At 52.4% G+C, this 70,073-nt stretch overlaps 1 protein-coding gene and 1 long non-coding RNA gene across 3 annotated transcripts in view; both read left to right on the top strand.

The window, feature by feature from the left end:
* LOC116156753 (uncharacterized) overlaps window positions 1–5,052 on the top strand; it is an 11,751-nt gene extending 6,699 nt beyond the window's left edge. The window contains exons 3-4 of the long non-coding RNA XR_010383990.1: window positions 2,381–2,507; window positions 3,317–5,052. This is a non-coding gene — a long non-coding RNA (uncharacterized LOC116156753). The remainder of the gene's footprint in view (window positions 1–2,380; window positions 2,508–3,316) is intronic.
* Window positions 5,053–32,449: 27,397 nt separating this feature from the next.
* Window positions 32,450–57,637, top strand: H6PD (hexose-6-phosphate dehydrogenase/glucose 1-dehydrogenase). 2 transcript variants are annotated; one of them, XM_064494086.1, is made up of 6 exons: window positions 32,450–32,812; window positions 37,004–37,236; window positions 41,001–41,646; window positions 42,771–42,888; window positions 53,103–53,372; window positions 54,608–57,637. In XM_064494086.1, exons 2-6 carry the CDS (start codon window positions 37,211–37,213, stop codon window positions 55,969–55,971), a joined length of 2,424 nt encoding a protein of 807 aa, XP_064350156.1. In that variant the 5' UTR covers window positions 32,450–32,812; window positions 37,004–37,210; the 3' UTR covers window positions 55,972–57,637. The 2 variants fall into 2 exon arrangements, with proteins under 2 accessions (XP_064350156.1, XP_031319866.2); XM_031464006.2 differs by lacking the exon at window positions 37,004–37,236 and having other exon boundaries at window positions 32,451–32,812.
* Window positions 57,638–70,073: the final 12,436 nt, after the last annotated feature.

Below are 70,073 nucleotides of genomic sequence, written 5' to 3'. Positions count from 1 at the left end.
AATCTGAATATGAGCACAAGGGTGGTGTTTGAAAGGTAGTCGTGTGACTGAGTTTGGACAAAAAATTTGGAAAGGTCTGATGAGTCACTCTTGCTGGGCAGCCCAGTGCTGAATGCCAGTGGGACCAGAACGGGGCCTGGCTGGCCTAACCAGACAAATGGCCTGGAGGCTGTCTCTCCGCAATCACTGGAGACAAGAGGACAGGCCCCTGACCCTGCAGCTGCGCCTGCTGAGACCTACGGCAGAAGGGACGGGCATCCCCTGACCGAGGAGGTCTTCAGAACCTGAAGGCTGCTGGGCCAGTGCCCGCCCACTTCGCTGCCACGAGCCCAAATCTGACAGATCCTCTTTCTTGCCCACTGGGTCGAGGGAGGCAGCGCTGAAGCTTGCTTTTGTTCTGCTCATATGTCACCAAGGTCACCAATGACCTTGACGACGTTCCTAAACTCAGTGGTCGATTCCAAGCCCCATTTTGCTTGACCCATTAGCATCATTTAACTCAGCTGGTCCCTCCCTGATCCTTGAAACTCTTTTTTTCCTTTCTGTTTGGATTTTTGGGTGCCATTCTCTCTTGGTTCTTATCAACTTCACCCACCACTCCTTCTGTTTCCGCTGCTGGTTCCTCCCCAGCTCCCACCCTTTTTGTGTTGGAAGACCCCAGGGCTCCATTCACCAACCCACTCTCCCTGGGTGATCTCATCCAGCCTCAATGCCTACCCCTCACATCTATACACTGATGACTCCCAAATCAATATCTGTAGTCACGACCTCCAGACTTTAATAGCCAATGGCTAACTCAGTCTTGTGGATGTGTAATAGGAATCTGAAGATGTGATGCATCCCAAACTAAAGTCCTGGTTCCACCCTGACTCCCCAGACCGCTCCTCTGAAGTCTCCCCCGTCTGCACCCTCAGCAACTCCATCCTTCCAGGTCTCTGGCAAAAATTTTTGCAGTTCACCCTTGACCTCTGTCTCACTTCCCCCAATGTCCGGTCCATCAGCAGAGCCTGCTGGCTCCACCTTCAAAATACAGCCGGAATCCAGACTCTTCTCTGCTTTTTCTCTCCCCATTCATTGCTTCCACTCTGGTCTAAGCCACTATCATTCTCTTGCCTGGATGACGGGCATAGCCTCTTAGCTGGTTTCCCTGGACCCTTGCTCCCCAGGGTCTGTCCTCAGCACAGCCTCCCGGAGGATCTATTTAGAATGAAGACTGATCACGTCACTCTTCTGCTCAGAACCCTCAGTGGCACCTCACCTTGTTCAAAGTCAAAGCAAAGTCCCTTCTGTGGCCTAAAAAGCTCAAATGAACCAGCCCCCAACTGACCCTTGACCTCACTTCTTACTACTCTCCCTCTTGCTGACTCTGTCCCACACTAGCCTCCTTGCTGATCCTAGAACACACCAAGAAGTCCTCCCCCCTCTCCCTGAGACCAAAGGAACCAGACCAAGACCCTGGGGGCCCACATCCACCATCCTCGGTCACCCCACCACCACCATCAGTGGGCAGTGAGAACCAGAGGCTGTAACCATGAAGCCAGTTTCCATTCTGGGCCCCCAGGAAGACACTAGAGGAAACAGTACAAAGTTGGTCCTTAGGCTCATGTTCACAATACTCATTTCTTACAGCCAAAGGGTCATGGAGGAAAAAAGTGACAGTTCTTTCCTAATTCAGAAAATATTAACATAAGCACTTTATTTCTGATAAAGATAACCATGTTATTCTATTAACTAGAAAGGGAAAAAAAAAAAGGAGGGGGAAAGTCAACCCATGCCAGCAGGAAATGTGGATTGTTCTATAGAAGAGAGATCAGCCCTTGGAGGGTGGGTTGAGCAGAATTCCACACTCGGCTTTGAGAGTGTCGAGTGGAGAATGCTGTAGAAATGCCGAGGATGAGTGGGACCACTGTGAAGCGGGGCAGATGTTAAAGAGACACAGTCATTGGCAGAATGGGCTGCCCACGGAAGGAAAGTGTACTCTCAAGGATAGCCAAGGTCCACGAGAAAGCCAGAAAGAGAGGCAGCCAGATCCTAGAATCTACGAACATTTCCAACATGAGGACCAGAGGGGTGCGTCTCATGAATGAACCATCAGGTCACTGTCCTTAGTGGAACCCCTTCTCCTCTGGCCAGCCACACCAACCCTCACCCCCAGTCCCTTTGGCGGATATTGCCAAGTTCTGTATTTGCAGCCATCGCCCCTTTCACTGTACTTAGCCACAGACGAGTGTCACTCATGTCTTTCTATAAAGAGGAAGAAAGCTTAGCACAACCCTCAGAAAACTGCATGTTGCAAGCATCCGGATTCCTAGCTGGAAGAGATAAAGAGCACTCACAGGACTTCTTTGCTGGAGCTGGGTCTTTCCCATTTGTCCGGCAGGAACGCCTTGGGAGAGCAGCCATTTCTGGCCTCTGGGGACCTAGAGAAGCCAAGAAGCAAAGCAGCTGTGAAAGCCAGCGTACTTCGGGGCCAGGTGCGCACAGAAGCAGCCTGCAGGTGACGGCAGGTCTGTTCGGGTCTCCCTCAACCTTCTCTCCAAAGGGTGATTTTCCCAGGAGGAGCCTCCACTTTGAGCGAAGGTGTTACAGTCCCAGGAAATGTCCAAGAGAGTCTGTGCCTTCCAGAGGCCCGTGTGTGCTGGTTTCCCCAACAGAATCTGCAAACTTCTAGGGTAGAAGGGAGAGAGAGGCATGTCAGATGCAGCAGGAATGTGGCGCTCGGGTCACCAGGCTGAGCAGAGGCGCAAGGTAGTGGCTCCTTGGTGACTTGGAGTCCCTTTGAGCCTACGGGGCAGCCTGGGAGGCCAGTGGGGCCGCGTCAAAGCCAAGTGGGGCCCGTTGCACTGTTTTACCATGAGCCAGCCCTATCTCACACCTCCTGTTTTGAAGAAAAACCCAATTTGTACCTTAAAAAGGAAAAAAACCCCACTTCTGCCTGGTCCACTCCCTGCTGTGAAATAAGCACATTTATTACTCAGAAGGACGCCCGGCATCCCTGAGGCCCTGACGGACTATTTACAACACTGGGGCTGCAGGGCAAGGTGACCTTCAGACCAGGCAGGGGCAGTGCCCGGTGTGAGGCGGGGCCCTTCAGAGGATGCGAGGCATCCAGGCCATTTGCCATGTCTCAGGGGACCTGGGAGTTTACAGAATGAAGAAATGTCAAAACCGGATTAGAAAAGTGCATTTTAAACATTTAAAATTTAAAAACGGAATGCTTTTAACACACACATACACAGCTCAAAACACAAGAGAATTGCACTGTTTACTAGAAATGATATTTTTACAGATCTAAAAATTCTTTTTGAACATGCAGCTCAGGCCAGATGCCTCACCCACAGCAGACAGAACAACCTCAAAGCAAGTTACCCCAAGAAAGCAAGTGACCCGCCCACCACGATAGGAATCAGCCCCGGATGGGACAGATCAACCCCTCGCCGAGCTTCTAAACTCAAGTGACCCAGCACACTGGCAAAACGTCTGAGTGTCCACTCTGGACTGGGCCTTGACTCAGCCAGGAAAAGACTGAACTGGAACCATCAACTCTGTCACTGAGAAGTGACCCCATCCTTTGGTGCTTTGCAACTCTATGGTCATACAGGGAAAAGCGACTGATTGCTTAAAATTGAAGTATAGTTGATTTACAACGTTTCAGGTACATAGCAAAGTGACTCAGTTATACATACACACATATATATTTTCAGATTCTTTCCCATTATAGGTTATTATAAGATATAGAATATAGTTCCCTGTGCTATCCAGCAGGTCCTTGCTGTTTATCTGTTTTATATAGCGACAGTATATCTGTTAATCTCAAATTTCTAATTTACCCCTTTCTCCTAAATGCTATTTTTTTTTAATGGAGGTACTGGAACTAGAACCCAGGACCTTGTGCATGCTAAGCATGCACTCTACCTTCTGAGCTATTACCACCCCCCCACACCAAATGCTATTAATTTTTAAAGGCAAGTATCATGCCATATATTGTTTGTACCTATTCAACAGCTCTGATTTTCATGTCAGTGGATGCCCAGTAAATACTTGTTGGGTTGAACCAAATGATCAAGAATTTTGGGGGAGAAATAATATTTTACACCAGCAAAGTAAAAAAGCTCTGTGTTGCCTATTGGTCCCATCTGAGATGGCCCCAGTCAGATTTCTTGGTTAACTTCCTCCACCTCTGTCAAGTCAACCCATGTCTTAACAAGGGGTCTGGCAGCTCTCCTGCCCTGCAGCCATTACATCAACAAGATGTGTAGTGCTTACGACACAGTCTTGCACCTGCCCCAACTGGAGAGCTAAAAAGTTTCCAGCTGGGCAGGAGAGCTTGCCAGCTAAAAAAAACATTTTGCCATAGAGAGGAAAGGTCATCCCATGACACAGGAAAATCGGCCACTTTATAGATAATCATGGTAATTCACCTCCACGTTGTGGAAGGTTACTAGTGAGCAGCATTTTAGTGTTTTGGGCATTCAGATTGGTCCTACTCACAAACCCAAATCAGCATTAAACAAGTGGAACTGCTGGGGAGGAAAGAGGGAACTCACTGGGCCTGGAAGTGCGCTGAGACTCCGAAACCCCCAAACAAGGACAGAAAGACCATCGGGGGAGCGGCTGTTGGAAAAAAATGAGGCCAAACCCAGTGGCTGATTCATGTAGACTCTGCCTGGGATGGTTACTGTCATTCTGTAACATTCCCCTAAAAGGGGGTGGGCACAAGGCCCCACCTGAAACCCAAGATCCTGCAAATGGACCGGAACGCCCAGTGTAGGGTTGCTGGTGGGCCATTGCCTTGGTCCTTTGCCACCCTATTCAAGGATGGTCAGCTCTCCCTGGGCATTTTGTTCAGCTTCCTCAGACAACAGATGCGCACATGGCTCGTAACGCCTACTCTGAGAAATGGGAACAAGGAAGGGCCCAGTCCACCCTCCCCGCTGTTCTCCCCAAGACCCTTCAAAGAGGTCAAAACGAAATGTGGGAGGACCCAGGAGATGACACAGATCCAGAACGGCAGGGAAACTTCTAAGTAAACTTTCTGTTTTATCAGTCAAAACAAAATCCTGGAAAATTCTTCTCCTGAACGCATGGCACCCAATAAGACTATCCCCATCCAGCAAATCGCCTGCCCCGCGGTGAGGGGCCCGGTTTCCCTCCCGCGTCCTCAGGCGCCCTCTGCTGGAGGACGCATGAGTTACAGCGCTAATAACCTGACGGGGAGACGCCAGGCTCAGGCGGCCCTGGTTTCCCAGAATTGCAAAGAGGAACAACTCGGCAAAAAAAAGCCCCAAGTTTTCTCCCCCTGACACTTCATCCAGTGCGAATCGTAAACCAGAGGTGCTGCAAACCTGCTCAAAGGCGGCATTCAGTTCCCAGAACAGCACTGCCCCATGTCCAGTAAGTTCTGCCCCATGGTCTTTTGGACCTCAGGTCTGTGTCACCTCCTGGTCCCCAATTTCCTTACCTTGTCCTAGTTGGGGTGGGTCACCTGAGTCAGGGCCACCGATGAGTCCAGCACTGATCACTTCATCCTTGTCCCACAGGCAGGTTGAAACATATCCTGGGGACTCCCAGGTCTGCCCTGAGCTTCCTGTCTCCTTGGGCAAATTGGTTAATCTCTAGGCCTCACTGTCCTCGTCTCTGAGCTCAGGGCTTACATCAGATGATTTTGAAGCATCCTTCATTTGTGGAGCTAAAGTTTACATGCAGAAGAGGGAGGACAGGTTCTGATCCTTAATCAGATCTGCGCCAAATGAGCACAGCAGGGGAACTGGTGACTCTGCACTGGGTGAGAAGCAAAAGCAGTCAGTGGAGAAGCACCATAGGTCAGGATCTGGTCCTGGGGCCCCAGGATCCCAGCAGCATCTTGGGGTCTTTCCCCACATCCCCCGCCTGCCTCCTGGTACTCCCTATCTTCTGAGTGCAGCCACCTTACCAGGTGAGCACCCCCAGTGGCCCATTTCTAGCTGAAATCCAGGCCCACCATTTGTTATCATGGTCCCCACCTTTTCCTTGCACTTTAGTACCTGGAGGAGCCCCAGGGACTCAGCCGGCCGGTTGGCTCTGCCCAGAGGGTGAAGGCGGTCCCCCGGAGAGCCGCCTGTCCCTATGTCCTTGGCAGGAAGACTGGCAGCCGCAGCGCTGCGCCTGTCCCAGGCTGAGCAGGAGGGCTCCTGGTGTCAGTTCTGGGGCAGCCATGGGCCTGGGCAGGCCCCCCAAATGATGACATCAGCAGGAAGCAGGGTCTGCAGGCCCCATGACCCCTGCCATCTCCTTCTCTTCCCCCTCTGCCTCCTCCCTCCCCCTCCCAGGGCAATGCAGGCTCCAAGGGCAGCCTCCAAGGTGGAGACACTCGAGTGAGCAATGGGAGGAAGCAGCCACCAGCACTGAGGCTCTGCCCGGGGGAAGTCCAGGGTCCAGGACAGCGAGAGGTATCAGTCTCTGAACTGGCTCACAACCGTGAACAGGCCCAGAAGAGCAGGCTCCTGTGTGCAGTGTGACATCACTTCCCATCTTGCCAGGAGACAGGCTTTTGCCAGGAAGAGGCCCCAGGGGACAAGTCGGACAGCATTTTCATGCCACTGGCAAACAGAGGACCAACACCAGAAGCTGCTATTCTGGGCAGAAGGTGCTGTCTGGACATCCCCCGCCTCTGCCGGGCTACCCTCTCTGTTCCCAGCCCCCGGCTCCCCCCACCGAATTCCCTGACATCACCCTGAAGGGTCAGCAGCTCCTGGACCCCGCCCACATTTGCTGACTCAACTTCCCTCTGCAGGGGAAGCTGGACTTCCTCCACGTCCAACTTTAACCTTCTGCAACTAACTCCATGACACTGGGAAAAGACCTTTCTCCCACCATCTTTGTGCCTCAGTCTTTCTCCATAGGCTTTCTCAGACATCCTGGGTGGAGCATTCAAGAATATGGTCCCAGAAAGTCCCTCTGCCCTTACCCAAGAAGATGCTTGAGTTAGGAACCCCTTCTTACCCCTCAGTTGGAAAGGCATCCTCGCTTTCCAGACTGGTGTCCACCACTCAGAGCAGAAGGTCCAAAGCGAGGGCCCAGGCCCAGCGTCCCGGGGCTCATCTCAAAGCCTTCACCCTTCCAGTCCTCCTGAGCTGCTGCAGGTCTTGTTCGTCTATGGAGGTTTCCGAAAATCACGTCGCACACCTGGTGGGTGCTCCATACAGAAGTGTCTGTGCCAATGGCCCATCCAAGGATGCACAAGCCAGTCAGTACAAGAGCCCCGTTGGTCATCCTTATCATGCGGGGAGGCTGCCTCCGGCCCCAGCCCTCAACTCGGATGAAGTAGAGTCGTGAAGAAAAGGTTGTATAAATAAAGCCGGAGACTCACTCGCTGCACCAATCAGGGACCGGGTCCTGTCTCGGCGGTGGCTGCGCGCAGCCGCCGGGAGGTGGCCGTCGGGACGCGAGCGCGGCAGAGACGCGCCGCCCGCCCGCCAGCCGGAGCAGTGGTGCAGGGCCTCTGCACCGCCCGCTGCTGCAGCCCCGCAGCCGCCAGCACTGCTGACTTGGCCCGGGCGGCGGGGAGGGCGGGGGAGGGCGGGGGAGGGCCCGCAGCAGCTTGGGTTCCAACTGGCCCTGCGCAGGGAGACCTGGAGAAGCAGCAGCGCGGGCTCGGCTGGCCAAGGCTGGGGCAGGTGATGGGGTGGGAGAGGGGAGGGCCCGGGAAGCCCTGAGTCAGCACTGGTGCATTGCGAGCGGAGCGGCAGGCCGGGGAGCCTGGGACCCAGACGCCCGCCCCCTCCTGCCCCTCCAGGCACACCCCTAGCTAACTTAGGGGCCAGCTCTAGCCCTAAGCTCAACGATTTCCCCTCAACAAGATCACAGTGCTATCGTGCGCTTGCTCTAAGTACTCTGGGGGATGGAAAGAGAGAATTCTTTTTAAAGACCAGCCCAGGCCCCTGTCACCCCACTAGATCTGACCCATGGGCAGGGAGGGGAGAATTTCTTCCTGCTCCCGCCCTGCTGCAGCCCCAGGGCTAGTGGATCTGATGGGGGGATGGGGGGGCATGGCCACCAATCGCATTGGTTTTCTGCCTGAGAAAAACCTGGGAAATGCGGATCCCTTGCTGTCCAGGGCCAGGCCAGCTCTTGCCAGCAGCTGGCTTCCGCATTCTACTCCCTGACTGACGAGGGTGTCCAGGGCCCTGCAGGGGCTTAGGCCCGCCCCACCTGCCCATCCCTGAGGGTCTCACGCCACCTTGGCTGCTTCCTCCCTGACTGCCTGGACGTGGTCTCCTTGGCCTGGGCAGCACCTGCCTGACGGAAGACGGCCTCTCACCACGAGGAGCTCTAGAGGCCCCTTGTTCATCTCACATTGGCCTCATGTGCCATTCACTTCACAAGCCCCGGTGATGTCTGAGTGCTGGGTTCCAGGGTACCTGCTCCCCTCAGGGCACAACTGTGAAGTTCCTGTCTCACCTGGCCTCCCCTTAGGGGACCAGGGACCAGTGGACATGGACAGGATGCTGGGGCTCACAGTGGCATTTGCTCTTCAGTCACTCACAAGAGGCCTTTCTCTTGGCTAATTTGAGAGATAAAGGAATTAATTCCTGGAAGAAAGGATGCTCGTTTGTCATCCGGGTGGGGAGGGAGGCACCAAATGGGGAAGGAGTTTGCCTGGGCCTGCCAGCTCTAGTGTCTTGCTCCCCAGGGTGGAGAGGCCACTGACACCTCCATCCCATTGATGAGGGAAAACTCATCAAGGTTTGTCCAAACAGCACATCCTAGCAGCTTTCTTGGGAGAGGGGCAATTTCTGCCTGATGCACAGATAAATCTCCATCTTGAGCACCACAGGATGCTGACCACAAAAGAACCTGTGTGGGGCCTCAGTGACTCATCTGGGTACCCCAGGCTCGAAATTGTTCACGTCCAAGGATGTCAGTCTGGAAAAATAGAGTTGCTGTGTATCTCAGGGGGTTCTGCAAACACACAGCACAGATTTACGAGCAGAGGTCAAAGATGGTGTTAAATATACAGGGAGTGTATACAAAAGTGGATGGAGTGAGACAGAAGGACGGGGATTGTGAAAGCAGAGAATCAAGACACTTCTAATATGCGAGAGGGGGTTTGGTCTCACCCGCAGAGGGCTTCTCCAGTCTAGGCAATTACACGGTCTACAACGCTGTGAAACATTTGTCTGTGAGCCTGAATTTTCCCAGATGCCTGCAGACGGTTTGCTGGGAGCATCTCTCATGCTCCAGGGAGCTTCCCCTGAAGCAGCCCTGGCCGGAGTGCGGGCAGAGTTTTCTAAAGACGAGCCTCCACACCTGGCTCCTGTCTACAGCAAGACCCAGAACACGAGGCAGGAACCCATGGAGGTCATGGCACAGTGCTGCTCTCAACCCAGCTGCTGTTTCAGGGACTTGCCTGCATCATTTATAGCTGAGAGGTTTACTGCACACCCTTAGAGCAGATTTACTGCGAGACCTAAAGTTTTTTTTTTTTTTTTTTTTGTAAAAATGGCTTTTTGGCTTTGGGAAGAACTGCACGGGAGCTCAGTCCTTCCAGTGCCTGGGACCACCTGGGCACATGGCACCGTTGGCCCTGCATGACATCACCCCCATCACAGACCTGGATCCAAGCTCCGCATGTCCCGGAATACCACGCCAGCAGTGCCAGCCCTGGCACTCCTCCAGCCGCCACCTACTGAGGCAGCAACTGCCTTAGGGGCGGCCCTCTGGTGGGGTGGGGAGGAGTCTGGTCCCAGCGACCAGCGTTCAGACGCCTTGGACTTCTCCTGTATTTCCCCAGAAAGGAGTCACTGCCCAAAGCCTGCTTTCTGCTGCTTCTGTGCAATTCACATCCTCAACTAGATGAGCTTTTCTGGAGCCCCCACGACCGCCTGGCACCCCGTGCATCACCACTCAACACCTACTACTAACACCTAAGTCAGCCCACCCATTCTTAAATGCTGCAGCCTCTGCCCCTGCGGTCACAAATCACTGTTTCGAGTTTCCCTCCAAAGCTCATCTCAATAAACCCACAAGAAGAAAACCTCCACCCCTGATTAATAAGGCAGCGAAGACGGCATCTGTGTTCCCCAGGTTCCAGCCCGGCTGGGAAGATCACAGTAGAGATCAGACCCGGATTCTCTAGCCACACAGCTTAAAGATCCCTCACGGCTTAAAGAGCTCTTTAACCAGACACAGACGCATGCACCCAAGGCAAGGACTAAGCTTAAACTCATCAGTAAGTCTGTGGCTTCTCCCCCTGCCCAAGCGTGTGGACCAACCCGAAGTCAGGTCCTGACTGCACTTTGGATTTCGCCCAAGGCTGAGCACTCCCCAGTCCGAGTTACCCAGCGGACTGACCCGAGGAGTGGGTATCCCTTTCTCTCTCCTCCTCCTCCTCTTCCTGCAGCCTCCTCCTGCTGCTGAGGTTCTGCAGTCACTTGAAGGAGAAAGATTTCGCAGTACGGCATTCTTAAAGCTGCAGTGTCCAAATTCTCCTTCAAACCCCAAGTGTCACGGACATCAGCTCACTTACCGGGGTCCTTTGCAGAGGGTGGGTGGGCAGGGAGACGGGGGGACGGGGGGCTTGGGGAAGCCAGGCAGGTGGGAATCAGAGACTCGGACTCTAGCAAGGGTAAAGAGGAGAGGCAGACCGCACTGTGGTAGCCTCTGCAGCTAAACCAGGTTTCTGGGAATGCAGCGGGACTGCAGCGGGACTGCAATGGAACGGTAGTATTAATTTTTTAATCACAAAACCCTTACCAAAATTTCCTCCACAAACTTATAGTCATTGTAGCTGAATTAAAACACAGGGTGCAAACATGAAACCAACATAAGAAAGAAACCCAATTTAAAAAATTAGAATTTGAATAGCATCTTTAAGTTATTTTGAAAAATTTACTCCTGTGAGAAACTGACTCGGCTTTCCTTACACTGCTTGGCTGGAAAGCCATGCAGAGAAGGACCTGGGTGAACTTCATGGAGCCAGAGTTTCTGCAAAGTGCAGGGAGAAGGCTACAGCTTTTTAGAAAAGAAAGCTTCTCTAAAACCCCAAGAAAAGGGGATCTTTCTGCTGTCTACTTAAGGAGCATGTAAAATGAGCTGACTGAGCATCAAGAAACCCACACACCCCTCTCTGAAAGTTACCTCTCTCCTCTGTTCAGCGGCTGCCGACTCCTGTCCTGCCTGGATGCCGGCAAGTTGCAGACTGCTGCCGGGGAGGCAGGACCCGAAATAAGAAGTGTCAGCTGGGTCCCTGCACCGAAATGATGCCAGGAGTCAACGTTGCAGGCACGGGGATGGTCTCACCCCTTTCCCCTCCCCTTGGTTTAATTTAAACCCCTGACACTGCAAGATGCCCGCTTCTACGGAGACACGTCTCCAAAGAGCCTCCTTACCACCAGGTCCAAGGTTTTGCTCCACCTCCCACATTTATTCACCTGAAGATGCTTTTCTTGCCAAAAAAAAAAAAAAAAGGAAGATGGGGACTGCAGAATTCTTGATTCCTTCTTTCCTGGGACCCCATTTTGGAGAAGATGTAACTTGTTCAGAAGTTTGAGAATTGCAGCCTTTTGCCCAGGAAAGAGCAGGGGCAGTGAGTGATAGACTGCTTTGCTTCAGACAAAAGTCTACACCATCACATCACTGAAAAAAGGACAGAGGTAGACCCAGGGTGAAAAGTATAGGAAAATTCCTCTCTGTCCGATGGCAAATTTTCAACAGTTTGGGAAATCTCTATTTTTGCTTTCCTTCAAGAAAACCCTGTTTTTAAAAATTAGCAGGCACATGAAATGTACAAGATGGCCACAAAGTGTAAATTTTGTCCTAACATGTCTGTGATTCTTGAAGTTTTTGCTCCTGCCTCTGTGCAAGTTAGTATCATGTAAGATTGAGACAAGGATTTAATTGGGGAAATTCCAGGAGAGAGAAGCACTTTAAATGCAGATATGGCTAAAATAGCACATCCTAATATAATCCACAAGAGATAGAGCAGAATAGATAAACTGAGAAGAAGAGGGTGAGGGGAAAGAAGGGATTCCCAGGTTTTGAATTTAATGCAAATTCGGAGTCTGAGAAAGGACAATAAAGGAGAAGAGGGGGAGGGGAACTAAGACTCCTGAGTAAATTGTTCAGAAGGACCAATTGCATCAATTTCATGTATATTTCATTACTGAAGTGAGACCTGGTGTGTGACTTGTTTCTAAGCAGACGAGGAGGGAAGACTGTGTTGCCGGCATCCTGCCTGGGACACACAGGGCCACGCTGCTGCACTGCACCACCGCCAACGTGGGCACCGCATCCGCCGGCTGCCCTCACCCACCTCCCTGGCTCTTGGGCTTCAGACAGGTGAGGCCGTGCAGCACGGGCTGTGCTGGCAGACAGAGGCAAGGACCAGCCCCCGTCAGGCTGTCAGCACTCTCCTCCTCCACGCTGTCCCCCTGGTTGTGGCCGCAGACTCAAGGAATGTCCCAGTGGGAGGAATCCCAGACAGTGCATACCCCAAACCCTCCATTTCACAGATGGGTCATCCTGAGACCCAAGAAACCATCCAAGGTCAACTGGCTGGTGAGATGCAGAACCTGGATCAGAATTTGGGTCTTTAGATTCTTTGCCCTGCAAACTTCGCATTAATTTTGTCATCCACCCCCCGCTTGGGTGAGCCGCCCTCCTCTGCCCCTTCCTCATCTGACCTTGAGGGTCACCTCTCTGTTCTGTGACTCAATTTTCCCTCCCTAGATGTCATGCAGACTTAGGCCAAGGAGTTTCAACTCTTTGGACGCAGGAAAAATACCAATATCATTGTCTTGCTTTCAGAAGCAAGACCATACCTAAGGCTTAGAAGCCAAAGCAAGCTGTTTTCAGTCTCCTCCGAGGATTTGGAGACTTACGGCGTCCTCTGCATTGGTCTCCTGGGGGACACAGGAACAAATTGCCACAAGCTTGATGGCTTAAAACAGCAGAAATGTATTGTCTGCCAGTTCTGGAGGCCAAAAGTCTGAAGCCCAGATGTCAGCGGGGCGGTTCCTTCTGGAAGCTCCGGGGGAGGATCCGTTCCATGCCTCCCCTGACTCCTGCCGGTTGCTGGCCATTCTGAACGTTCCTTGGCTCGTGGATGCATCACCGCATCCCTGCCTGTCTTCACGTGGCATCCTTTGCTGTGCGCCGCCTCCCTTCTCATTTCATCTCTTCTCTTACAAGGACTCTTGTCATTGGATTTAGGGCGCATCCTCATCCGGCATGATCTCCTCTGGAGATCCTTAACTTAAGTACAATCTGCAAAAACTCTTTTCCACATGAGGTCATCATCACAGATTCCATGTCTTTTGTGGAGGGGGGACCGTCATTCAACCCACTACATTGTCCATCAAAAGTTTTCCCACGAGAACCAACAGCAATGGAATATCAAGGCGCTGATCCCATCGCAGTCTCTGGAGGTGCCACAACACGGAGCCCTTGGGTTATAAGAAGCTAAGAGCTACGTGGACAGAATGCTGGCCCTCTAAATGCTTTACTTGTGTTGACTTGGTTAACACGAATAAAGTGGGTTCTCTCTCCAACCCTCTGCATCAGGCACTGTCAGTATCACCCCCATTTTATTTATTTATTTAATAAAAATTATTTATTTATTTTTGTTTGTTGGAGGGAGGTAATTAGATTTATTTATTTTCTTATTTATTTTAATGGAGGCACTGGGAATTGAACCCAGGACCTCGTGCATGCTAAGCATGCGCTCTACCACTGAGCTGTACCCTGCCCTCCACCCACGTTTTACAGTCAAGGAAACTAAGGCGCAAAGAGGTTTGGGTCACACAGCGACCAAGTGGCAGGACTGAGGCCATCTGGCTGCAGGCCATGCGCTCTTCTCCACGCTTCTGCTCAACCGCGCTGGGCTCGCAGATCCTTCTCTCTCTTGACTTGACAACGTTGATTTTCTTTTTTTTTTAAATCGAAGTGTAGTTGATTCACAATGTTGTGTTAGTTTCAGTTGTACAGCAAAGTGATTAGGTTATACACACACAATATATATTCTTTTTCAGATTATTTTCCATTATAGATTATTACAAGATGGAGAATGTAGTTTCCTGTGCTGTACAGTAGGTCCTTGTTGTATATTTTATACACAGCTGTGTGTATATGTTAATCTTAATCTCCCAATTTATCCCTCCCTCCCTTCCTTTCCCTTTGGTAACCATAGTTTTCTTTCTATGTCTGTGAGCCTATTTCTGGTTTGTAAATAAGTTCATTTGTATCATTTTTTAAAGATTCTACATGTAAATTATATCATATGATATTTGTCTTTCCTCTGTCTTGCTTCACTTAATATGATAATCTCTCTGTTCATCCATGTTGCCACAAATGGCAATATTTCATTCCTTTTTGTGGCTGAGTAGTATTCCACTGCATAAATATAGCACAACTTCTTTATCCAGTCATCTGTTGATGGACATTTAGGTTGCTCCCATGTCTTGGCTATTGTAAATTGTGCTACTGTGAACATTGGGGTGCATGTATCTTTTCAAATTAGAGTTTTCTCTCAATATATGCATAGGAGTGGGATTGCTGGGACATATGGTAACCCTATTTTTAAGTTTTATAAGGAATCTCCATACTGTACTCTATAGTGGCAGCACAATTTACACTCCCACCAATAGGGTAGGAGTGTTCCTTTTTCTCCACACCTTCTCCAGCATTTATCACTTGTAGACTTTTGGATGATGGCCATTCTGACTGTTATGAGGTGATTCCTCATTGTAGTTTTAATTTACATTTCTCTGATAATTAACAATATCGAGCATCTTTTCACGTGCCTGTTGGCCATCTGGATGTCTTCTTTGAACACCATTGATTTTTCTATCCAACCCACGGCTCTGACTTGTTTCTTTTACGGATGTTTATTGGGTGTTTTGTGTGTGTGCTCTGTGCTGATCTAACTTCGAGAGTTGCCCTTTGCCATCTCTACCAGGGACACCTCTTCAGCCTTTAGACACACATAAGGGACTCAGGAAAGGTAACTGTGCAGATAAGCTCATGAAGTCATCCTAAGAACGGAGGGGAGACGTCACTGCACATCTAACTTTGTCACTAATGATTAACAAAACACCTGTCAGGTCAATAACTAACATGAAACAAGCATCCATTTTTCAGTCAATAAGAAAGAAGAGACTTAGGAACAATGGTGGTCTTTTGGAACTGCCAATATTGTGGGTCCTCGTGTTGGGTCTTCCTTCCCAGACTGTTTTACCACATCTGGGGAACCTTCTGCCTTCTTCAAGAGCAAGTCCTAATCTATGGAAGATTTCTTCTTAGCCATTAAATCTTTATAGCTTTGGCATGCCAACGACCCTGTCGACGTGGACCTCGAGAAATAACTCAGCCTTCTAGTTCCTCTCTGGGTCTCCCGCACTGGCAGCGAGCAGCTGGCACACACGGGGGTGGAAGGCAGAAACAGCCCCAGTTTTTTCACTGGCTGCCTGATGCGGGTTTAATGTGCAACAATCCCGCTGTCTCTTTTATGTTCAGTGACAGCAGTAGAAAGCTAGGTTCAAGTTAAGTGTCCTATCTGGAAGCTGTTGTAAAATATTCCTCTTTTTAGGACGAGGCAGAACCCTCAAAGGCCCAGGAGAAGGGCTGCCCGGGGGGGAGCTCTAGATTGCCATCTGACTCAGGAGATTCCCTGCCTCTGAAATCATAAAAAGTCCCTTGACCTTTACATAGCAAAGCATCTGAGTTGGGACTGGAGGACGTCGTTGACTGCATCACAGTGGCTTTTTTTCCGGATGAGTAAAAGTTTCTGTGATGATTTCCATGTGCTTGGCCTTTTCTCTATCAACACAAAACCCCCATCACCAAGGAGGGGTCCAAAAGGGTGGCTTTCGTCTTCAACAGAAGATAATCGCCTTGAATCTCCTGTACAGTTTGATAACTGTGCTGAGCAGAGTTCATCTGCTCTGAGCCCTGACATATGAGGGCACGAGGATGGCAGAGTCAAATGCATTTTATAATTAGTAAGAACTCTTCCACCCCAGTTACATTATTTCTTCCTCCTGCTTCTTTATGGTCAGCTATGGGACAGCAATCTCTACCCTCCCGGTCTGCCTCTCAGTCTATTTAAATAAACCATACATTCTCACATATCTGATCTGCCAGCTTACATGTCCACACTAGGTTTTCTCAGTTCTTCATTTGAAAAGTGATTGATTACTAATGAGCTGTCACCTCACACCAGTCAGAACGGCCATCATCAAAAAGTCTACAGGTGATAATTGCTGGAGAGAGGGTGGAGAAAAACGAACCCTCCTACACTGTTGATGGGGATGTAAAGTGGTGCAGCCACTGTCGAAAACAGTGTGGAGAGTCTGTAAAAAACTAAAAATAGACTTGCCATACGATCCAGCAACTCAACTCCTCGGCAAATATCTGGAAAAAAATATAATTCAAAAAGACACATGTGCCCCAATGTTCACAGCAGCACTATTTACAATAGTAAATACAAGGCATAGAAACAACCCAAATGTTCATCCACAGATGACTGGGTAAAGAAGATGTGGTATGTGTGTACACACGCGCATACACACACACACACACACACACACACACACACACACACACACACTGGAATACTACTCGGCCATTAAAAAGAATAAGATAATGCCATTTGCAACAAAATGGATGAACCCGGAGATCATCATTCTAAGTGAAGTAAGCCAGAAAGAGAAAGGAAAATGCCATATGATATCACCTACATATGGAATCTAAAAAAAAAAAAAAAAAAAAAAGACACAAATGAACTTATCTACAAAACAGAAACAGATTCACAGATTCACAGATTCATAGAGAACAAACTTACGGTTACCAGGGGGTAAAGGGGGTGGGAAGGGATAAACTGGGAATTTGAAAATTGCACCCCTTGGGGAGTGATGGAAATGTTAGCTATCTTGATTATGGTGGTGGCTTCATGGGTGTCTACATCTATCAAAATTCATCAAATTCCACATCTGAAATATGTGTAGTTCACTGTACAGAAACCAGACTACAATAAGGGTGTTAAAAAAAATCCATCATTTTGAATTGTGTGCATTAAATATTTCTCCTTAATGCAAATAAAGCTTCTATTAAGGAAAACAAGTGATTACTGAGCACCTACTATGTGCAGAGCAGTGGAGAGACACACATTCAGGCCATACTGGACTAGAGGTGAGCTTGCACTCCATCGATTATTAATGTATCTTTGCTGAGACCCTGAAGGTTCACTGGCTTAAGATGAGATTTTTCCCTGGAATGTCTGTATTTAAAAGAAGAATGAAGACGTTGACTGCCAAGGGGTGATGGGAGCATCTTCAGGCCCTGGCTGCCTGAGGAAAAATATTTTCATTGCAAGGAAGCCTGCCTGGGGTCCTTGGAACGACCACCCTGGCCATGAGCATCTGTCACTGTGCCCATGGAACCCACCTCTCTTGGCTTGTGCCCAAATGTCTCCGTGTCAGAGTCCCTCTCTTCTTCAAAATGGCACACCAGCACCACTCCTCACTCTATTCTTGCAGGCTTTTTCTCTGTTCTGAGCGGATCTATCAGCACCTGACATTGGAGACTTATTTATTTGTTCTTTGTCTCCTTGAACTGGAACATAACCTCCCGCAAAGCCGAGAAGTTGGCTGTTTCACTCACCCCTGTGTCCCCAGCACTAGAACTGTGTCTGGCAGGCAGTAGAGGCTCCAAACATATTCGTAAACAAATGAATGAATGATCGAGCACACTTCCTTTCTTTTCTATCTGTGCCCTGGGGAATCCTTCAATTCCAGGCAAACCTATGATCATCACCGCTCAGAGACTTCTAACTTTCCCCCTTGAGTGAAAGTTGGCTCCCCACAAGCCCGCATGTACGGCTCCACAGATCACGTCCCAGGGAAGTCACCCCGTCATCCCTGACACACAGGCTGGGAGGAAGGGCTGGCCCAGCAGGCTGGCCCTCTGCAATCGCACACCCATTGCAAGCTGCCCCTCACCTGAGAATAAAATGCAAGTGTCCTACTGAGGCCCAGGAGGCCCCTGCTTCCCGCCTCCCGCCTCCTCTAGCTGCCCTCTCCTTCCCGCTGGGCTCCGGCAGCCCCGCCTCCGTTGCTGTCTGGGAACTCCTCTGCCTGCAGGCCCCCTCTCCCCTTCAGTGTCAGCCTAGCTCCCCCCAACCAAGAGCCTCTCTGGATCAGCTTCCCAGAGCGGCTCCTGGCTCCCTGCTCCCCACCTCTTCCCAGCGGGTCCCCACAGCCTCACATCTGCGACTCTCTGGTTCCTCTGTTCTTCACTCACGAGACAGCGCTCATCGCTGGACTCCCTGTGCCCGGAAGAGTCCCTGGTGTCAACCCCACCACAGATGTCAGCATCAACTAGAATGTCAGTGGGGTCAAGGGCTGCTTGACTGCTTCCGGCACTTGGCCCACGCCTTCGGGCTGACACCGTGGCAGTCTGCTGGGGCCCCGCCACAAGGAGCCACGGACGGGGTGGCTCAAACAGCAGAAATGCATTCTCTCAGTCCTGCAGGCTGGAAGCCCAAGATGCAGGTGCTGGCAGGGCTGGTTTCTCCTGAGGGCTCCCTGCTCAGTTTGCAGATGGCTGTCTCCTTGCTGTGTCCTCACATGGTTTTCCGTGTGTGTGTGTGTGTGTGTCCGTTCTAATCCCTTCTTCTTATAAGGACCCAGTCAGATTGGATTAGGGCTCTCTGATGACTTCACATTGACTTAATTACATCTTTTTTTTTTGGCCACCACCTAATTAATTACCTCTTTAAGGACCTTATCTCCAAATACAGTCACAGTCTGAGGTCCTAGGGGTTAGGGTTTCAGAGTACAAATCTGGGGGGGAAACACAGTAACACACATGCTATCCACTGCCCCCCCCCCCCCCAGCGTGAGCTCTCCTGCTCCCTCTGACCTGGGCCTCCAGCAACCATGCTCCCTCCCACCCCTCCTCTCAGTGACCTCAGCGTCCCTATTGCTCATATTTTACTCATAGAACGTTTCTCCTTAGATCCTTGTTTCTCGAGCCTGGTTATCCGGTTGCTCAGCCCACCACACAGCAATTACCCTATTTGCTGAGCGCTTCCTACGGGCTGGGTCCTGCCCCACGTTTAAGCCTCACAAAACCCACGAGGCGGCTCTGACTGCCTGCTTATTATTTAGATAGGCACCAAGCTCAGACAGGTCGAATGAGCTGCCCCAGGTCATGGAGTTGAAAGTGGGGGGACCCAGAGTGGGACCCAGACTTCCAGCTCCAGGGCACATGTTCCAAACTCTGCATTTGTCCAGAGATTGTCAGGGAGCATCATCAGTGGGGAAAGGGCTTGGACAGGCAGGCACGCTTTGAGAGGAACAGACGAGGCAATCAATAGACTGGCAACCGAAGAAGAGACAGGAATGTTAGAAAGAGCTGAATAAGAATAAAAAGCGAGGTGATCTGGGTTCATCTCCATAAGGGGGAAGAGCCTTTCATGCCTTCGTGGGTCCCCACTGCATCACCACACAGCTCACCACAGGCAACAGCAGGAAGAGGGGCTGGCAGAGTCAGCAAACAGAAATACAAGACTCTCAGTTAAATTTGAATTTCAGATGGGCAACACGTTATTTTTTAGCGTAAGTTTGTCCCATGTAATATTTGGGACATGCTTTTACTCAATAACTATTTGTTGCTTATCTGAAATTCAAGTTTTTTGGGTGTCAAGTTTACAAGTATCCTGGATATATTTTACCTAGTAACCCTGTGTTCACTATGCGCTTTATTTTAAAAAGGAAGAGAGTATACACTGCATTCAAGAGAGATTTCTTTCCAAAATGGGTAAAATACAATGATTGGTGCCTAAGTGATCCTTTATGACAGATGTAATAGATAAGAGGTGTGTAAATGACAGAAGTCATAAATAAAGAGACAGACAAAATAGAAGTTAATTTCTCTTTCACATTAAAAAACAATTCCAGAGGTCAAAGGTCCACAATGTCATCAGGGTCCTGAGTTCCTCCTACCTTTCTCTTCTGCCATTCTTAGCATGTGACTTCCAGTCTTACTGTCACCTCACGACCCAAGAGAGTTGCTGGAGCCCCAGCTGTTACATCAGCATTCCAGGCAAGAAGCAAAGAGCAGATGGAGGAAGAATATGAAAAAAGCACATGCCAGCTGTCCATCCCCTTTTTCATAAATTCTACTTGACAACTTCTGCTTACATCTCTTGGGCCAGAACTTAATCATGTGGCCATATTCAGCTGCAAGAGAAGCTTGGAAATGTAGTGTTGTAACTGTGTACATTGCCACACTGCATAAAATCAAGGATTTGTTAGTAGAAGAAAGGGAGGATGGATATTGGGTGGACAAGTAGATGCAATAGAACACTGTGTCCTCTTTCCTTGCATGTTAGGACACCTGGCTTTTCTGCAGGAGGACGTTAGGGGTCCACTTTTGAAAAATATAGGCAGTTTTAACACACCGGCTATTTTGTTTTATAGACTTTACTCGTACAGTTCTAAGCCACCAAGGGCACAATTTAATATAACAGAAGAGTCATAAAATAAAGCAGCAGATTAACTTTTTTAATATCTAAAATCTAATTAAAAAGAATGTTTTAAAGGAGAAGAGTAAAATCCTTAAAGAATAAATTCCACATCTCTGCGTGTCTTCCCACTTTATCCTCAGATTGTAATTCAGTTCAGGCTTTGCCTGGATCCTACTATGTGCCTCACACAGTGTAGAACCAGGGGATAAAAGGAGGGGTGAGGGGTGCCCGCCAATGGGGTGCTTGCTCATGGAGGTGATATATGTGTGTGAAATGACCTGAGGTGGTGTCTGGGTTCCTTCTTGATGAGGTTAGGTGAGGAAGGAGAATGCATTTGTGTTTTAGAACCTAGGAAGGAGGGCACCGGGGAAATCACTCATATTCCTGACAAAACTCACCCAGTGGAGGAGAATTCTGATCCACTGATGCTCTGGTGGCAGTGGGACTGTAGCTGGAGTTTTCCCAGTGACTCCTGTTTTGGAAAAATTTTCTGGGCCTCCTGAAGCCACTTGGTGATTTTCATAGGTCCCTTGAATTCTGCTGAAAATACTTCACCTTTTAGATTTAGTATTATGCAAAACTCTTAAAAGATGAAAAAAAATCCTTACTTTGCCCTCAGTCTTATTATGGTCATGAAAAGCGTGTGTAATGAGATGTTCAGAAGGGGTTCAGAAGGGATTCCTTTGGGCTCCCTTTCAGCCGCGGGCCCCGTCTTGAGAGGCCACCATCCCTAATCTCAGGGTATGGACGAGGGACAAACAGGCAAAGGAGGGGTCAAGCGACTGCTTTGCATCCATCACTCAATAACTTACTTTGAGGGAGAAAAAAGATGCAGCTCGTTTGAGATGAGGGAAGAATGTTTTCAGTGGTCAGTGTCCCGTGAGTATCGCCCCCATGTGGTGGCGCAGGGGCTTGCTTCCTCTTCCCTCTCGCCGGCTGAAGGGATCTTTATGGAGAGAACTCAGAGGGCAGCACGAGTCCGCAAGGGCCAGGTGCAGTTCCCATCTGAGAAATCTAAAGGTGGGGAGGGGGTGCCTGGCTAAAGCACCCCCTGGCAAGTGACATTCTTTCCCTGAGAGCCAGTCCAAGGTGGGAGCTTCTGGGGACCAGATGTGTGTCTCAAAGAGTCTCAGATCTTCCCAATGGACCACCTGGAGGGGAAAGGAGAGCTTGGAGGAAGGGGTCTGCTCTCCGAGGGCTGGGGATGGAATTACAAATAACAAAAGACCAGCCAGAGAAAGTGTTTCTACTGGAGTCAAAAGAACAGCAGGTGAGCTCTTCCCTTTTGAAATCTCCTAAGAATTTCCAAAGTGTCTGGTATAATAAGCTTTGAATATCTGCGGAATCCAGCGAGCAGTGATGCCAGCCCAGGACCTCCCAGTCCAGGTAAACATCACTTATTGCCTTCTCGTGTCTCCTTCCTGCAGTTCCGAAGCAGGCAGAGAGCACCGCTGGGGAGCGGAGGGCCGCCTCAGCGGAAAAACTGTATCCCAGCCCCTCCCCTCCAGGAGCTGGGGGCGGGGAGAAGCTGTAACTTTAGGGTTCTGACTATTACATGGGATGAGACATTTTATATCCTGCCTGGAGAGAGAGGCTGGAAAACTCAGATTTCACCCAAAATTTCAGTTTTAGATTTCATCCAAAGGTGGTATAGAAGCATCACAGCAGGCTTGAACCGGCCGTGGGGAGAGAGGAAGTTTTGTCTTTTGCACCCAACGAGTGCCACTTGTTCAACGTAAAAATGTGTCAGGGTTAATCTCCCAATTGCAGGAAAGCACAATAAGCGATGTGTTAATTAGGGCTCCATTTACACTTCCTGTCTCACCTCTAAATATCTGTTTCTGTGAAGCTGGTTCCTCTAAGGCTGCACTCATTAGTTTTCTATTTGTAATTCAGGTTTCTTCAAGTACCTGGGAGCTGTGCTCTAACGCTACCCAACATCCTGGAACTTAATTCAGATAAACTCATTTGGGGTCTCATCCATGTGGCACTTAATTCTGGAAGAGTTCAGAGAACACCATTATCCTGTTACCCAACTGCATGGGTTCTGAGAACAAAGTGTTTCAGAGACCCTGGCATATGTGTGAATTTCATAAGCCTTTTATTCTGTAACAGGGACTCACGTGTACCCAACGTTCTCCCGCCCTGGACTGGTAGTCAAGGCAAAATGCCTGATGTAAGCTAACACATCGTTACCCTTTACAACAAAATTGCAGCTGGACAATCGAGGAGGCCTTGAGAGGGATGCGGAGTAGAGACAAGATCTGGGCCCTTGAAGAGGTTTTTGCTGTGTGGACGTTGGCTGCTGTCCCAGCTCTGACAAGTGTCAGTCTTGGGGATAAACCTCCACGTGTCTAGCACTTTCCACACAAAGGACCAGCGTGTCCTAATCCCAGGGCACAGGGGAGACAGGCGGGCAGAATATCCCTCCTGTCTGGGGTAAATGATGCTACACAAGCCAGACCCCTCTCAGATCCTCATGCACAGGACGCTGCCCCAATGTGACTTCTTTTTTTCTTTTTAGTGATTTTTAAAAATTGTGACAAAGTAGACATAACATGAAATTTACCATTTTAATCATCTCTAAGTGCACAATTCAGTGGCATTAAGTATCCACAATACTGAGTAACCATCACCACCATCCATCTCCAGAACTTTATTCATCTTCCCAAACAGGAACTCTGTACCCAGCTCCCATACTTCCACTTCCCCTGCTCTCGGCAACCACCATTTCACTTTCTGTCTCCATGAATGTGCCGATTTTAGGCGTCGCATATAAATGAAGACATACAACATTTATCCTTTTGTGCCTGGCTTCTTTCACTTAGCATAAAGTTTTCAATGTTCATCCATGCTGCAGTGTGTACCAGAATTTCATTCCTTTTGGTGGATGAATAGTATTTCATTGATATGCCACATTTAAAAAAGCAGTTCATTTATTGGCTGATACTTGAGTTGTTTCCACTTTCAACTTCTGTAACTAACGCTACCACGGACATTGATGTATAAGTATCTGGGTCCCAGCTTTCAGTTCTTTTGGGTCTGTGCCTAGGAATGGAACTGCTGGATCATATAGTCATTCTGTGTTTAACTTTGTGAGGAACCTCTGAACTGTTTTCCCTAGCAGTCGCACCATTTTACATTCCCACAAGCAATGTGCAAGGGTTACTATTTCTCCACATCCTCCCCAACACTTATTTTCCATTTTTTGTTTGTTTGATTAGAGCCATCCTGGTGGATGTGAAGTGTTGTCTCGTGGTTTGACTTGGTATTTCCCACGTGATTAATGATGTTGCACATCTTTTCATGTGCTTGTTGGCCATTTGTATATCTTCTTTGGAAAAATGTCTGTTCAAGTCCTTTGCCCATTTTGAATTGGGTTTTTGTTTTCTTTTTTTTTGCTGTTGTTGAGTTGTAAGGGTTCTTTATAGATTCTAAATATTAAGCCCTTATCAGACATATGATTTACAAATATTTTCTCCTATTTTGAGGGTTGTCTTTCCCTTCTCTAGATAGTGTCCTTTGATGCACAAATGTGATTTTTTTATATTTGTTTTAAAAAATGGTTGGTCTGACATAGATCCACCAGCTGACAGCTATGCAATGTAAATTAATCCACCCATTTAACCAACAAGTATGTATTAAGGAGAGCCTTGTTCTGGGTGCTGGAGAGGGGTTTACGTTCATAAGATATAAAAGCCACCGGACAGCCCCCCTTCAAAGTATTTATAACCTAGTTGACAGGACACTTCCTGTAAAACAGAGAGGCTGAAAACAACAATGAATGCGTGCAGGTGACATCTGACCACTTCAAACATGTGAATTCCAATCGGAATTCCAGCATCAAGGGAAGCTGGTCTGGGAAAGCCACACAACTCCTCATCACCTGTCCCAAACCACACGATCAAATTTCTCACCAGCGATCAGTATTTCCATCCTCACAGCAGATGTGTGACTCCTAAACCAGCAAGACCTTGAGAATGTTCACTTCAGGTGACAGGACAGCCCCAGCTCAGTTAGCCCCTCACCGGCTTAAGGTTATTCTATTCGGCAGGGAGAGCATCTTTGTAGCTTTGCAGCAGATATAAATGCATCACCAGTCCTGCCTTTCATGGAAGCTACACCATCAAAATTACAGGAAAAAAATGTCTATTGAGCACTTATTTTATGTCATGGGTGCTCTGTTTTCTTCATCTTGATTTTAAAATAATTAATAATAATAAAAGTTGTTTGCTGTTACATATTATTGAATTTAACAGAAGTAGATCTTATGAAATAAAAAGTTAAAAGGCAATTATTTACACAGTTCAAAGAGTCTAGGGTGGAGGGTATAGCTTGTGCTTAGCACATACGAGGTCCTGGGTTCAATCTTCAGCACTACCATTAAAATAAATAAAGTTAATTACCGCCTCCCCCCAAAAGAATCTATATATTTTAAAGCCTTAATCTTAAATTCTGATAAAGACATTTCCTAACACAGATGAGATGGGTTTACAGAAGCATGAAATCCCTGGACTGTAGCAGCAGAAACCCTCATCTCGAGTCCTGGGCCTCGGATAAATGAACGTCTTTTAGAAATCACGATCGCTGAAATGATAACACAGGAACAAGAGGGAAATCTTGCATCTGAATATTATTACATTACTCTATTCTTAATAGATTGTTAATATGAAAGTTGCCTTATGTATTGCTTTTCAGTAACATTTCTGTCACTTAAGGTGAGGCACACCAGTCCTCCAGGCAGCCCAGCGCCACCGACTTGACTTGCCAACCGTCCCTACTTGAAGCCTGGCTCCCCTACGAGAATTTAAGCTCCCTGAGTGTAGCTGTGTCTCCTCAGCCCTCGAAGACTTGCTTGAGAGTGAGGGGACCCAATCACTTAAGCCCACAGCCGGGCAGCATCCTTGACTCCGCCTGCTCCCTCATGACCTGCATGTAACCCAATGGCAGATCCCATCAATTTCCTCTCCAGAGACTCTCTCCACAGAACACAGGTGTCGCCTGTGTAGCAGCCGTGTGGCTCTGAGGCTCTGACATCTGGGGCCTTGCTGACCCAGAAGGGACTCCCCCCACCTCCCCGGGCTAGCTGATTCCTAGAAACAGTCAATGATTCAGTCTGGAGTGTGCCTTTCACGTGCAAGCCTACCAGTCCAGATCCCAAAGCCCCAGCCGCCTTCTGGATCAGGCCCTCACACTCAGGGCGACTACCACCTGCCCTAAGCACCCAGGACCCGGTAGAGACAACGAGGGGGTGACCCCTAAGCCTCGGAGCCTGTTGAAACTCTTTAAATTGGCCACTCCTAAGCCTGCTGACCCTGCCCTGCCCATGCCTCCCCATGGAAACCACTAGCAAAGCCCTTGTACATATTTTCCCTCACTCCCGCTGCCTCCTGGCTGACCTGGTGCTTCTCTGTGTGGCCCTGCGTGGGTGGCAGGGCGCGCCTGCTCTTCTCGAGAACTGTAACAAACATTGGCGGTCATCTCCCATCTGTTATTCCTATCTGAATAGTAATAACATTTACATCTTAAAACACCCCGGTGTTGTGTCCCTCGCCCGTCTGGACCCCATAATAACTGCCAGCCACTCAAGGTGCTTCTCCTCCCGGCCCGCAGCCCAGGAGCCCAGGGACTTTCCAAAATGAAAACCGATGGTGTTGTCCTCTTATGTAAAGTGCCCCCGGAGGCTTCCACTACAAATGAGAATAAAATCCACGTTCCTTGCCGTGGCCTAGAAGGCCCCGTGTGTCCCAGCTTCTACAGCCTGTCCCCAGGCCTCCTCTCACTCAGCGCTCTAGCCGCACTGGCCTCCTTTCAGTTCAGCTCAGAGACGCCAAGCTATTTCCTGCCTCGGGGCCTTTGTACGTGCTGTTCTCTCTGCCCGGAACACTCTTCCCCTAGCTCTTGTGAGACTGGCCCTTTTCCCTCTGGTCTCAGTCAAATGTCACCCCTGGAGAGGCCTTCCTTAACTACAGTCAGACATTCTAGTCCATCATTCTGTTCTATTTTCGACATTGCCCTTGTCACTCTGTAATTATTCTTTTACTTGTTTATTGTCCATCTCCACACCGCACACCCCGACTTGGAGTAGAATATAAGCTCCTTGAGAATAAGGGGAGGCCTTGTTCATGGCTGTGTCCCCTGAGCCAGGCAGCCTGCCGTGTAGTATTGGATGAATGAATGAAGGGTACCTTACCTGTGTTTCCAGGACTGGAGAGGGGAGGAGTGGAAGGGGCTGATGAGTGCAGACTTGTCCCCTGCTGTGACCCTGCTGTAGCCACTCGGGAGCTGCTGGCTCACTAGAGGCTCCCAAGCTCCTGGCCCCAGACCAGCCACTGCAGGGTCAGGCTGGGAAAGGCAGACGTGCCTGCTTCCTGGAGAAGCCGACGGGAAGCCAGCCTCTGTCTCGTGAGGTTCTGCTGACCATCACATTTCCCCCAGCAGGGTGCCGTGTCCTTCCCCAGACCCCAGGCTCATCCGCTGCCTGCCCCAGAGCTTGGCTGTCCCCAGGCTGTATCCACTTGGCCCAAAGGATACGATGCAGCTTTTGCTGGTGCAGAGACGTCTGGGGTGGCTGCCAGCACTTTTATCTTTTCATTTCAACTGCCAGCCAAGAGCTTTTCCCTGCTTTTGCCTCTTGAAGCTTGAGGCAAGAAATGATGACCTTGAGTACAGGTGCTTCTTGATTCGTTACTCAAGGTTCCCTCGTCCTGGTTCACATCCAAGCCAGCTGCTCCCCAGTCTTCTCTCTTCTTTACCCCTGTTCCTTGGCAGCCTCAAAACAAAATTTGGGAATTTTTTTGTCTGAGATCTGGCTCAGGCAGCAGTGACACTGCTAGTTTGCCCCTTTTACTCAAGGGGACCAATGCACCTCCTTAGACTCTAGCCAAAAGGCCGCTTGGAGAAAACATTTCTGGAGTCACTCACAGCCATGGGTAGAGTGAAGGGACCTCTAACACATGCATTTGGTGGCTCTGGGTCCGCACCTTGCACCATATTCATTTGACAAACATTTTTGGAGGATCTGCCACTTGCCAGGCGGGGGTCTGCGGGGGTCTGCCTCACTGGCCTGGGCGGGGACCTTGGTCATTCAGTGCTGCATAGCTACCCAAGCGGATGTTTTTGGAGTACATTATGTGACAGTTCAACAAAGCATTCTGGGACAACTGGATAGCCACATGCAAAAGAATAAAGTTGGACCACCTACATCTCATATCACATATAAAAATTAACTAAAAATAAATCAAAAGCCCAAATGTCTCAGTAAAAGCTATTCAACTCTTTTTTTGGGGTGGGGTGGGGAGGTAACTTATTTTATATATTTACTTTTAGTGGAGGTACCAGGGATTGAACTCAGGACCTTGTGCACGCTAAGCACACACTTTTACCACTAGAGCTATACCCTCCCCTCTAAAGCTATTCAACTCTTAGAAGAAAATATAAGCATAAATTTCCATAATATTGGGTTCGGCAAAAACATTCTTAGATATGATGCCAAAAGCACAAGCAAAAAAAGAAAAATAGATAAATTGGGCATCAGAATAAAAAATTTCTAGGCTTCAAAGGACACCATCAAGGGGGTGAAAAGACAACCCACAGAATGGGAGAACACTTTTGCAAATCTGGTAAGGAGTTTGTATCTAGAATATATAAAGAATTGTAACAACACAATAATAAAAAGATAACCCAACTGAAAAATGGGCGAAGAACATGACTAGATATTTCTCCAAAGCAGACATACAAATGGCCAATAAGCATGTGAAAAGATGCCCAGTGTCATTAGCCATGAGGAAAATGCAAATCAGAAACACAATCACACGATCAGATCCACTCACACCCACAAGGATGGCTAGAGTCAAAAAGTCAGCTAATAACACGTGTTGGTGAAGATGTGGAGAAACAGGATCTCTGTACATTGCTGGTGGGAATGTAACATCGTGCAGCCACTGTGGAAAATAATCTGATCGTTCCTTCAAAAGTTAAACATAGATTTACCACATGACACAGCAATTCCACTCCCAAGAGAGTGAAAACCTATGTCCACATAAAAACATGTACACATACGCTCATAGCAGCGTTAGTCACCATAGCTCAAAAGTGAAAGTAACCCAAATGTCCATGAACTGAGGAATGCATAAACAAAGTGTGGTCTATCCATACAATCAAACGTTATTTAGGAATACAAAGGAATGAAGCACTGATACACACGACAACATGCATAAAGGTTGAAAACGTTACATAGATGCATATTATATATATGTGTGTCTAGCCAACACATTACGTATACACAGAAGTCCACATATTATATGATTCCATTTATATGAAATATGTAGTACAGCCAAGTTCACAGAGACAGAAAGTAGATTAGTGGTTACCTAGGGCTGAGAGGGTCCGGGGAAAACAGGAAGTGAGTGCTAACAGGGACATGGTTTCTTGTTGAGGTGATTAAAATGTTCTTAATTGATTGTGATGATGGGTGCACAACTCTGTGGCTGTTCTAAAAAACAGTTGTTTTTTAGAATTGTACAGTTTAAATGGGTGAATTGTATAGCATGTGAATTACATCCCAATAAAGCTGTTATTGAAAAATCATGTGATATGGGGGGAGAGTATAGCTCAAGTGGTAGAGTGAATGCTTAGCATGCATGAGGTCCTGGGTTCAATCCCCAGTACCTCCTCTAAACGTAAAATAAAAAATAAAATAAATAAACCTAATTACCCTCCCCCCTCAACAAACAAACAAAAATCATGTGCTCAAGATCCTGGACAATCAAGAGGGTCTGAGAATCTGGAAATGTGTAAATTGTGGTAGGCAGAACAATGACTCCCTCAAAGTGCCCAGGCCCTAATGTCGGGAATCCATATGTCACTTTATGGGGCAAACGGAACTTTGCAGGTGTGATTAAAGATATGGACTTTAAGATGGGGAGATGATCTGGTTTATACGAGTGTGGTCAGTCTAATCCTATGAGTCCTTAAAAGCAGATGCAGCAGAGAGATGAACCTGAAAAAGAAGGATGAGCGAGTCAAAGCACTTGACCTGCTACTGCTGGCTTTGAAGACTGCTGAAGGGGGCCACAAGCCAGGGCGTGTGCCAGCCTTTAGAAGCTGCGAATGGCCCTCAGCTGACAGCCAGCAAGGGAACGAAGATCTCAGTCCTAAAACCACAGGGAAGTGAATTCTGCCAACACCCAAATGAGCAAGAAAAGGGCTCTGCTTGAGAGGAACGCAGCCCCGCAACGCCTTGGTTTTTAGCCCAGTGAGACCCACGCCAAGACTTCTGACCCACAGGGCTGTGAGATAATGTATTTGCGTTGTTTAAGCCATGAAATGGCCATAATGGATAACTAATACGTAGCTTCTTTGTGTAGACTTTATGAAGCCAATCTTTAACAACAACAAAAGAGTGCTGCATTTTCTTTCTCAAGTCTGGGGATGAAAAGATGACTTGCAGCTGAATATCCATGACACCTGTCCTCCCCTCCCCACCCGGTGCCAAGAGTGAACAAGCAGAGCTGACTTAGTGAGTGGTGCCTGAAAATAGAAACTGCAACGTGATTTTATTTCTAACACCACAGACCTCTCTCATGAGTCATCCACCCTTCCAGGTCTCACTTTCCACATCTGGGAAGCAGGCTGAGTTAACCCCGACTTCTGCCTACCCCACTGTTTAGGAAGACGAAAAAGTCAGCTTCACAATCAGAGCTCCAGGGCGCGCCTTGGCAGACACAGTTCAGGTCACAAGGTCCCCCCACAGGGCATCACTCCTTCCTCCTGGTTTCCTTCAGAGGGTTTTGGGCACACCTGGCCCCCGGTGATGTGGAGTACCTTGTGATGTGGCCTTGCAGCTGCTGTTAGCACAGAAATGAGAAACACTTCAGGTATGCAGAGATACTAAAGCTCTTCACAAAGCCCCAGCAGACAAGGTTTTAGATTTTTGGTTTTGGGGGGCAATACTCTCACCCCTCGATGAGACAATTATTTTCATGATGGAAAGAAAGCAGAGCAATGATCTAGATCAGATTAGAAGGCAGAGTCAGGAGGAGACTGAGATAAGAACTAAAAGCGAGAGAGGAGGACAGAGAAATGAACACACCTCACCTACCAGTGGGCCTGGAAGTACCAGTGGGGAGGGCAGTTGTGACACCCTAGGCTCATTTCATGTCACTCCTCAGTCTCCACCCCACTGACACCTAATTAGGCATGTGCATTTTTTTTAATAAGCTGACTACAGTTGACTTGGCTTTGGGATTAAAAAAATTTTTTTTTTAATTTTTGTTTTTTGATGGAGTACTGGGATTGACCCCAGGACCTAGTACATGCTAAGCATGCGCTCTACCACTGAGCTACACCCTCCCCCCACGTGATGTTTTTCAAGATGCCGTCAAGGTAACAGAAGATCACTCTTGTGATGACTGTATAGGGATCTGGGAAACGTCCCCTCTGTTCATCTCAGAGTATGGGCACCTGTCTTCTCCCATCTGTGCCTCCTTTGGCCCCAGTTAACATAGTGTCTGAGTGCACAGTGTGCCCAGGATTATGGAACATGGGAAGGGCTCTTGGCCAAGAGTCTTGGCATCATCCAGTCTGCTTTGGCTGGCCCTGCCTTAGGCCCTCCCACCCACTTCCAGTTGTGGAGGCAGCCCAGCAGGTACCTGGCTCCTTGACTCTCCACCCAGGTCCCACCTAGTATGGCCAAATCCTTCCTGTGGCCCAGAGGCTCACTGCAGGCCCCCAGATGGCCCCTGGCCTTGCTGACAGTGGAGCCCAGCCCCCCTTGGCTCCCCAGCCTTCCCGGAACCCTCTTGCCTAATATCCTGTGTGGTAATCACGCCCGTTGTCCCTACTTAGTCCTGCTGGCCACTGCCAAGTTCCATCTGCTGTTCCTACCTCTAATGGAACTTTCATGAAATAAAAAGCTGCTACAAGTTTTCTCTCTCCTGTTTGCCCTCTTCTGGGTGGTCCAGTGCTCTTCAGCAGAGGTGACCAGGCATTCTCCCATCTCTGGGATGGGAGGATGGTGGGTCTGAAGAATGGACAGAGCTGAGATGCTCAGAAGTGGGGGTGGATGGGGGATCTAGGTCCAGGAGGTAGTCCTGGTTGGCTTGGCTGGTCAGTGCAGCAGTGGCCCTGTCTCATGTAACCCGACATCACCCAGGGTTTGCTGAAAAGCAGGAAGGAGCGGCTGCCTCTGATGGCCAGGGCCCCACTGCGGGCACTGACAGCACTGTAGGGCTGGGGAAAAGTGGGCATGAGGATGAGGCTGAGGGCCAGGTACTGCGTGATAACGGTGAGGGGTGGGGTAGAGGACTGGCATACCAACCACTGGGTGTGGAGAGAGGCGGCTGACCCTGTCATCTCATTTATAACCTCATTATCACTCCATAGAGAAGGTCTTATTCCCATCTGTTGTCTTGCTGATAAAGCCACACAGGTGCAAGATACCATTTCCTGAGCACTTATCACAGGTTGGTGTCTTCAAGTGACCCTAGCTTAGGCAGGGATCCGAAGTCGTCAAGTGGAGACATGGCCGTAGCGTGCTCTCCTACCCCTAAATCACTACTTCCGGATATTCAAATAGGATGAATCAAGCTGCTCATTCTACAGATGGAGAAAAGCGAGGCCTAGGGAGGTTAAGTAACCTGTTTCAGGTCTCACACCTTGTGCCAGATCCTGGGGAGGAGCCAGCAACCAGGCTTCAAGAGACAACCACTTCTCTGGCCCTCGCGTGTCTCCGAAGGCAGCCCCTACGATGCAGGAAAGAGCCCAGCGCGCGAGAGAAGGGCCCGCTCACTTCGCTCTGAAGTTCAGTGGATTTACGCGAACCAAGGAATCATCAGGGAGCGCCCCCCCAATCCCCGCCCCTGCCCGCACGACCCCGAGCTAGGGGGCGTGGTCTCGCCTGCGCCTCCGCCGCCGCCCCTGGCTCGGCCCCACTGAGCGCGCCCCTCGCGTCCCCGGCAGGGGGCTCCCACTGCGCGCGCGCCGAGGCCGCCTGGTCTGAGGCCCAGGCCCGGCGGGTCCGCCGCGCTCCCGGACACAGAGACATCTTGGGTTGGGCCGAGTAAGGGCGGACGGGCCGCCCTTGGCCTCGCGCCCTCCCGGCTCGCCGCCCCCGGCGTCGCTGGCGAAACCCGAGCGCGCGTCAGGCGCGGGGCCGCGTGACGCGCACCTGTCGGGGCGGGCCCGGCGGGCGGAAGAGGATGCGCGGGGCCGTGGCCTGGCCCGAGCCCGGCCCGCAGCACCGCGCGCCCTGCGCCGCCCGCGACGTTTCCCGGAGAAGCGGCCGGCTCTGACGGGCGAGATGAAGTAAGCTGCCTCCCCTGCTTTCCGGCTCCTTTGGCCACGGGAGTTATTTACAGGCGGACAGCGGCTGCGCGCTTGCGCCGGGCCGAGCCCACAGGCGCGGGAGGCTGGCCACGCGTGGCTCTCAAACCCTCGGGCATTTGGTTTGGAAGAGTCACCCCACCCACCCGCCCGAATTCCCTTCCCTGCCTTCCTTCCGCAGAATAAATTAATTGTTCACTTCCTCCTCCGCAGATCCCTTGGCGGGGCGGTTCTGTTTGGTGGCGGGTGGGCAGGAGGCAGCCAGGCCCTGTCGAGGCTGGTCCAGAGCGGCCAGCGGCGCCCCCTTTCCTAGGCTTTCTGGAATTCAGTTCAATGAGGGTAGGAACGTGGTGCCCCCTTCCCCCGCCTTCCCCGGGGATCTGCTTAATCTTTGGCATTAGCTCTCAGGTTTCAATCAGCGTTGCAAAGACATCCATCCAATGAATGGTTTTCCAGAAGTAAACCTATTTAGGTCTCAGAAAAGTAGCACACTCATACTTGAATGTTTAGCCAGAAGTGAGAACTTCTGGAAAAATCGTAAGCCGAAATTACTTGCCCACCCACCGCTTTGTCCGCCCACCAGGCCTGTGGCTGGTGAAAGGTAGCCAATGAGGGAAGCCTCGGTAGACTGGGTCTATTTTAAATTATATTCTACACTGGCTGCAGTGGTGGATGTCTAATAGTTCTGCGCTTATAAGGATGGTCTTTTGGCAAGTTTTAGGAGCACCTGGGATAAAAACTGCTCGGTGTCGGGCATGAAGAGAGCTCATTTTTAGGCAGTGTTTTGTGTAACTTTTTTTGAGGTGCGTAACTGATCAGCAGATAAGCTACTCCAGGCAGACCTTCGAGTTATTTTTATCCAAAGAGTAGAAGTTCCTAAGTTACCCTTACAGTCAGGTGGTGTTAGGCTGTTTAAAAGGGGGAAGCAAGAGGCACCTCTGGTCATCTGTGACCTAGCCACCTCTCACTTTATTGCTGGAATATGAACAAGGCAACATGTCATTGCTCGCTGCTGAACTTCACCGTGGGTTCTGTGAGGCCCTAACCCCACGGACAGAGCTGGAAGTCAGGTTTTGCTTCTTGTTGCCCTGAGCTGGGAGCCAGGTGGCTATTTGTCTAAGAGAGCTCTTAACCACCATTGCCTCTCAAGAGTATTTTCGCAACCATGACCTGGGTTTTTTTGTTTGTTTGTTTGTTTGTTTTTGGCTGGGCATAAAAATAAGGTGGATGATCCCCGTTTTACAGCTGGAGAAAAGGCCCTGAGCAGTCAAGTGAAAGGCACCAGCCTACTTCCATATTCTTCGGGCTGGATTATAAACTCCCTGTGGGCTGAGGTGGGGGCGTCTTGAACCACCTCAACATTGTATTATGTCTTATATGTTTTTTCATCAGTATGACTGGGAGGTCACCAGTCTGTCGATGAGCTGCTCCTTGGCTTTTTTTTTTTTTTTTTTTTTTCCCTGTTGAGAGATGTTGATTGGTTTTGCAGCAGTTTCAAGATGCCAGCAGAAGTCCCTTGCTTGTGATGCTGTGGGTTGAGTAATGGTAGGGGCGAACATTTCTCAGGTGCTTCCTGTGTGCCAAGCATTGTGCGGAGTGCTTTGTATGGACTGGCTGTCTGTGCTTCTTATTGGCTTGTTTCCCCAACTCTGTGGTTGAGGTCAGGAGAGGTGAAATAGCTTGTGTGAGGTCACACAGCTACTACTAAGGGGCAGAACAAGGATTCAGAAGCCTCCAGGTTTTAACAGAGCAGCTCAGGCTAAAACACGGTGTCTTCATGACGTCAGAAGGAGGGTGAGTGAATCACTGTCAGAGAGGACGTGTGAGGCCGAGGCCGTTCACAGCACTTGGTGTTCAGGGCAGCCTGACACCAGGGAGCAGAGCGGCTGCCCAGCTTGGATAGCTTATGTGAGTGTTTAGACCACTGTCATTCCAGTCTTCTAAGGGAGGAGAATCCGTGTCCACACTGAAACAGTGTTTTACATTTGCCATCTGGGGTTGTAGTCACACATTTTACAGGTGGGGGGAAGTAAATGCTGGAGCCAGACTGCCTGTATTTAAATCCTCTAAGATGCCCAACTGTCAGTAAGTGATTTTCTCTCTCTCCACCTTAGTTTCCTGTCGACCCATTCTAAAAATGGGGACCATGATCGGACCTACCTCATAGATTGTGGCGAGGATTAAGTGGCATGATGCGTGTGAAGCTCTTAGCCCAAAATCTGGCATATAGTTAAATACTCTATAAATGTGTCTTTTATTATTACTAGTGTCCTTACAAGTAGTGAGCTGCTGCTAATGTGTGCTCTGTCACAGTGCTTGTAGTCACTTTTAGAGACTTATTCCTTTGTGCCATTATTCACATGCAGATAGCTTATAACAGGTGACAATAGTCTTGAGTAAATGAGATTTATTTGTTGATTCAGCACATGTTTAGAGTGCACCTTCTGTGTGCCAGGCCCTGTTTTGGATCCTGGAGATAGTGAACGAAACACAAAACCCCCTGTCCTTACTGTCACATTCCTGAGGGGAGGGGTGACAGACAATAAAGTAAATACACGTATCACATGCAGTGTATTAGAAAGTGATCTGTACTATGCAGGTGAGATTGGGGTGGAGGGTTTACAGTTTTACACAGAGTCGGCTGAGAAAGCGTCGCCGAGAAGGTGACATTTCAGCAAAGAATTGAAGTTACTGAGGGAGTGAACCACGTGGACATCTGCAGGGAGAAGTAGGTCAGGCAGAGAGAACAGCAAGTACAAAGGCCCTGGGGCAGGAGGATGGGTGGCTGGAGCCCAGAGAGGGGCAGAGTGGCAACTGGAGAAAAGATCAAAGCGGTGATAAGTGGGAGGCCAGAAGGTGTAGCCCCTGGAGACCACCGAAAAGAAGAGTGACACGGTCAGACCGATGCTATGAGCAGATCACCCTGACTGCTGTGTTTAGGCAGTGATAGAAATGGGAGGCCAGTTGGGTGGTCCGTTTGGTAGTCCAGACAGGTGATGGTGGCTCGGACCAGGGTGGAGCAGTGGAAGGTGGTGAGACATAGTTGTGCTCTGGATAAATGTTGGTGATAGAAACTATAGGATTTGCTGACAGATTGGATGACCCTGATGGGGAAGATGAGAGCTGCATTTGGAGCATTTGGGAGATAAGACAGTTCAGTTTTGAATGTGGTAAGTCTTGGAGACATCCAACTCTTGGTGCCAGAGCAGCAGTTGATTGTGGGAGGCTGGCATTTAGGGGGAGAAAGTCCAGGCTGGAAATCACGGCCTGGGGTAGAGGCAGTTGTGTGCTGGTCAATGTTTAACAGCCTCTGAAAAGGGTGGCAGTTGGGGGTGGAGAGCGTGATTGATACTGTTTGCTGACATCCGCTGGGTACATGTTCCCACACTGGCCAGCTTCAAGCACACCGTAACAGAATACCCTCACCTTGCAGATAAAATAGGTGTAAATCATGTTAGGAGCATAGATAACAGTCAGATGTAGTAGAGTAATAAGGAAGTGTTGGGTTTTGAGTGTTTCATGCCTTTGTCTTTAATATAATGTACTTGGTTGCAGATTTGTGTAATTCTGTTTTTCACAATGGCTATGTTTGTCAACTGGCTTGACAAATTCCTGAAACTTCAGCAGTTGAATCTGGTATGCAGCCCCGCATGCGGTGGCTCCAGCACGCGATTTGGGTCCCAGGGACCCAGGTTGGATACCTGATGAGATGTTGGGAAAAGGGATTCTCTGAGATTAGAGAGGGAAAAGGCGTCAGAGCCGACCTTGTGAGTTCTGTCCCTTGTCCAGCCCTGAGGGGGACACATGCATGTCGCAGCTTGTGATGAGGGGTCCGACTGGCACCTGTGTGGGGGTGTTTGTCCAGAGGGCCCGGAACACAGAGGAAGGGGTGCAGAGCACACATTTGAGTTGGCGATGGTGGAGGGGCTGGGCCCATCCTCTTGTCCTTTAGCTAAGAAAGATCTTCAGTTCCAATTCTTGTTTTACTCCCACACAGTCTTTAAAAAATTCCACATTCATGGGCTGTGATTTGGAGAAAATCCCCCTTCTTCCTGCGTGGCAGACCGAAGATGGAGGTCAGAGGTGTTGACGTGGCATTGGGAAAGGGAACAGAGCAGCAGCCGCCACTGACACCTATCTCCCAACCGCTTCCTCCTGCCCCTTATCTGCCAGGACTGGAGGATCCAGCTGCAGCCTCCCAGGGTTTACCAGAAGCCAGCTCTGCCGCTGGAGTGCCTGCCCGAGCTGGGCTGGGTCCTGGGCAGACACGGCTGCCTGGGAGCACCCCACATCTGCCTCTCACTTGGGCAGAAGCAGACTGGAACCCCAGTTCTGACCCACACCTTCTGGCTGGCCACGTCAGAGCTCACAGCTTGGGGGATGGTTGCAGAGCCTTCCTTTAAAAGGTGAGTCTCCCAGGATGCCAGCTGGGAACCCCTTGCCCTGGTGTTAGGGACAGCAAGAGGTGCCCTGGACTGTGGACAGGTGCCCGGTCAGTCCCGACTCTGAGATGAGCCCGTACCCCCGGAGGATGGAAGGTGTCCCTGGCACCACACTTTACAGCATCATGTGTTTCTTGAATAATAATTGTAAATGAAATTGCATCCTACACACACTTAAGTTAGAGCTTCAGAGAGTTTGGTCTTAACTTCTGAGTGGTGCTCAGTTATCAGCTTTGTGCTTCATACTTCAGTCCTGCATTCCCCGTTCCTGCTGCGTTGGCCTGAGGCTGCAAGCACTAAGCTGCCTCTAAGCTGCCTTTATAGAAAGGCGGTGGCCATCTCCCTAATAACAGAGAGGTCGTCTCCTTTCCTTGGAAAACAGAGTTTAGGGGCAGGAAAGTGCTGTAGAGTTCCTTTAGCTCCTCACAGATGGGGAAACAGGCCTAGCAGGGTACGTGCACGTCCAAGGCTACGTGGTATTTAGATTCTTCTGGAAAAGAATCACCACCTGTTCCAATCCGCAGTCCAATAATACACTGTCCCCCTGTCCCAGAGCGGCTCAAACTTTGCACTAAGCATTTTCTTATTTATTAATTAAAAATAGAAGCGACTCACAGCAGGGTCAGCCGTTGGAACGCCACTTTCGTGTTTTGGGGACTAACTTCAAGTGTGTCATTTTAGATGTATTTCACGGCCCGTTCCCCTCCGAGCAGGCGGGGAGGCAGGAGGAAGCGCTTGCCTCGCAGCCCCGGAGCAGTTTAGGCCCCAGGTGGGTGTGGAGCCATCGGGTTTCTCTGTACCTCACCTCTGCGCCAGGGCCTGGGCCTCTCTGAGCCTGTTTCTTCCCTGTGGGGCAGCGGGGAGGGTACCCGCCGTCTTCCTCCTCTCCGGGTGTGAGACCAGCCCAGGGAGTGTTCTGGTGTCCATGCGCCGACTGCTTGGTCAACGTTAGGCATTACCATCAGGCTCACGATAGTCAGCAACCGGTTTTTGCAGGGGGTTAGGTGAATCTAAACCATCGGAGGCTGCTTTGAAATTCCCATGTTTGCACCCACGCTGGACCTGCTGAATCAGAGGTTCGTTGCCTTGGTGAAGGGAGCAGGAGGCCAGGGGTGTGTATTTTGAAAAACCCTCCGGTTGAATCTGATGCTCCCCTGTGGGGAGCGCCCCTGCCCAAGACTTCGCTGCTCAGTGTGCTCTTTGGGCCTGCTTTCAGCATTAGGCCCCTCCCCAGACCCTCTGCAGCAGAATCTACATTTTAAAAAGATCCCCGAGAGATTCATAAGCACATTAAAGTTCCAGAAACCCTGTTAAGGTTTAAAAAAAACATGGTAGAAGAAAACCAAACACACAGACACTGTACCCCCGCCCCCCCGCCCCCCCACCCTACTCGTTCAGGAGAGAGCTGTTCCCTGGTTGTTTAGCAAGCAGTCAGCAGCTGTGTTGCAATGACTGGTATTTCTGATTTGCATTTGTTTAAAGGAGTGCTGGGGGTGTAGGCAAGAGATAAGGGAGGCTAACCTGAGAACTGGGAACTCGGAATGGGGCTGGTCAGGGAAGACTGCAGCCAGCCTCCAGAGTCAGAACAGAATTAAATTGAGGCCTGGGGGTCAAATCAGGCCCGGCAGCCGTCTGTCAGGCCTTCTGCAGTCTTCTGGGGTGGGGGTAGAGGTGCTGGCCCTCGGGGCTCCCTCACCTGCCCACCCAGGCACATCCAGAGCCCTGGCCACTGATGTCCGCTCAGGAGCTCTGAAACGCAGCTTGCCAGCTGGCGGCTCCTCCTCCAGGCTGTTCTCTGGGCTTCAGATTTCTCACTGCCTCTTCCCACACTGACCTTGCAGTGTTTCCTTCCCTCCAGACAGGGGTAGTTGCCAGTTGAGAAGGAAATGCTTGAAGGGCCAAGGACAGAGATTGGAAAGCAGGAGAAGAAAGTGGAATGGTCCTGTGGTCCACCTGTGGACTTGGGAGTGAGTGCAGGCAGGGAGGGCGGAAGAGGAAGGCTGGGAGGCCGCCCTTGTGGTCCCTTGGTCCTTCACTTAAAGCTCCAATAACAAGAAGTGTCTGGTGTCCTAAAGGTTCTGGTGCAGATGCTGCTGTTGGATCCTCATCTTGGTTTGGCCACTAACTGGGGCCACCTTGAGGATGGATCTCGAGAGGAAGAGGCAAAGGGAGATGTGGGAGGAGGGGGCACATTGTCAGAGTCAGGGCGCAGGTCTGGTCCCTCGACAGAGGGGATGATATAGGGACGTGGGAAGGTCTGCAGGGCCTTTTCTGAATTCCGGCTACCCCTTCAAACCTCAGTTTCCCTGTCTGTGTAACTAGACTGTAGCGTCATTGTTGAGGATTTTGTTAATCTTTTATCTGGTAGAATGTCTGCCATATAATAGGTGCTAAGTCAAGAATCTTAGCTCCTTCTTCACCGCTGCCACACCCCAAGCTGGGCTCCAGCCACCCCCCTCAATGTCTGAGAGCCGCGCTGCTTTCTTCCTCACTTCCTTCTGCCTTTCCTTTGAAGCACCGGCCTTGGTGGGAAATCAGAGAATGAGAGTGCCATGGAGTAAGACTTGAGCACATCTAGCCCTCCAGGCCTGGTCAGAGCAGAAGGCCAGAGAAAGTAAGCCCCCAGTGCGTTTGTGACAGGTCCGAGGCCTCTCGCCTTCCCTACATGTCAGCTGCTTCAAATTAGGCTGAAAACTAGCCAGGAGGCTGGGCTAACCTCGGGGAGGCCGCAGTGTGCACTTGCTGTCGGTTAACCCGGGAGCCAGGACCCTGGTCCTGCCTGCTCCCCCGCTGTCTCGCCGCGGGACCGTCACCTGCCTGAGTCTCAGCTTGTCTGTCTGCACGAGGGGGCTGTGATGGTACCCCTCCACTGGTTCTTTTTAGGGTTCCTGTCTGCACTCAGATCTAGTGCACAAACGTGCTTAGTTCTGTGTTTGGCACGTGCTGGCATTCAGTGTTTGCTGCTGTTATTAATATCCCATAATGATAGCTGCCACTCATACAGTGCTTAGTTGGTGGTAGGCACTGTCCTGAGCAGGTTATAAATATTAACTCAGTTTATCTGTATAACAACCGTCTGGTATAGGTACCGCTAATACCCCCATTTACAATGAGGAAACCAAGGTATAGAGAGGTTAAATAATTGTTCAGGGTAAGGGTTGAGCTGGGATTCAAACTCTGCCAGTTGGTTCCAGGGTCCGCATTTTTAATCACCATGCTGTGGCAGCGATTGGCAGTCATTTCGTGCCTGGAGCCCAGTAGACACGGGAAGAGCAGAGAGAGAAGTGAAGGGTGATGATGTCTTCTCACAGGTCCAGCTGTCATCCAGGATCAAGGCCGGCTGCTCCGATGGTCCCTGCAGCCTGTGCTCGTGGACAAGTCTGGCCCTGGTGGTGAGGTGTACAGCCCCAGCCGCACGGCAGTGCGTGGGGCCTCCCTAGGGATTGATGCCGCCTTCCCAGGCTCCTGCAGCAAAACAGTCCACCTCTAGCAAGTGGCGTAGCCCCTGCTCACGGGCAGGCTCCCGACCCACTGGCTTCTTGGCACAGAAGCCAGCCAAGCTGCTGAGGAGGGAGAGGGAAGCTGTGGGACTATAACATTTTCCTGAGGAACAAGCAGCTGATTCTTGCCAGGCAGGAAATGTTTGATCACCTAGAAGTGCGTTTCCCGCACATTGCATCACCTGAGCCATGTCTGACCCTTCCTTGTTCCTGGTCTGTCTTTCCCAGGTACCCCAGGCACGCTGGTGTTTGGAAGATGCTCACAGCGTCAGTGTGTGTGGCCCTGCTGGCCTGCCTGCACGCCCAGGAGCTCCGGGGACACATCTCTGTAATCCTGCTGGGAGCAACTGGGGACCTGGCCAGAAAATACCTATGGCAGGGGCTGTTCCAGCTGTACCTGGATGAGGCCGGGAAGGGCCACAGTTTTCGCTTCCACGGGGCTGCTCTGACGACCACCGAGCAGGGCCAGGAGGTCATAGCCAAAGTCCTGGAGTCCCTGTCCTGCCCCAGGGACACGGCTCCCGCTCGCTGTGCTGAACTCAAGGATCAGTTCCAGCAGCTGAGCGAGTACCGCCGCCTGAAGACTGCAGAGGACTACCTGGCCCTGAGCAAGGACATCGAGGCGTGGGTCCAGCGCGAAGGCCTCCGGGAGGCGGGCAGGGTTTTCTACTTCTCCGTGCCGCCCTTCGCCTACGCAGACATTGCCCGCAACATCAACAGCAGCTGCCGTCCTGGCCCGGGCGCCTGGCTGCGCGTTGCCCTCGAGAAGCCCTTTGGCCATGACCACCGCTCGGCCCAGCAGCTGGCCACAGAACTCGGGAGCTTTTTCCAGGAGGATGAGATGTACCGGGTGGACCATTACCTGGGCAAGCAGGTGAGCCTCGGCCGGGAGCCTGCCAGGGTGGAGTGCTCTGGGGCCACACCACTAGTGGTGGAATTGCGCCCGAAGGCGTTGTGAAGTCTGAGCTCCCACGGTCACCTGGCCGATGGGCAGGAGGTGAGAGGATGGAGGAACAGCGGTGCGGGGCAAGGGCAGGCCTGCTTGGCCCCGTCCACGTGTCCAGCCGCCTGTTCTTTTGTGTGTCCTACCCTCTTGTTTCCCAGCCAGGGTCTGGGCTCCGATTTCTCAGCATTGCCCTGCATTCTCTACAGAGGTGGCCCCAAGACTCTGGTGCCTGGACCTGGCTTCCAGCTGGGCACGCTGTGGGAATTAAGAGTTAACCACCTTTTTCGACACCCACCTGTCTTTTTTCAGTACCTTTTTCTTCCTGAGTTCTGTTTTGAGCCGGAAGGCTGGTAACAAGATCTTAAAATGGAATGGGGACCATGCGCCCATGCTTCTCATCCAGGCCTGTGGCAGAGCGTGGGGCTGGCCTCCTGGGTGGTGCTAGTCAGCTGGCCAGTTCACTCTGAGCATGCCTTCAGGGCTCCTTCAGGACATCTTCCCAGAAATCACAGCAAAGAATACATCGACTCCTGTGTTCTCTGGTACTGACCAGGACGTGGGCCCCTGGCCACTTGGGGGGCACCACATAGCCGTCTGGGGCTGAGGCATTGCCCTCCGTCCAGCCCTGTTTGGAGTTGCAGTGTTTCAAAGACACGTCCTCAAACCAGTGTCCCTCCTGGTAGGTTTTCACTTGTTTACGGGAAAATGACAAAAAACAAACAAAAAAAACCCCTGAATATATTCAATTTGAAGCTTTTTTCCCTCCATTTTCAGTATTAAAATATCTTTTATTAAAAGTCAATGTTAATAGAAGATAGAGAACTTTAAATATTTTCTTTCTTGGCAAAATAAAAAGCAGGTAACCCTGTGGAGGTCCCTGAAAGGTTTTTGAAGTCCTTATGGGCTGTGAAGCCCTGACGTCCTGGGACTATTGCTCCAGAGAGTGTCTTCTCTGAGCAGGGGATGGAGAGGGTGGGGCCCTTCCGTGGAGTCAGGATCCCCTCTTTGTTCTGAGAGGAGCCCGCAGCACAATCAGTCTCTTTCCCTGGCAGGTGGTGGCCCAGATCCTGCCTTTCCGAGACCAGAACCGCGAGGCCCTGGACGGCCTCTGGAGCCGGCACCACGTGGATCGGGTGGAGATCATCATGAAAGAGACCGTGGATGCAGGAGGTGCGCGAGGGTCACATCTGTGATGAGGCGTCGGGCCCCGCGGGGCTGGAGGGTCTGCCCGGCCCCCGCGCCTCGGCCAGTACTTCTCAGAGAGAGATTTTGCTGGTGTGTGGTCTCCCTCCAGGGCCTGCCACGTGCCCAGCCTTGGACTGTGCTGCACCCCAGGGTGCCTGCAGGCAAGCCCTGTGCAGTCATTGCTGCCCTTGGGAGTGTGTGGGCCGGTGACGTGAACTTGGCCTGGACACTGAAACAGCGGGCTGGCAGTAAACCCTGGAAGTTAGGCTGCCTTTGATGTGAGCATGGGGGAGGCTGTCAGGCTGCACGAGGGTTCCCTCTGCCTTCTCTCCTCCTCACCTCCCGTCCCTCCCGCCCGCTCATTCTCAGCTCAGTGGTCACTTTCTCGGGGAGCCTCTGCTGACTGTCCTGACAAAGCCCATGCCCGCTGCATTCTCAGTGCACACGTACCTCCCTTCCCTGCCCCTCCTCAGTCTTTGCCTCATCTCATCCCCGGCCAGTCTGTCTCTCCCACTACACCAGGGGCTCCAGGCTGCCTCCTCGCTGGCACCTGGCACCGCCTCGGAAGTGCTGACCAAACACCGCGTGAGTGAGCGGCATTGACCTGGGAGTCGGGACACCTGGGTGTCAGGCCCGTCTCTGCCTTCACCCGGTGACCTCAGCATGTCACATCCCTCGTCTGAAATGAGTGGCTTGTCTACACAGCTGACAGCCCCCCTTTGAGCTGTAGCATTCTGTGAATTCATCACATCTTTTGAGCATTGACTGTGTATTCAAAGCATCAGTTCTTAGCCCCAATAATAAAGGCTGATTCTTATTGTGTCCTCGTGCCCCCAGTAGCCGAGTGAGATGGGCTCTATTATTAGCCTCCACCTACAGATGAGGTTTGGTGACGAGCCCAAGGTCACGGCAGGAAGTGGTGGGGCCGGTCCTGGTCCAGGCAGTCTGGCTTCAACACCAGGCTCTGTGCCACTGCAGCTAGCTCATCCCCGCGACTGCTTTCTGCAGCCCGAGCAGGAGTGCCCGAGGCCACCATCCCCACCCCACAGTGGGTGCCTGGGCGGGGGGGGCCCCCGACCCCGCAGGCCCGGGTTGGGGGCCGGGAGGTCTGTCTTGTCTTTGTCTTTTCCTCTTTTCCTTCTCTCCCCCTTGGTTACTCTTCAGCTTTCTTCTCTTTCCTCTTTGAATGTGTGTTTAGTGTTGGAAGCTCTGGGTGAGATGAGGTGATAGGTGTGAGACCCAGCCTCTGTCCCATAATACCTCACAGATTCTTGGGGGACATAATATGTTAGGACAAACTCCAGAACCAATGATGGAAGCAGGTGGTGCTGTGGGAGGCCAGGGAGGGGAGGCGTGGTGGGCGGGGCGGTCAGGCATGAGCTGGGCTTCTGAGGGCATCGCTGTCTCCAGTCTGGACCCCACGTTAGAAGAGAGGTCCTCTCCCTACTGCAGTGAACCTCCGTGGGTCTTGGGGACCCTCCCCAAGCCTTCCGAAATTCCCCTTCTGTCCTCAGCAAGGGCTCAGGCCCCAGTTTGCTCCTGTGCCTGTGTGTGTCAGGTGTCCTGGCGGGAGTGAATGCTGGGCCCTGCCCTTGCTGCGTTCGCAGAGAGATGTGCTGCAGATCTGGCACTGAGAGCGTGGGGCGGAACAGGAGGACGCCGCTGCCACCCCTGCTGCGGGCCAGGCTTGGGGGCCAGCGCCTCTCTGCCTGGACTTGACACCGGGTCTCCTCCCTGCCCCATTTCTGGCAGCTCCCTCCTGGGCCCTCCCTAGGTTGGGGAGGAGCTGTGATGTCTGGAGTTACCGGTTGGCATTGTTGCCTCTTAACTCTTCCAACCCTGCCACCCCGTCCTTCTTGGTGTCTTATGTCATTTTGGGGCTTTTGTAAGATCCCTGTGGAGCCCGGGGCTTGGCAAACTGCTGGCCTTCTTATGTTTTGGGTGTTGGAGAAAGGAAAATGGAAGGCAAGACAGAAAGGCGGGCGCAGGCCTGGGCAGCCTGTCTGGCAAGGCAAGCCTGTGGCAGGGAGGATCTCGGGTTTGAACTGCAACACAACAACTGAGGTCCGGGAGGGAGGGCGGGCGCCGTGGCTCTGCCTTCAGGGCGCTGTGCAGGCCCAAAGCGCGGGGCCCCGTTGCCTTCAGGGGGTGGGCTCCGAGCAGTGGGCCTCACTGCTGCCAGGCCCAGAGGCAGAGAGGCCCAAAGCAGGGCAGGCAGCTGGGACCCACTGGCCCAACGGACTTGCAACCAGTAAGGATGCGGCCAGAGGGGGCTAGTTCAGCCCACTGCCCTTGTCAGAGGTGGCCAGCAGGGCTGCAGCTGTCCTGGGCGTTGGGTGTCCCTGGCTGGCCCTTGACTGCTAGTCGCCTGCACAGGCCCTAACAGGGCCTGATGAGCGACCTCCTGCTCCTCTGCTCACTGGTGAGTTCTCCTTCCCCCTCTCTCTCCCCCTCTCTTTCTCTCTCCCCTTCCCTCCCTCTCCTTCCACCTGTCCCTCTCTCCCCTGGGCTTCGGGGACCCAGAAGGACAAGTGCTCCCTGAGTCCCGAGGAAGCGGCCTGGTGCAGCCCTGAGGCCCAGGCACTGACCCTCCCTCTCCCCTCTGGGTCCTGCTTTGGAGCCCATCCCTCAGGGGGCCTGATGGACCCTAGTTCAGGCTGGAGAGGATGGGAGCTGGGACCCTGCGGCCTCCCCACCGTAGCCGTAGCCATAAGCCCTGCGCCCAGCACTTCGGCCTCTGCTGTGCCTTCTCCTGGGATTGGGGGTGGGGAGAAGGCCGGAGGGGAGGCTTCCCTCCCCATGGGAGGTGAGCTTAGTAGACAAGCCGCCCGCCGCGGGACTGGGCACGGCCAGCCGGTGTCCGAGACCCGGTCTGAGGGTTAAGCAGAAGGACAGAGTGTGGCCGCACCCCACCCCCACCCCGGCCGGTCCTTGTCCTGCTGCAGTTGTGCAGACCCCTCAGACTCCAGCAGGGAGGCCCTGAGCCACCCAGCAGTCTCCCGGGCTCTGGGAGGGGAGGGACCGCAGGCCCTGGGACCTTGAGCTTCTGAGCTGCCTCCACCGCCGCCACGCACCTGGGGGGGCAGCTGGCTTCCCCAGCTCCCTCCCTCCCCCGCTGTGTCAGAGGTTTTTTCCTGTTTTCTGCCGCAGCCTCTGGCCCAGAGGAGTTTGCTGCAGTCAGGGCTGCTGCATAGGCAGAAGGGAGAGAGCGTGAGGTGGGAGGAGCAGCCCCAGCGCCCAGCTCCCTCTCAGCCTCATCTGGGATGCCCTTCTGGGGAGTCCCTGACCAGTGAGCCCCTGAGAGTAACTGCCAGCGGTCTCCTGAAGCAGCGCTCCGGGCCACACAGGGCGTGACCTTGGCTAGGCCACTTGGCCTCTGTGTGGAGATGACCTCCGCTGGTCCTCCTCACAGCCACTGGGAAGGGCTGTGCTGAGAGAGAGGCTGGTCGCTCTTGGACTGGGGTTCAGCTGGGCAAGCTGGGAGTGCTGGGATGTGGTCCCAGGTCAGTGGCACCTCAGAGCGCAGGCTTCTAAGCACTACGCCTACAGCCTCGGTCTGCCCGGGCCCCAGCAGTGGGCCTTCCTGCCAGGGTGTGCTCAGGGCAGCCTCTCTGCTGCCCTCGCTTCCCCTCTGGAGACGGGGGGGCGGGGGGGCTCTTATTTTTTATTTATTTTTGGGGGGTGCAGGGAGGAAGGAGGGAAACTTCCTGAGGATGGTGTAGCTGTCCCTGCTTTGGGAGGGTCCTTTTTCTGACATTGGTGTGTATTGACCTCAGAGCTGGAGTGACCATTCAGTGCCTCTCACGGAGGGACCAAGGTGGCCAGAGTCCTCCCAGGTTCACACCAGCTGTCCCGCTCCCAGCCTGGTGTGCAGAAGGGGTTGGAACTGCCCCGCTGCCCTGCCGGGCGTCTCCAAGGTGAGCCCAGGGCAGCTGCCCAGCCTCCTGCCTGGAGAGCACCCCGGCCAGCCCAGGAACCCACTCTCTCCTTGGCCCTCCCCACTTTTTATTTTTGTGGCCCCAGAAGCTACTCTAGAGATCGCAGCTGGCCTTCAGTGATTTTGTTTAACATCTGTGTTTCTGCTGGGAACCTCCCACAATGTGGAGGCAACGGGGAAGGGTTACTGGTCCCAGATCTGAAGGCTGCGATCTTCAGCACCATCTCTATGTAATGATGAAAACCCCTGTTACTTCTGTCTTGGGATTGTTTTAAGGATTAAATCGGATAATATACACGGAAATACTGTACAAATGGAGGTGCTGCCCTCCTTCCAAGTTGGCAAGAAGGGGAAGCAGCAGTGTCCTCCGTCTCTCCCCAGGCTCCACGTGGCCTGTGGGTGACTTGTGTCGGGTTATATAAAGCCCTGTAACTGATCTGCAGTGCTCTCTTATGTCCATTCTTCGCCTAGTATTACCTCTCTCTGTGTATGTACTTAAATTTCCACGTATTGACAGTTTGCATCATCTGTACCTTTTGGTAGCTCTGTATTTCTGTTCCATTCTGTTTGTATCACAGAATGTGAGTTGTCGTATTATTAGACATCTTGGTGGTTTCCACTGTTTTTTGTTTTTTGGCTATTTTAAATAATACTTGGCAAGCTTTAAAAAAAATAAGATTTGATTCACACACCATAAAATTTACCCTTTTTTTAAAAAAAGTGTACAATTCAGGAGTTTTTAACATATTCATAAAGTTGTGCACTCATCTAACTCTAGAACATTTGTGAGTGAGCATTTTTAAAAGTTTTTTTTTTTTTAAGTGTACTTCGAAAGTGGAATGACTAGGCCATAAGGGTAAAGACTGCTTTATAACTGTTACTACATCTTATCAGACTATTTTCCAGAAAATTCGAGACAGCAGCGCCCGTAACTAGTGCGTTCCCACAGCTCTGCCCACGTTGGGTGCTCCTGTCTCCCTAGTGGGTCTGTAGCTGCCCTTTCAGGCGCGTGGGACACAGCCACTCGCGCCTTGCCCGGGCTGCCCCCCCACAAGGTTTCGAAGGGGTGGAGCGATGGGTCCCTGTGCTTGTGGCCTTGAGACGCGGATGAGCTCTGGGTGCGAACAGTTTGGAAGCCAAGTTTGGGGAGCGGGGAGATGTCTTTCTTCCATTGTCCCCTCTGGTTGTGCTTTTTTCTTCTGTCTGTGTTCATATATTGATGGGTTTTTAACCCTCAACTTTCAACCTGGGAAAGGATACTAAGAGTCCTTTATAGATCATTGTCAGGAAGAAAATCAGTGCACAGTAACTGGTAGTAACCAGAAGAAAATCAACTTGGGCGCCGTCAGGACGATCAGCCCCCTGACTGCCTACCATTGTGCGTGGCTGCGTGGCCTCGCCCCCATGAGGGGCCGGCTATGGACCTGATCACTCCAGCTCTGGAAAGACAGCCCACCAGGGGAGGACCCGCAAATGTGTGCCCCTACCCCCACCCCAAAGCTTGAAATTAAGGAATAAAGGAAGCTCTTTTTTACACAGCAGGTAGCAAACCTGTGAATGCTCCTCCCCACACAGTGAGAGAGGATAAAAATAGGAAAAGGGCCACTTAGGGGTTTGCTGAACTAAAGACTAGTAAGCAGATAACACGGCTTTTTAAGACTCTGCTGTGTTCTCTCCATCAAAATTTCTTCTGTTCTCAAAGCTTCAACTATCCTCTTCACAATCTTAAATCTACGCTAATTCGTTGATTCTGACATATTTTTACATATTTTACATATTCTCTGGAAGTTGGGTTTACCATCAATGGGGTGATACAGTTGAATTGACAGCCTGTTTCTTCCTTAGTGGTTATAAAATAATGATGCTTCCACCACCATTGGCATTTTTGATTTGATGGGATCTTGTGTATCTCCAGCATTCATTGCCTTTCCTCGCCCTGGTCTTAACATCTGCAGCTCCCTTTGAGACATTTTCGCTGGATGTGTATGACTCCGTCAGACTCGGCACGTTGTGAACTTAAACCACCATTGCCTCTTTCTCGTCAGACACTGAGACTCTTTCTAACTTCTTTATTTTCAAATGGTAACTGTTCTCTGAGTTGCCCGGCTGGTAGCCTTTCTCTTGCATCCTCTGTAATAATAAAAACACTTACCAGTATTTATTAGTGCTGCCTGCATGGCAGGCACTGTTCCAAGCCCTGTGTCTTTGTTAACTCATTAATCCTCACAGCGGCCCTACAAGGCAGGTCCTGTGACCAGCCCTCTTTTATATGTGACATAGAGCCCCTTGCCTGCGGTCACACTCCATTCAGGTCACAGCTCTGAACTGTCTGTCTTGGGTCCAGCCTGTGTCACCAAACAGTTTTCACTCACCTACTAATGAATTTACTGTCTCTCTGGATTTGCCTGTTCTGGACACTTTGTATAGATCAGATATAGAGTAAGTGACTTTTTGTGTCTGGCCTCTCTCACTCAGCGCAGTGTTTTCAGGGTCCATCCACGTTGGGGAGTGTGTCAGGGCCTCGTTTGTTTTTTATTGCAGAGTAACATTCTGTTGTGTGGATGGGCGTGCCACGTTTTATTACCCATTTATGAGCTGGTGGAAATTTGGGTTGTTTCTCCTCTCGGGCTCTCGTGAAGAATGCTGCCATGAACATTCGTGTACACGTTTCTGGGTGGGCATGTGTTTTCGTTTCTCTTGGGCGTGTGCCTCGGAGTGGAACTGCTGGTGACTGTTTAGCTGGTTGAGGTTGAGAACTTTTAGTAGCTCCTCACACTCCTCAGTCCAGTTTCCAAAGCCCTGTCCATCTGCTGTCGATTTCTGCAATTCCAAATCCCGGATTGGCCACTTCCGCTCCTCACCGCAACTAGGATGTGGCCCGGGGCAGAGTCAGCCCGGACATACATTTCTTTGAGACACACAGCAATTCAAAAAATCTGAATTATTTGTGCATGTGAGATTATACTTAATGATCCAAATTTGTCTATTCTTGTAAAAAATTGCAAGATATGGTCACCGTGGGCCCACACTCCCATGAGGCGCCACCACCTGACTGCAGCTGACACCCTGCCTTGCCCTCCTCACACTCTTCCTGGCCAGGAGGCATTGCAGACCCTGCCCTCTCGCCTAGATTCATCTTTCCCAAGACCCACTTAGCCGGCTGCTTCAATCTCTGTGTCCCCTTCTAGAAGCCGCTGGTCCTCCTGCTGCTCAGCTCCACACTGGGTAGAATGTTTGCTGTGCGGTTGCTTAGATGGGAGTGCGAGGAAGTTAAAAGGGAGCTGTGTTGGTATAAGAAGTGCAGGCTTTGGGGCCAATTGCCTGGGTTCAAATCTCACATTTACCCCTTTACCAGCTGTGTGTCCTTGGGCAAGTCGCCTAACTTCTCTGAACCTCAGTTCCCTAACATTTTAAAACAGGGTAATAGTAGGACCTCCTTACGGATCATTACCATGAGCAGTAAATGGACTCCATCGTTGTCATGGTTAATGTCTTTTCCTTGATGTCTTCTCACTGAGGCCAGGACCCTGCAGGTGCTGGGAGCTCAGACGCTGTTTCTCTGCGGGGGGCCCTCCGGGCACTTCGACTGGCACAGCTGGGCTTCCTGTCCTGCCATTCAGGCTTCAGCCTCCCTGGCCAGAGCTGCACCCTCACGCTCTGGCTGAGGACAAGAGTCGGAGGACGAGGGTGCCTTCCCACGAGCCAGCTGCGGGCCTCGCTTCTCGCACCACGGCACTGGGCCACCACCAGGCCTGGCCTGTCGGGCTGAACTCACGGCAGGTGGTCCCTGCTCACCATGCAGCTGGCCTGAGGGACACGGCCCAGCAGGTCTGAGCCATGAGTCGCTTCTTTTTGTTTGTTTGAATGAAGTGTTGACTAGGTAGAAAAGAATGCCTACAAAATGTGTGTGAAACGTACGGAACTATGATACAACGAACACCAGTGTGCCTGCCAGCCTGTTTTTAACAAGAAGCTTCATTGTCTTCTAGTGTTCCTCCCCAGATCCTATCCCAGTTCCTCTCCTTTTTGGTTCCAAATTTTAGGTAGACTGTTCCTGCGCTTCACTTTGTTGTTTCTCTGATCACCGTTTAGTTTAGAAGACGAAGCACGCTCTGCGTGTCTGAGTGCTGAGTCTGTCTGCCCCTTTACCCTGCTTTCAGGATAACCTCTTCAGCTCTGTCTTCCAATAGCTGATTTTTTTCCCCAGCTACTCCTAATCCATAAAACCCATCCGTTGAATTTCTAATTTCCCATTGCACTTTTTCGTGTATTGAAACTCTGTTTATTCTGGTCATATTATGTCCTATTTTCGAAGTTAATTTTTATCTTTAAAGCAGTTGCGTTTCTTTCGCTCGACGTGGTGCCTTTGGGGTCTGTCTGCGGCAACGTGTGTGCATTTTCTCTGCCGCACGGGGCTCTGTCGCGTGACTGCAGTGCTGTGTCCGGTGCCCCGGCTGCGGCAGTGAGCGGACAGCCCAGTCGTGCTTTGATGGAGCTTCAGGAATAGCTGAGAAGAGAGAGAGAAGCAGGCACCAAGTTAGTCAGGTGAACTTTCCAGGGGGGAGGCCAAGAGTTCAGTAAGGTCTCCTCGAAGCCGAGACCTGAAAGGACGAGCAGGAGATGCTGGGTGAGGGCTGATCCCACGATCCAGGTAGTGCGCGTGGAACCGGATAAGTGAGTGCTGTCCCCGCCGCGACGTCTGGAAGGCCTTTCCTGTGTGTGAGTCTTGGCAAGTTAGCAGAGTATGAACCATGGCACATGTGAGGTGTTGCACATTTGAACTCTAAGCCTTAAGTAGGCCATTCACTTGTATGTGGGCAAGTCACTGATGATCAGGGTTCACACTGAGCTCTGGAGGAGTGGGTGTGATGTCGTGTGTCGTTAACCAGCTCCTGACTCTGCTGGTCCCGTCCGAACCCTGGGCCTCTGAGTCCTCCTCTCATGTGGAACAGGGACAGTCGTGGTCCCCGCCCTGCAGGATCTTGTGGGTGTGACGGGGAGGGGCGCCCAACACCTCAGTACTGTGCCAGGTGCAGGGGGCACCCGTGCCGTCGCTGCCCCGCTCTGTGGTCAGTGTTCTGTGCGCCGCCCTCTTTTCCCCTCTCAGTAACCCTGTCCACCCCCAGCCACCTTGACATCTCCACCTGTCTGTCAGAAGCTTAAGCTCACCTAAAACAGAACTCCTGGTTTCCTCTCCATCAAACTGTCCCTCTCCCAGTCTCCCCATCTCGGCAAACCCCACCACTGCCTGTCTTTGGCTCAGGCCCCAGTTCTAGGAGTTACCTTTGGTTCCCCCTTTCTGCTCGTGCTTACCGCATCTGTCAGCAGGTCCAGTCAGTTCTGGCTCCAGAGAGAACTGTCCACTCCCTGAAGCCCCTTCACTGTCACTGGAGTCCAGGCCCCACCAGCTCTCCTCTGGGCACCTACACAGCCTCCTCCTGGGTCTTGTGCTTCTGCAGCCAGTCTCCCCACAGCAGGCCGGGGATCCATTCCAAATACACGAGTGGTCTTGACATTTCCTGCTTCAAACCTGCCTGTGGCTTCCCCTGCGCTTAGAAATGAGTCCAGCCTCCGCACCTTTGCTGCGGACGCCTGCCCGCCTGTCTGCTCCCTCTTGCGCTCCTCCTTCTGGACACTCTGCAGCCCAGCTCGTCCTGCCTCAAGGCCTTTCCTCTTGAAGCGCCGTCAACCAGAATCCTCTTCCTGGCTTTTTCTGGTCTGCCTCTTCAGGGCTCAGGGGCCTGCCCCGTTACCCTCTGTCACAGGCGCTGTCTATAATGTCTTTATTGACTTTTTCTCCCTCCCATCTTCCCTCCCCACCACTGTAAGCTGTCTGTTGCCCAGCACGTGTGTGCACTTGGTAGTGGGGAGGCAGTTAGGCCCCATTTAAGGACAGGATGCAGAACAGAGACTCAGAAGTCAATATCTCGCCCCGGGCGGTACGTTAGTAAGCAGCCAGGCCCTCCCATGATGCTGCAGCCCCCTGCAGAGCCGGACCAAATGGCTGGTGCCTGGTGTCTGTGGGGACCAGAGCCTTCCCCACGCAGGCTCCTAGGGAGGCCCAGGGGTCTGACACCGTCCCGCAGAACGGGTCTCATTGAAGGGGGGTGGCTCAAGGACGCCCGCCCTGCTTCCTTCTCTTGTGTGCTCTGGCACAGTCACTCTCTGGACTGTGGGGTGTGGGTGCCAGGACAGAAGCACAGTTGTGGCGGGCGTCGTGGGCCTCCAGTCCTCACTACCTCTCCCTGCTCCCCCTGCTCAGGTCGCACCAGCTTCTATGAGGAGTATGGGGTCATCCGAGATGTCCTCCAGAACCACCTGACGGAGATCCTCACGCTGGTGGCCATGGAGCTGCCCCGCAACGTCAGCAGCTCGGAGGCGGTGCTGCAGCACAAGCTCCAGGCCTTCCGGGCCCTGCGGGGCCTGCAGAAGGGCAGCGCGGTCCTGGGCCAGTACCAGGCGTACAGCGAGCAGGTGCGCAGAGAGCTGCAGAAGCCAGACGGCTTTCACAGCCTGACACCAACCTTCGCAGGTGGGCTCCGGGGCTGGGCATGGGCTGCCCCCTCCCCCCAGGCAGAAGCCGCTCTCCAAACCCAGATGCCCTTTGGTGTGGGTTGGAAGGGACTTGAAGGGGGGTTTTCACAAGGGAGCTCAGTGGCAAGTGAAAGGTTCCCCTGCTTCTCTGGCCTTCCACTAGCTTAAAGCAACGGGTCACCTGCTGGCTCTCTCTGGACAGAGGACACCTCTGTGGTGGTCTCAGTTCAGTCCACGTCCACAGGGCTTGTGGAGCTGAGTTCAGACCAAGTTCTGCCTTTGCAGACTTTACATCCAGCCCCAGTGAGGCTGCAGACCAGCCCACCACAGCCAGGGGCACCTCCAGTGGGCAAGCACCATGCCAGTCAGACAGGTGCCCCCCAGGGCCATCCTCTGGATGGTTCCACAGGCTCAGAGCTTTCTGGGGGAGTCTGGCTCCCTAAGACTGCAGATAATAACCCCCACAACCAGAGCAGCAGCTGCTGTCAGGCACGCCATATACACGATCTCATTTAACCCTCACATGCACAGATGCTTCAGGCAGGTATGATTATCAGCCCCATTTAGAGGTGACGGAACATGAGTCTCAGTGAAGTTGCCCAAACTTGCCCAAGGTCTTGCAGAGACAGTAGATGAGAAAGCCAGGTCTGGAACTTGAGTCTGGAGTGAGCTCAGCGTCCAGCTTTTACCCCGTGGCCCCCGCTGTAAGCTTTCTCACCTGCACACCAGTTCCCTACTGGTCTGTGGCTGAGAGCCCCGTCCCCTCCCCTTCTCCCTATATCTGACCTGGCCGCAGTGTGTCCTGAGTGCTCTACAGACAGGAAGGGAGCACCTTTCCATAGGACGTCCCCACCAACAGTCAGGATCTCCACCACCTTGCCTCCACCACGAGACTCGCCTTAGAGTCTCCAGATTGGAACCTCTCAGCCCAGTTCTCCTTTGCCTGGAAGACTGTGGCTCTAAGAGGTGCCTCAAGGGAGGTGGGTGTCCGAGGTGGCCCCAGAGGCCACCGTCTGAGCACTGACTGGGAAGAGAAGATAATGGAAGAGGTGAAAGTTAGGGGGTGAGGCTAGCAAGGCAAGGGATGTTCCCGATGCAGTGTGTGCCCAGAGGAGGGGCTCGGGCAGGAGGAGGCTGGCTGGCAAGAAGGAAAAGAGGGGAAGGCGAGTGGGCTGGGAGGTCCCGGGTTCTCTGTGCTGGAGCATCACCTCCGCTGTCCCCCTGTCACCTCAGGCGTCCTCGTTCACATCGACAACCTTCGCTGGGAGGGCGTTCCTTTCATCCTGATGTCTGGCAAAGCCTTGGATGAGCGAGTGAGCTACGTTAGGATCTTGTTCAAGAACCAGGCGTGCTGTGTCCAGAGCGAGAAGCACTGGGTGCCAGACCAGAGCCGGTGCCTGCCTCAGCAGATCGTCTTCTACATCGGACACGGCGAGCTGGGCAGCCCTGCCGTGCTGGTCAGCCGGAACCTGTTCAGACCCTCCCTGCCATCTTCAAGCTGGCAGGAAGTGGCTGGCCGGCCTGGGCTCCACCTCTTTGGCCGCCCTCTGTCTGATTACTACGCCTACAGCCCCGTGAGGGAGCAAGATGCCTACTCCATCCTCATCTCTCACATCTTCCACCACCGGAAGGACTCCTTCATCACCACGGAGAACTTGCTGGCCTCCTGGGTCTTCTGGACGCCCTTGCTGGACAGCCTGGCCCACGAGGTCCCACGCCTCTACCCAGGAGGAGCTGAGAACGGACGCCTGTTGGACTTTGAGTTCAGCGGCAACAATTTAGCCTTTTCCCAGCAGCCGCTGGAGCAGCTGGTGCCGGGGCCAGGTTCTGGGCCGACACCCAGTGACTTCCAGGTTCTCAGGGCCAAGTACCGAGAGAGCCCACTGATCTCAGCCTGGCCTGAGGAGCTGATCGCCAAGCTGGCCGACGACATCGAGGCCACAGCTGTGCAGGCAGTGCGGCGCTTTGGCAAGTTCCACCTGGCGCTGTCGGGCGGCTCAAGCCCCATAGCCCTGTTCCAGCAGCTGGCCACGGGGCACTATGGCTTCCCCTGGGCCCACACGCACCTGTGGCTGGCAGACGAGCGCTGCGTCCCGCTCTGGGACCCCGAGTCAAACTTCCAGGGCCTGCAGGTGCACCTGCTGCAGCACGTCAGGGTCCCCTACTACAACATCCACCCCATGCCCGTGCACCTGCGCCAGCGGCTCTGCGCCGAGGAGGACCGGGGCGCCCAGGTCTATGCCGAGGAGATCTCCGCCCTGGTGGCCAACAGCAGCTTCGACCTGGTGCTGCTGGGCATGGGCACCGACGGGCACACGGCCTCCCTCTTCCCGCAGTCGCCCACCGGCCTGGACGGTGAGCAGCTGGTAGTGCTGACCAAGAGCCCCTTCAGGCCGTACCAGCGCATGAGCCTCAGCCTGCCCCTCATCAACCGGGCCAGGAAGGTGGCGGTCCTGGTCATGGGCAGGATGAAGCGTGAGATCGCCGTGCTGGTGAGCCGCGTGGGCCACGAGCCCAGGAAGTGGCCCATCTCGGGCGTCCTGCCTGATTCCGGCCAGCTGGTGTGGTACATGGACTACGAAGCATTCCTGGGATGATGGTGCCTTCACCCTTCGCTCACCCCTGTGCATCCCTTCACTGTCCTCTCTCTGCTCCCTCGGTCCTGCCCCCCACCCACACACCTCGGCTCTCTGGGAGCTGATGCCTCAGGGCCAGGCCCCAATCCCAGTCCCTGTGACGGCCCCTGTCTGGTGGTGGTGGGTACACACTGAAACAAGGAAGAAATGTAATCTCTGCTCTCTAGATGCTTCAAATCCAAGTCTGGAGAGAAATGTCCGCCTTAAGAAAAGACCTGCAGCAGTTACACGTGAACATCAACCGGTGCAAAACAAGACGATTTGAAAGCTCCCCACTGGAGGGGGAGTGTGGTGGGCTGCGGTTAATTGGGACGTTTCCCGTGGGCCGGGACCTTGGGGGAAAAGCAGAGCGTTGACCAGCAGGAGCAGGAGCATGGGCATCGCTTTGGGCACAGCACCCTGTGCAGAGTGGGGTGCTGGGAGCTGCCCCAAGACCATGAGCTTTCAGGCCCTCACCTCCATCCATCCCCTTCTTCCCAAGCCTCCGCCATTCAGCCTGCTGTCCTGTGCTCCCCATGGCCACCCCCACCTGCTCTGTGTCTTGGGTTCATTTCTCCTCTGTCCCTACTGTAGAGGTCTTCCCATCCCCTTTCTGTTTCTACACTGTCCCTCAGATGCCCCATTTATGGACAGACGATGACAGTAACGCAGCAGCAAATGCTAGGATGCTAAAATGGACCAGAAATCTTGTGACTTGTTTGCAGCTCCTTTTCTCAGCAGATGAACTTCTCTGATGGGGAAGGCGCTGGCTCCCTCAGCTTCGTGAGGGAGGACCCCTGCCCCACCCCAGCGCTCCCATCTCTAGCCAGCCCTCCACCTGAGACACACCAGACGTGGATGATCAGGCTATTCCAGGCTTCCCTGATTTGAGAGGGTCTCTTGTGTCTCAGTGGACTTCCCAGTGCTTCTGCTCTCAGTGTCCCCTCTTGTTTTACCTGGGAAGATCCAGTTAAGTCTTTGGTGGTGACATCTCATTTGGGGAGAGAGGTGTGACACCAAGTGCCCTAGACCAGCAGGCGCTCTGATCTGACCAGTCAGGAGCCAGGTCTCCTTGGCGGGGCGGCTGCAGCTCATGTTAGCAGGGGCTGCCCACGACCATCTCAGGGACTCGGCTGATTCTCAGCCCGTCCTCCTCACACTACCTCTCGGCGGCATCGACATCCGGTCTGCTGGGCCCTCCTGCCAGCGCTCACTTCACCACTACTGCCTTGCTGAGGACGCGGGAGAACCCAGCAGAGCTTCTCCTCAAGAAATAGGTTGGGTGCTCTGCTCCTGAGAAGCCATGGACCAGTAATACCTGTTTTTCTGAAACCCCCAAGGAGAGAGGGGGTATCTTTGAAATTATTTTTTAAAAAATTCAAAATTCTCAGGATGCACTTAATTTTTATTTCAAATTCCCATGTAGCCATGCCCCCAAGATCCATCAGTAGAGCACAAGACAGGCTTTTCTGGGTGACTGCTTCCCCCGTCTTACAGTCACATTTTGTATCTGATCAGGCAGATACAAAGTGTCAAGGTCACACCAAGGGCTTTCCTGGGTGAGGAGGGGCATCGTGGAATCTGTTTCTTTACTTTTGATTGTTACACTTCCTTCAAGGCTACGGATTTAAAATAATTCTTGCTGTCATCCTAGATGTGTGTGTGTGTGGGAGATGGGTATCTGGGGGGGGGGCTCTGCGTGTTAAAATTCGGCTCCCCCTGGCCTCCAGCGACCAGTCCAGACAGGACATCTCTCTCAATGCCGAGAGAGCTCACCGTGGTGGAACAGAATGCAGTGCCCGGGTCAGGAAGTCTCCTCTGTTTCTGGGGGTCAGCATTTTGGCTCGGATACATCTGGTGGGCCCGCCTGCAGGAGTGGACACGTGGTTGCAGGCCGGGTGCCACCTCTGGCCACGTGGGGGCGCCCTGGCACCATCCCTGCCTTCTGGACATCTGACTGAGGAGGAAATCCCCCTCCTGGCAGGTTCCTCCGTGGTGTTTCCATATTCTACATCCCTGATCTCTTGGTGCTGAGCACTGCCCCCCCACATACTCCCCCAATCTGTTCTTTTGGAACTTCTTCCTCTGCGTTTGCACCACGAGGAGAGGGGGACCGCCACATGCCGGGTGTCACTGTGGGATACGGGCGAGCAGACTCCTGATGTCACTGTTTCTGAGTAATAGTGAGTCACTGCGGCCCTGAGCCTGGCCTGTCCTGTTCTCAGGGGAGCGCCTGGCCTCAAAGAGCACCCGTCATCTGTGGCGAGCGCGTGTAGGGGTAGGGGTGGGGGCAAAAAGAGCGAAGGTTTTCCTTCTGGAATCGAGTGCTTTCTTAAAGTCACACCAGAAAAGTCCATTGGGAGCCACTGTCACGGTTCCTGCTTCCACCCCCTCCCTTTCCCCTTTCCCCTTTCCCCTTTCCCTCCCTTTCCCTGTGTTAGGAAGGAGAGATTCTCTGAACAGGGCCACCTCTGCCAGTGGTTTTCAAGCTTTTTGAACCACGATCCGCAGCAAGAAGCACACTTTACATCATGAGTCAGTGCTCACGTTTGTGAATAAATCTGGGTCTCAAGCAAAAATTTTTTAAAGGAGTTCTCATCCTGAGAATACAGGATATCATCTCTTTTCCTCTTTTTCATTTTTAGAAAATGCTGCTTGTAATCCTCTAAGTTGAGTTGATACATAGTTGGGAAAGTGCAGCTCTATTCTGACTTTACCCTGGTGTATAAATCGAGGCCCCCAAGGTTTGGAAGGGAGCATGCGAGCCCAGCTCACAAGGCTTGTGACTGCGCTGGGACCAGAACCCAGGCATCCGTCTCTGCAGCTTCACGCCTCGGCTGGTCCCAGCTGACTCCACTCCAGCCTCTGCGGTGGGATGCTTGCCTGTTCCATCAGGAGGCAGGGGAGCCAGTGGGTGAAGATTCCCCAACCGGAAGCCTGTGGCTTGTAGGAGCGATGACAATGTGTCCTTTAGTGGGGTGACACGTGCTAGGCTCAGCACTAAGCGTTTTGCACGGCGTGGCCTTTAACTTTTACAACAACCCTGTGAGTAGGTGGCGGGATCTTCAATTACTGGTGATTTTGAAACTGAAACTTGGAGTTGTCTCATGCCAGCAAGCCAGTGGTTTCAAGCCAGGTGTGGAACCCAAAGCTTCATGATTCTAGACATGTGCCCCCAGCCACCCTGCTCCGTCACCTGCCTCCCAGGGCGCCTGGTGCGGCTGCGGTTCCCAGAGTCCAGCTTCCCTGCGCGGACCCCGCGCACGCACTTGTGGGCCTGTGAAAGGCACAGGGCCCCTTCTTTGGGAGGCCGCTTCAAACCCACATCTCTTATTCCCAGGCGCTGTTGCCGTGTGCTGTAGGGAAAGAACTGAGGGACTTTCCAGGTTGCTGTAAGCTGGATTCTGATTTCCATCTGGGTGCAAAGTCTCTGCTAACCACAGGTTAGGAGAGTCTTGTTGCTCTGCCCTGCTTGTTTCTCTGCAAACGCTGCTTCATTCCCACTCCAGCCTCTGGTTCTGGGCACAGTACAAGCCCTGCCGGTGGGCAGTGGTTCCAAGTACTCCCTCGAGGGAGCCCTTCCAGAAGGCACAGTCCCAGACTCCCTGGTCTGCTGCCTCGCTCCCTCCTTTCCTGTTTGTACAGAGGGCAGGGGACAGGGTGACAGAGAAAGGGAGGGAGACACCCCCATAGAACTTTAAAGGATGGTTTCCTCCAGTTAGTTTACAGAAACAGACTTCTTTTTTCAACAGAAATACATGCAACCTCCCAGAAACAGCCTTTGCACCAGCTTTCCCCAGCTCTGTTTTTATTGTAAGCAGACGGGGCCCTGCGGACCTTAGTCTACTGGTTAGACTAGCTGCCAGGCAGCATGTCTATGTCAGAGATTGAACAGGTCACAGGAAAGACCATCAGTGACATGAGGGTGAGGTGGCCATGGTGGCAGCCAACACGATTGGCACCTGCCTGCCACCCAAAAGATAGACCTGAGGTGGGTGGCCTTGCCACTCGAGTGGCCCACTAGGGGCCGGTCCCCAGCGCCCCCCCCCCCAGCCACCTGCTGAGTTGAAGCCCATCTGCGCGGTGTCCTCTCCCCTCGGCCGTCTGCTCCGGGCACCGCAGACCTTGAGGCTACAGCTATGCAGGCGGCCCTTGAGCTGCTTGCTTGGTCCAGGTGAGATTTCCAGGAGGAAGAGGATAGTTCCTCCAGCCTCATCCATGTCTGGCAGCTAGTCTGAGCCCAGGAGGACATCTGGATGGACCGCGCGGTAAGCACGGCCCTGCTGGGGCCACCCCACTCGGAGGCTCCGCGCATCTCAGCTGCAGCTGTGGGTCGCTCCTCTAATAACCTTGCCTGCCCTCCTCCCCTCCCGCTGACCGTCCAGGGGCCGCCCAGGCGTCAGCCTGCCATCTTCCGTTGCCCACTTGGAGGATTGGGTGGGGCACCAGCATGTTCTCTGTGGCCCTTTGCTGCATACCATGTAGTCTCCACAGGCGATGAAAACCTCGCTTCCTGCCCTTCCTGCTCTGGAGCAGGACGCTGCCTCCCGTGTGGATCAGCCATCCTTACTCAGCGTGTCTTCGCCAGAGGAAACCAGCGGGAGCCCAAATCACGTGTCTTCTTGGAAGAGTTGTGATCACAGATGTCCTCCAAGAACGTCCAGGGCCCTTCTCCAGAGGGGTGCTCGCGGCCCCCGGCAGTCAGCAGCTCAAGGTGAGGCCAGAGTGAGAAGCTCTGAAGATCCCTCGGCTCATTACGGAGCAAGGTGCAGGCGTACTGATGCCGTCAGCGCGAGGGGGAAGCAGCAGCAGATTTGAGGAGGCACTTCTGAAATTGTTACAAGTTGGGGAAACGATCTCTCCAGCCTGTTTGCAAAGCAGGCCCCTGGGGCCATGTCTGTGTGTGACCCAAAGATGGGAAAGGACGGGGATTGGATTAATTATGCGTCTTCTGTTCTTTGATTCCAGGATGGTCTTTGTTTAAAACTCTTGCCTTGCTCTCAGGTGTTCTAAAGGAAGTCTGCATCTTTCCTGTCCCTCTCATGTGGGCAGGGGTGAACACATTTTCACTTGCTGAAAGCCACATGGAGTAGATTTGAATGGCTAGTATTAGCTTTGAAAGCAGAAGTGTAAATAGAACTATGTGTCTGCTAGCTTGGCTCCTATTCTGTACCCCACAGGTGTCTAGACGTGTCGGTTATTAAACGGTCTGAGGTACTTAAGTCCAGAAGGAAGGACCCTGGAGTAGCTGGTGATCAGGGGCCCAGTTTGTCTCCCCTTCTCCGAGATGTGACCTGTGCGGTCCGCGCCTCCTGGTCCTTCACTTGGGAGAACGGGGTGAGGGCAGACAGGAGCGGGGCCTCTGCTGGGCCCAGGAGCTGTTGCTGCCCAGGCCTGAGTGAAGGCCTTGCTTCCAGCTGGGAAGCCACTTTGGTACCGTGCTCATTAGCAAGAGACCTAGATAGGGGGTGTGGGCCCTGAACGCAGGACGTGTTGTAGTCTGGCTCACGTCCCTGCGCCTTGTCCCGTGCTGGGAAACTTGGCACTGGATTTCTGTCAAGAGAGCAGAAGAGAGACAGGAAGACTCTTTCTCAGAGGACCGTCTGTTCCCTCACGTGGCGAGGAGACAGTGAGCATGAAACCGCCCCTCTGCCAAGGGCAAGAACGCACCATGCTTTCTTTGCAGAAACTGCCCGCGGTTTTTGTGGAAATGCTGGACACTTAAAACGATGCCTCTAATTATGAGACATACTCAGAACAGAGTTTTTTAAAATGTCTTTTTGTATGTGAAATGTAACATTTATTTTTAAAACAATAAAATTGTTTTGCCAAAATTCATGTTTTCATTCTTTCTCTGGGAGACAGACAGTGTGATGGCTGTCTGTGCTTGGAGGGAGGGACGGAGGGACGTCTGAGCAATCAGCTGCTTTCCGTTTGCTTGAAGGTCCCTGGGCTCCTGGCAGAGGCAGTGGTGGGTACAGTGACTGGATTTCATAGATTCCCAAGCAGTCTGGGGAAAGCTGTCCCCACCCTACACCTTCCTGGCAGCCCAATGGATGGGACAGGGCATCACCCCAGAGGGAGTTAACCGTGGTGTCCAAGCATCTTAGGGAGGAAGCATCTTGGGGAGGGGGCATCGGGGAGAGGGCATCCTGGGGAGGGGGCACCCTGGGGAGGGGGCATCTTTGAAAGCAGCAGAGCCTGATGCTTGTCTTCTCTCATATCCTCTGCCTGCAACCTGTGCCCTATACCTCAGGAACGTAGAGTTTGGGGGGAGTCAAATAAAATTGTGGGACCACTGGGGGTACAGAGATTTGTTTGTTGTTGTCAGCATTGTGCAGGACCCAAGCAGGTCTGGAGGCCTCCCAAGGCGGCCTCCCTCCCATTACCGTGTCCTGCCCTCTGTTGCTGGACATTTAGGTTATTTCTAGCTTTCATCTGTTGGAAGATCATGCTGCAACCAAGGGTATTTAGAAAAGCAAAAAACTTTTCTATTCTTTTAAAATCATGGAAATGTGAGGTTTAAAATGACCCAGTGAATATGAATTGCTTTGTAATCAGGAAACAAACCCAAATATGATAATAATTACAACCAGAATAATACCCAATGGCCTAGGAGGGGAGAATCTGAAGGCAGGAAGAGACTGGAAAGCTCTGGGTCTGGGGAGACAGGAGGGAACCCCGGATCTGCAAGGTCACAGGCTGTGTGGGGTCACGGCACCTGAAGGCTGAGCGAGAAGAGGCTGCAGACCAGAAATCCTCCTTCTCAAGAGTTCTTCAGCCCCTGGTTCTACACTTTGGGTTTCTAAGCCCCTGGATCCCCAGCCACATGTGACTTTGTTCCTGAATTGTGTCCAACACTTGTAATTTTAACCTGGATTCCTTTGGTTGCAAGTGACAGAAACTCAGCTGAAACTAGATCTGAAAGAAGTGCCTGGCTCCTCTCCTGGGAAGGCCCAGGGTGTGAGCGGCTTCGGCACGGCTGGATGCGGGGAGGTCAGCCAGAGTCGCCAGGAAGCTGAGTTAGACGCCCATCTCATCAGGGTTGCAAGATTTAGCCAATAAATCTACAGGATGCACAGGAGAGTCTGAGTTTAAGGTAAGCAACAGTTGCAATTTTAGTAGAAGAGTGTCCCAGGCAACATTTGGGACAGACTAAAACATAATTTGTTGTTTGTCAGAAATGCAAATTTACCTGAATGTCCTGTGTTTAATCTGGCGACCCTGCTGTGCACGCTGACGTTGTTCCTGTCTCATGCACGTGGCTTTTCCTGTGATGGAACGTGGTTGCCAGCAGCTTACAGTGTCTGGATGGCCGGGATGCTCCAGGGAGAGAGGGCCTTGGTTCACAGCTCTGCAGGGGACACCCTGGGGAGGACTTTGTTGGGCCCAGCATGGTGACAGCACCAGGTGGTGCCTAGAAACCCCTCCCTCCCCTTCTTCCCCATCAGCACCCCCCAAATTCTTGAATGTTTTTCAGTCTTTGTGAAGCACTACACAGTTCATGCAGCCTCAAGGCGAGTGCCAAGCTCCCCTTTCTAATCGGATCCCACCCCAAAGCCCCTCTTCATGGGAATTCGGGTAGCTCCCGTTTCTGAACTGATCGCCGGATGGGGCATTTGTCCATCCCCGGGGTGTCTAGATAATCAGGTGGGTCGCTCTCAGAAGGAGAACAAGCTGTGCCCAGATCCACATGGACCCACTACTTTGGCTGAAGGCACGTTGGAGAGTTTCAAACTTCTCACTCTGTGTGTCTCGGTCCTTAGAAATCAGGGCCATCTAGTTAACAGAAATAACAATTTTAGCAGTTGTTATTCCGTGTTCCGGAGAAGGGAACATCCACCCGAAAGTTTTTCTAATCACAAAGCTATTTTAGAAGCATGTCATCCCCAGGAAACCCAAGCCCAGGGCCATGTTTACAACCAGTTTTGCAGGCCATCGGCTCCAACGCCCACCCGTGTTCGGGAGCAAAGTCAGAGAGCGAGGCGGGAGGGAGAGCGCGAGTGGCCTTGTGCTCTGAAGATAAACACGATCGTAGTGCTTTATTTGGCTCCCCCCCAGCAAAGGCTAAAATTACTCCCAGTGCCTCAAAAATTCCAGGGCCACCACAGCCTCTCCAGTCTTAGCCATGGTTTGATTCCTTGCAAATATTATGACTTCATGTGCTGCCATGGAAGGTTTTCACAAAATCCTGAAAGGCAGTGTAGAGGACCAGCAACCACAGAACTGCAGTCGCCCGTCACTTGAAGTTGAACGACTTCCCAAGCTGGTCAAGCCCAGCAGACAGGCTGTGAGCGGCTCCAGGGGCTGCACGCTGGTCACCTGAGGAGGGAAGGTCCCTGGGCTGGACCTCAGGTGACCCGGAGGCAGTTTGGGACCAAGGTCCCTCTGCAGCCTCGATTCCAAGGGTTGTGTCTATGCCGTCTGCCCTCTGCCCCCAACCCTGGGATGGCCACCTGGTAAACTCTTCCACAAATAGGCTCTGTATTTCCTAAAAATGGACACGTGGGGCCAATCCCTTCTCCCCTCCGCAGGCGCCAGGCTCTCCTGTCCTCCCCACTGTGGCCCCCAGAACCCACTCAGCAGCTCCCCTCCATCTGCTCAGCCCAGCCCAGCAGGGAGGCAGCTCTTCTGGGCCGCCTCCTAGGCCCGACCTTCAGAACACCGGGCCTGCCTGGCGGCCGCAACCTGGAGACACTGTGTGACGTGAGGGCAGCAGGGAAGGAGCCCAAAGTGCGTCCTCTAGCTGTCCCTGCAGCCTGTGCCCTGGGGGGACCCGGGCCTTGCTCACTGTCCTGAGGTGGCTAGACACCCCTGGGCCCAGCAGCCCCTGTGCACCAGGCTTTGCGACAGCCTCATTTGTCTACTTGAATATGTGTTTATCCATGTTGAGCCCTGGAGAGAGGAGACCCATCACGGGCCCTGACTCCAGGGACCTGGTGTATTGAGTGGGGGTCTCGACTGTGGCTTTCGCCTTCCCAACACCCTGTCCTCCCTCCCCCTCTCCATGAGGAGGGCAGCAAGGCCCCTCGCCGGCCCCAGAGAGGCCTGCAGAGAGAGGGTGACGTGCAGGTGTCTCCTCCTTGCCCCCCTCTGCAACCTGCTCCGCTCCAGTCTGGGCCCAGGAGGCTGGCCTGCAGGGGCTGCTTCTTGGCCCTTTGCCCCCTGGCTCTAGTTGGATCCTTCAAGGAGACAGCTGTGAGCAGGGTGACTTACCACCCCAGCTGTGGGGGGTCGCCTGGGCTGGCTGTGTCCTTGACGAAAGGTCACAGTGCTTGTGCAGATGGCCTCCCGATGTGTCTCTCTCCCTTGGGGCTCCGGTACTTGTACACCCCACCCCCTCACCAGCCCCGGTTTCCCTAATGGGCCCAGGCCTCTGCAAAGAGCCCCCTTTGCAGCTCTCCTCAAATCAGCCTAGCTGGTATATAGCAACAAGCTGGGACCTGGGCAGATACGCCTTCCCTGGGATTTTTCTACCTGGAGCTGGTGGAAAAGAGTGTTTTTCCTGTGACTCCGAGCTGTCTGTGTTTGCCTGGGAAACAGGCAGCCAAGTCTTCTGTCCCAGAGAAAGAAGCCACTTAGACAAGAGGCACAGAGGGTTCCAACCAGCGCTGCCACCCCCAGGCTTGCTCCCCCCACACCCTCCCAGTTTTGTGAACCAATCCATCCCACCTCTTTTTCTAGCTTAAACTGATTTGAATTGGGTTTTTGTCGCCTGCAGGATTATACAGCGGACAGCCATGAACATCATTCTAACACTCCACTGGAAGTCCAACACTGGAGAACATGATGGAGGACACGGCAGAACACTAAGCCCCACCTGGGGGCCAGGAGGGCTTCCTGGAGGAGAAGGTGCCGAGTCAAGTCCTGAATCATGGGTAGACGTCAGCCAGGAGAGGAGGGTGGGGCCCTGAAGCAGTCTGAATTGGATGGGGGGCAGCGCACACAGTCCTACATTCTGGAGAGGACAGTCCAAGTGGCAGACGTGGGCAGGAGAGGTGAGAGAAACCAGACCCTAGGGCCTTGAAGGCCAGCCAGGGAGCAGGGACGTTATCCTGGGTCAGTCCCAGCCTCCCAAACATCTCAAAAACTTCACTACACAGAGTTGGGGGGACTTGAAGCCATAGAACAAATGAAGCCCCAGCTCCTTGGACAAAATCTGTGCCCCAAGAGTTGAAGGAAAATACGATTTTTATGCTAAAACAAACCTGAAGCAGAAAATGAAATTCCATCCTTTTCAATATAAAACACAAGACTCCAGAGAGACTCTGCTTGAGGTGGGTTAGGGTGGTTTGGGGGAAACCTTGAGCATCACTTTCTGGGTTGTGAGGATGTCTTCAAGAGGTTTGCTAATGGGGGAGAGGTCCAGCCAGGTCTGGCTGTGGTGTGAGGGGTCAGCAAGATGGGGTCAGCCCAACTGCCCACCACGGGATCATCCATCCATGCAATCATTCCAGAAATAACTATGAGTAGAGGTCACTGTGGCCAGTGCTGGGGACACAGCCGTGAACAAAGCAGGCAGGGTACCCCCTTCCATACCAATCTGTGATTTGTCTTTTGACGGAACCCCCCTCCACTAGCCTGGCAAGGGCCAACTACTTGTCTCTGTGGTAAACAGTGGGCGCCCAGTAAGTGCTTATGGGCTGCCTCAGTACCGCTTGGTCAGGTTGTGCTGCCATGTGTTTTGTATCAGCGGAGAGGCCAGCGTTTGCTGGCTCCGCCAGGTCCCCGCTCCAGCTCTGCCCACATGGCGGCTCCCACTCCAGAGGGGCTCCTGCCAAGAGCGATTTCCTTTCAGGCCTGAGTCCTGTCCAAACAGCGAGGGTGCGCGCCTACCCTGTGGCACAGTTTCCGCCCCTTGGTAGGATGCTGGGAACAAGGATGCGGATCCTTGGCGTCTCCGGGATACCTGGGAGGAGTCCGTGCGTTGTAGGGTTAGGAGTTTGGCCCTGGAGGTGGAAGTATCTGGGTTCAAATCCTGGCCCATTTTTACCACTGTGACCTTTGGTCTCCTCCTCTGCTAGCTGGGAGGGTAAGCCTCAATTTGCCGGAAGGAGGCACAGAGCCAGAGTTTCAGCGTGGCCCTTGTTTGGGGAGACCCATGGCCGGGAGGCACGGTCTCCAGGGAGAACAGGTTCGTGTGTCCCCCGCTGAGCCCGCTTATCGGACAGCTGGGGCCCCTCCACGTGCCGGGAACTCTGTCTTATACAAAGTGTGCTCTCAGGTGCTGCCTGCGTCCTGAGAGAACTCGCAGTGGGAGTAGCTGGGCTCCGGGAAAGATGGGGTTCTTGCGGGGTGGGTGAGGTGGTCAGGAAGCAGCCCCACAAGCTGGAGGCTGCCAGTTTGGTGTTCTGGAAGCACTTCCCACTGATGCCACAGGCCCCCCATCCTGAGTGTCTGTGGAGCACCTACTGTGTGCCACGCACTGTGCGTGGTGTTGGACAAGCAGGGCCCAGGACTGGGGCGGACCCTGCCCGGGGCTCCCCGTCCACTGGCGGAGAGACAAGGCCCCAGCAATGGCAGCCTGGCTGGGGCCATGGGAGGCCTGGCGGAAGCGCCTACCCACCCCAGGGGGGCATCACAGGCCTCTCTCCAAGAAGGGAGGCTTCTGCCGGGAGCCAACAAGAGGGGAGGCCCTGCAGGATGCAGGGTCAGCCCCTTCCCGTCTCTGGGCCTCGGTCTCACCATCCACACGTCACGGGCGTTGGGGCTGCCAGACTTGAAGCGTGATTCTCTTCTCAGGCTCTGGCAGCCCTGGTGGGATGTAACCCCCAAGGCCTCCCCAGGGTCCAGGGGACCTACTACTGCTTGTGACCTGGAAGCCCCTGGAAAGCGCAGGGCCTTCTCCGAGCGCTCCCTTAACTGTCAGAATCGTGGCTGTGGAGGCAGGTTTACCAGCAAAGCTGTCTGTCCAGCAGCCGGGTCCAGGAGGGGCCCGCCCAGCCCTCCCTTCTGCACTTGCCTTGCCCACACCCCCAGGCCTCAGCTCCCCGTCCCTGGCAGCATCCAGAGCCCGGAACCCCCTAAAGGGGGACTGAGCTTCCCCTCGGGCCTTGGCTGCAGTCCCTGTGTGCTCGCCAGCAGCACTGGGAGGCAGAGGGCACTTCCACACGTGCACAAGCTATGGAGGCAGCAGAGCACCTCCTTGTAACTGGCCCCGAGGGCACGGAGAGACACGGGCTGACAGTCCCGCAGATGGCCTGGCTTTTGGCATCCGCCGCAGACTGTCTCCCAAATGCGGCTTCCAGACAGAGTTCAGCCCATTCCTGGTACGTGCCAGCCGCCTGGGTGGTCTGGTATCAGAATGAAATCCAGAGGCCAGACGGAACCTGGGTTCAAATTGCCACCAATTTCCTGGAAGTTCCTTGTGGAACTCCAGGCAAACCCACTGGCTGAGTAGGAAAAAAACAGATCCCTCATTTAAAACCAGATGTCAGCATCTGTCCTGAACCAGCTCAGGGAGACGGAAGCTCCCCCCCCAACCACCGCCTTCCCCACTCTCTCCTCCTCCTCCTTCCCCATCCTCACTCTGCGGGCTGGGTCAGTCACCAGCCCGCTGCACGCCAGACGAAGACCCTGTGCAGAGGAAGCCACTTCTTAGCTGGCACCTAAAAATATTGACTTGGGTTTTTTCTTTAAATAGAAAGGAAATTCAACTCACTCCACCCCAGTCCTCCTTCTGGGTTGTGAGTGGGCACCCTGGGGACCTCACCCAGACGTAGCCTCCCCAACAACACTAAGCAGCTTGGCTCCCAGGGGGACAAAGCAAGGACAGGGTGAGGACAGGGAGGGGCTCACCCACTCATGAGGGCGGGTTCCTGGGGCTGAGTGGGAGGGCCTGAATGGCATTTGGCAGACCCAATTTCCCAGAGCATTATCTGTCCAGAGGGGCACTGAGTGTCTCTGTGGCACCTTGAAATCAGAGGAGAAAGATAACCAGACGACTCATAAAATGAGAAGCGGGCAGAGAGGCTCTGATGCTCAGGGCCACCTGGCAAGAGCTCTGCCCCTGGGGCTCTGAGTGCTGCCTCATGGCCCTGCTCCTCCATCTTGGACACAAGGGGAAGAGCTCTCCCAGCGCCTCTGCAGCCGGGACACCTGTCTTGATTCCAAGCCACAGTGGAATATTAGGGAGAGACGCCCGTGCCCAGATTGGACCGTCCTGAGAGAGAAGCAAAGGGAGAGCCATGTGTGGCATTCGCCCCCAGGTTAGAGCACAGACAGGTCTGGATGACACACAGGAAGCTGGCCAGAGGGTTGTCTTGGGGGAGGGAACTGGGAATCCCTTTTGTACTGTTTGAGGCTCCTTTTTGGGGGGATTTGATTTCTATTTTAATCAAAATAATGCATGTAGATAGTTTTCAAAATATCAAAATGCTACAAGAAGAAAAAAAACCCCACCATTTCCAGTCCCACCCCTCCCACGCCCAAATGCTCCACCCAAGAGGTGGCTACTTGCAATCCTTCGGAGCTGTTTCTTCCGTTATTTGCTGCTGTTTTCCTCAATAGCTTGCTCATACTACTGGGTTTGGTTTTTTTTTTCACTTTTGATATTATCCAAATGTTTAAAATCTAAGAAACTACATAGAATAATGGTTAAGATGTTGCTTTTTGAGCCAGGTGGTCTGGTTTCAAACCCAGGTTCTGCCACTTACTAATAGAACAACCATGAACAAGTTTCTTATCTCATCACGCCTCTGTGTCCTTATCTGTAATGTGGGGTAGCGGTACCTGCCCCAGGGGGCTCTGTGAGGGGTAAATGGATTCACACGTGTCCTTTGGTCATGGCACATAATAAACCTCTCAGCAAGTGTCGGCCATCATCAACATCACTATGATTATCGTCTTCCATCTATGAGAGATGCGAATCCACTCTTCTTCCAACTTCATAATACAGTTATATTACCATTTTGATTAAATACACATTTATTGTGTAATGACTATCTAAACATCACTTACAGCTGAGCTGCGTGGGCTACTACAGTCCAATTTCCTTTCTGGTCTATAGGTTTTGTTTTTCCTGTAGTTCATTATTGCCTTGTCTTTTAATTTCTTATCACTAATTCTTCCCACCAAATCCCTGA

Source organism: Camelus dromedarius, chromosome 14, assembly GCF_036321535.1.
Source record: "Camelus dromedarius isolate mCamDro1 chromosome 14, mCamDro1.pat, whole genome shotgun sequence".
Taxonomy (NCBI): domain Eukaryota; kingdom Metazoa; phylum Chordata; class Mammalia; order Artiodactyla; family Camelidae; genus Camelus; species Camelus dromedarius.
Note: the sequence above shows the minus strand (reverse complement) of the source record. Positions and strands in the feature narration are given on the sequence as shown.

What these genes read in the sequence shown, in the direction of transcription:
- H6PD (XM_064494086.1), top strand. Translation starts at nt 37,211, where the DNA reads ATGGTTGCAGAGCCTTCCTTTAAAAG. An exon ending in GCAGAGCCTTCCTTTAAAAG is followed by an intron (nt 37,237 to 41,000) that starts GTGAGTCTCCCA and finishes TGTCTTTCCCAG; the next exon opens with GTACCCCAGGCACGCTGGTG. An exon ending in ACCATTACCTGGGCAAGCAG is followed by an intron (nt 41,647 to 42,770) that starts GTGAGCCTCGGC and finishes TTTCCCTGGCAG; the next exon opens with GTGGTGGCCCAGATCCTGCC.